This window comes from Macaca thibetana, chromosome 5 (genome assembly GCF_024542745.1).
Source record: "Macaca thibetana thibetana isolate TM-01 chromosome 5, ASM2454274v1, whole genome shotgun sequence".
In the NCBI taxonomy this organism is placed as follows: Eukaryota; Metazoa; Chordata; class Mammalia; order Primates; family Cercopithecidae; genus Macaca; species Macaca thibetana.
Window position 1 is genome coordinate 130,751,982 of NC_065582.1, and position 72,089 is coordinate 130,824,070.

At 40.2% G+C, this 72,089-nt stretch overlaps 1 non-coding gene and 1 pseudogene across 1 annotated transcript; both read right to left on the bottom strand.

Moving 5' to 3' along the window:
• Positions 1–8,665: 8,665 nt before the first annotated feature.
• Positions 8,666–8,768, bottom strand: LOC126955889 (small nucleolar RNA U13). The gene has a single exon (XR_007726174.1). It is a non-coding gene; the product is annotated as a small nucleolar RNA U13 (small nucleolar RNA).
• Positions 8,769–26,683: 17,915 nt separating this feature from the next.
• On the bottom strand, positions 26,684–27,074 carry LOC126954444 (HIG1 domain family member 1A, mitochondrial-like; annotated as a pseudogene).
• Between the last annotated feature and the right edge of the window lie 45,015 nt (positions 27,075–72,089).

Consider the following 72,089-nt stretch of genomic DNA (forward strand, 5'->3'; position numbering starts at 1 on the left):
AAGTGAAATGGAGAGGTAGGAGCACGGGAGTGGCTCAAGTTAGATGACTCTGAGGAGGAAATGAGCCACGGCTTCAAAGTTCCACCTCTTTCTTCAAAGCACAGTTACCTGGAAACACAAACGAAAATGAATGAGAGGAAGATGAAGAACAGGAGCAATAAGAAGAGGAGGAGGAAATCCCATCTAATTGTATCTACCACACTGCCACTACTTTACATGTATTTCCATGGGTTCTTTGGAAGTGAAGTCCAGGATTTGGGGGCACACAGGGAGTCTATGATTCTAGTAAGCAAGGCAGGAAGCAGTGAAGGCAAATAGAATTAGTGAATGAAATGAGATAGGTTGTGTGAGGCAGGAGAGATTCCAGGGAAGCCAGAGATGGGCTTGCTGGGTGGGGTGAAGGAGATGACAGGCTGTGACTGCAAATGGGATAATAGATCTCAGAAACACAGGTTACCCTGAGTGTTAACGACACTGACTAAGGCAGGTCAAAGGTGGAGGTCTTTGACCCAGGAAATACCTCTGGGGTAAAGGAATCTAAAAGGTTAATGTGGATTCCAAAGTCAATACAGATTATGGCAAAGGGCAGGGCAGAGGAGCAGGGCCGATTCCGCTGCTGAAGTAGGCTTGGGAAGTGAGGATGGATCCGGTGAGTCCCGGCACTGAGAACTGCACAGTCTTCAACTGAGCAGAGAGAGTGGGTGAGGGTAATTGGAGGGTGAGAAAGCACACTGGAGGGAGGAAAGACAGCTGGCCGCTCCATCTCACCCGCTGACTTGAGCAGAGAAGATAAGGCTATCATGCTGAAAACAGTTGGGAGAACAGTGATTTCACAGGAGAGCATCTTTCAGGCCAGGAGGTAGAAGAAAGAGGATTTATGTGAATGGGGACTGTGATGGGTAATTTTCTGTGTCCAATTGGCTAGACCACAGTGTTTAGTTAAATATTATTCTAATTATTTCTGTGAGCATATTTTTTAGATGAGATTACCGTTTAAATCATCAGACTTTGAGTAAAGCAGATTACCTTCCGTAATGTGGGTGGCTCTCATCTGATCAGCTGGAGGCCTTAACAGATAAAGACTCCCTCTCCTTCCCATTAGGCAGAAAGAATTCTGCCAGCAGACTGCCTTTGGACTTGACCAGCAATACCAAGTCTTCCCTGGGGCTCCGGCTGACCAGCTCACTCTGAAGATTTTGGACTTGCCTGCGTGTACAATAATGTGAGCCAGTTCCTAAATCTCTCTCTCTCTCTCTCTCTCTGTCTCTCTGTCTCTCTCTCTCTCTCTCTCTATATATATATATATGTATATGTGTGTGTGAGTGTATTTCTCTCTATATATAATAAATACATATATAATACATACATATACACGTATGAAGGTATATGTATCTCTCTGTGTATATATAGAATGATTTCTCTAGATACAAGTGTATATATAGAGAGAGCTATTATATAGCTATATATATAGAGAGAGAGCTATAGAGAGAGAGCGCGAATACTACTCAGCCATAAAATGTAAAGAATTAATGGCATTCGCAGCAACCTGGATGGGATAGAAGACTATTATTCTAAGTGAGTAACTCAGGAAGGAAAATCAAACATCATATGTTCTCACTCATAAGTGGGAGCTAAGCTATGAGGACGCAAAAGCATAAGAATGGCACAATGAACTTTGGGGACTCCAGGGAAAAGGTGGGAGGGGGTGAGGGATACATGACTGCAAATTGGAGGCTGAGCGTGGTGGCTCATGCCTGCAATCCCAGCACTTTAGGAGGCCGAGGCGGGCGGATCACGAGGTCAGGAGATCGAGACCACAGTGAAATCCCGTCTCTACTAAAAATACAAAAATATTAGCCGGGCGTGGTGGCGGGTGCCTGTAGTCCCAGCTACTTGGGAGGCTGAGGCAGGAGAATGGTGTGAGCCCGGGAGGCAGAGCTTGCAGTGAGCAGAGATCGCGCCACTACACTCTAGCCTGGGCGACAGAGCGAGACTCTCTCTCAAAATAAAATAAAATAAGGAACTCCTGAGTTATCCCTAGTCCTCCTTTGGTCACTCTGTCCAGCTTCTGATTCCTCTGCTTATTTTAGTTGTGGGCTTTGTGAGATCTCCCCAGTATTTGGTATCTGATTCCTAGACTAAATGGTCAAATGTGTGTGATGGGGCAAAAGGCCTTAGGATGTTGAATAAGAGCTGAGCAGGTGGTAAACCTGTGACACTGATGTGATGGATGTAGGAGTGGTCTCTTTGCAGCCCTGGAGCCCTTCATCAGAGTGGGATTTTACCCATCTGAGCTGGCAATACGCCCTGTTATTCCCAGGACATCTAGAATTCATCACTTGTGCCTGGATTGTTTATTCACTTCACTCATGCTCCTGAATTCTTTGTAGCAGAGTCATTTCCTGTTTCTCTCCAAACTTTCCCCCTTTGGCCCAGGACTAAGAATTATCTGTTCTACAGTGCATAAAATATTTTTCACAAAGGTAAGCCGTTAGTTATGTATTAGTCTGTTCTGGAAAGTCAAAATAGTTGAGACCTACAGTTGGTCCATGTGATCTGGGAGTGACCAATAGTCGTCACAGGTAGTGCACCTACCTAAATCGAATCCGTGTGTATCATTTTCTGCGTCGGTAAGTAGATCCACATTTTCCTTTGGGAGGCTCACTTTAATATCCTTCTGCTTCTTTAAGATTGGGAAACCACCCAGGCCTCCCAGCTCTTGGCAAGCAACACTCTGACTTCATGTTGTTACTCAGCATTTTGTTTCTTATTGAAATGCCTGGCTCTGCACAACCGGTTTGTAGATCCCCTGGGCATGCCCAGAAACGTAGCAGCCTCAGGAAGACGGAACTGAAAAGAACACACAGTGAGAACAGGAGAAGGGCTTTACAGCTCTGGTCAGCCTGACTCAAACCTGTGTTAATAGCCCAGACTCTTGTTGCTCCATCCAGCCCTTCCTCTCTCTTCTGATCACAGTCCTACTCGCCCTTCTAGTAGCAACTTAAAAGCCACCTCACTCAGCCTAATGTAATCTATCCCTCTTCTGTGTTTCTTATAATACTTTTATTTATTTTGTCTTACAAATTTTCCTTGTGTCTTACTTACTTATGTATGTATGTGTTCCTATGAGGTTGTAAGTGTTCAGGAAAATTAGAATGATCCACTTTAGCTTTTATCCTTCTCCTTGAGCACAATGCCTTGTACTTATTAAATAAAAATGCTTGAATTGTATGGAATTGAATCAAAACCTAAGAAAATAATCTGCTTTAGAATAGATCTGAGAATGCTGAGTAATGCACAACTCCTGCCTTCCTTGGGGAGACCTGAAACCTTAGGGGGACTTCAATTACTTCTGGATTTGGTATAGCTTCAGCCAAGGCAAGATTTCCCAGAGTTGCTACGGCCTACAGGAATATCAGCCTCCATTGGTCTTAGTGTCTGGCTTTAAATGATAATGGAACCAAATCACACTGATTTTTTACGTTCGTATAGTAACATCATAAAGATACTGAAAATACTGGCAGTATTAAAGAAGAAAAGCAAATTCATTTCTTTTTTGAAAGATAAATCTCATAAAGATTAAACTTTTATTATAGATAAGGTGAAATTTGATAAGTTAAAATGATAATTAGATCCACATTTGTTATCATGGAAGGGTTTCAAAATGCTTTGTTGGGTGGAAAAAAAACCTTCTAAAGTAGGTTTATTATGATTCTTTTTTTTCTGGTAAAAACAAATTTAAAAAGATAACTTCTGTATAAAGTATATGTACACATGCCTGGAGAAAGCATTTGGAAAATTATACAGGCATTAATTTCTCCTATAGTTAAAGTGTCCATAACAAAAATTGGACATAGCACAATTGGCTGCTTATTGAATATAATTTATTGAATCACTGTTAGTAATAACCAGAACTGACTGGGAATTGGTCTCATCAGAATGGTAAAAAGCTGCTCCTTCCCCCGGCTGTAATGGACTGTACTGCAGGCAGACATGCACAGCAACAGTGATGGGGCGTTAGAGGTGCTGAATATGTGGTGGAAAGTGCAAGGAAGTTTGTGTTTCCTTTTGTAGGTTTTGATCTACTTTTTAAAAATTAAAGCCAGCAATAATCAAATACATTTATGGTTATGAAAGCAAATTTATTGTTAAAAATTACTATTTTTAAAATTCCGTTCTACTGTGAGTTTTAACATTTCTGTTTCCATTAAAACATTTTTTAAAAAATTTTAGTTTTAAATGGCAATTAGGCTTAATTTTAATAGGAGATACACTCGTAAAGGACAAAATCTAAAAGGCACATGCTAGTATTTCTAAATGAGAAATTTTTGTTCCATCCCTATTGCCCAGCCATCCTTCTCCAATTTCAACCAGTGTTACCTTACCTGTTTCTTTACATTCTTTTGATAAGTTGAGATTTCTTAGAAATGAACCTATTTTTCAATAGTAGAATAGGCTATATACTAAAATGCTAACTGTAGTTATTTTCAAACAATAGGATAATAGGAAATGTTTATCTCTTTATAGTTTTCTGAATTATTTTTTCCCCAGTAACTAAAAGAATTAAAGATAATTGCTAAAACCATTTTGTTGGACTCTGTGTGACAGCATGCCTAAATATTACATTGTGATCACTTTTTAATTATTCCATTTCTCTGCTTCTGGTCTTTAGTTTTGGTTAACAGTATGGCAATGCAAAAAAAAAAAAAAATCCTTTTACCTATTTTCTCCTCCTTCCTCTTCCTCAGTCCATACCTCATGAAAAAAATAAATATGCATCAAAGTCATATTCTGAAAAGAAATTTCTTACTAAAATTTTTACTGGGGTTTCTGAGTATAATTTGACTCATTCTACTTAAATCAGATTAATATCTACTATGCTTGGTTCACTAAAGATGTTTTAAGTAAGAGCGATAATAATAGCAAATTCTTAGGATACATTTATCTTGCTGGGTTAGGTAGGAAAAGATTATATTTATTTTTAAAATGAGATATAGAAAAGCTTGGAGATTGGAGGTGGGATAATGGTAATTGTCCATATTTACATTTTGAAAATACATATTTTTGAACTACTTTCACTGTGCCTGGAATCAACTATTTTTCAAGGCCTTTTCCAGATGTAAGAATTTGATCAATAGCACCATTTATCCATAACTACTATGTTATCTGCCTTGGAGTAGACCACCTCAGACCCAGGAAAACATCAGCCCTGGCCTTGTGGTTATGCCATCTGCAAATTCAATCCCAAATTTTCCTTACTGGGTGTTCTCTTCTATATCTTCTCTCCCTTCCCTTGTTATTTATCTCATTTTTCTTTCTTTCAGGAGGCCAATGTAAAGCTAGGGTGGTAGAGTGGAATGAGCACGGATATAGGACTTTGGGAGCCAGGATTCATATCTAGTTCTCTACTAAGCTAGGTGTCTTAGGCAAATCACCTCAGTATTCTGGTCTCCCTCTCTTCCTTCTTTCCACAAATATTTGCAGAGCTCCTACCTAGTGCTAAAGACTCTTCTAGGTGCTAGGATGCAAAGATGAACAAGACATGACCACTGCACTTTGAGACTGTGTACTTGGTCTCTCCAGCTGTCCCTGAGAAAGCTGCATCTCAAGACAGCAGCTGAAGTGAATTTGTGGTTCTGCCCACCTGCTGTCTGGCCAGCGAGGAAGTGTGTCTAATGTGGGCACCTACTGGGCTCCTCAGTGCCAAAAGAGGAACCCAAGGATGGAAGACATGAAATATGGTAGGAACACAAGGCTCTGTCAGATGGTGTTAGGGATCAAAAGGTGGCAGCAGTGATAGCAGCGATGTGGCTCGGCATGCCCTTGGACAATGCAGGCTGTGGCTAGGGCTGCTGTGGTCAGAAGGAAAAGTAAATGTGCTTCTCTGGGTGGAACATCAAGTGAAGACAGTTAACCAAGGTAGCATGATTTGTTACGATCGACTGTCTGAAAGAGTCACAAGAATATAAGCTTACCTTGAGCCTTGGGTTAGAAAGATAATAAGTTTGGAAGTCAAGGAGAGGCCAGTGAATTTGATGCAAATCAGTTCATGAAATTAAACCCCTTATTCTATGGGGCTCTTCTTTCTCTTCCTGGGACTTAGCATTCTTTATGTCTTGACACTTATTGGATGAATGTATGAATGGAAAATCTTCACAGAACTTAAATGTACATTGAGAACACATCACAACCTTGGTGGAAAACTGGGAGACTGGTAATCAAGAGTTGAACATTTTATTTCATGAAATAATATTACATAAAATGCTAGAATTGAGTGAATGGTCTCATCAACAATTTTACTCATAGAGAGGGCTCACTGCAAGGCCAGATGGAGTAAAGTGGAGAAGGGAAGAAGACTAGTTCTGTCCCCATGCGTCTCAGGGATTCTCTGAGCCAATGACTTCTCCTATAAGCATGAAAACCTAGGAGGGAGACGTTTATTGCCAGCTCATAAAGGGTGCTGGGTGAGGACAGAAAGACGACAAGGCTTGGAGGCAATGATTAGACAGTGGAATTTCATTTTCACATTTTGCTGCTTATTTTTGGCCAAGCCAAACATTTTCTGAGACTCAGCTTCCTTTTCTGTAAAATGCCACCTCCCATCCTCTTTTCTGAATTTCTTCGTATTAGAGCAGGGGTCCAGGATCCTGGGCAGTGGACTGTTACTGGTCTGTGGCCTATTAGGAACCGGGCCGCACAGCGGGAGGTGAGCAGCAGGTGAGTGACCATTACTGCCTGAGCTCTTCCTCCCATCAGATCAGCAGTGGCATTAGATTTTCACAGGAACCCTATTGTGAACTGCTCATGCAAGGCATCTAGGTTGTGTGCTCCTTATGAGAATCTAACTAATACCTGATGATCAGAGGTGGAAATGTTTTATTCCAAAACCATACCCCCACCCTCACCCCCACCCTCTCTGTGGAAAAATTTTCTTCTAGGAAACCGGTCCCTAGTGCCAAAAAGATTGGGGACCGTTGCTAATTAGAAAATTTACTTGCATTAGAAACTTACTTGGACTGATACATTCTTCTTTGAAAACACAAATACACCCTGCTAGTCCCAGTTTTTTAGTCAAGAGAAACAAAGCATTTTCCCATTCGAACTGGAATCAGCTGATGCTGCAGGTTACTGGAGACGGAGAAGCCTCTAAGTTGGGCTGCACTGGATTGACAGGTATTGAGAGTAAAGATTTAGGAAGAAACTGATGGGCATGTTTGATCATACAGGTGTCTGTGCAGATGACAACAAAGGAAAACTGTTAAGGGCTTGCTGAGGCACTATCAGGAGAAATCCAAGCAATTATATGGGGAGAGAGAACAGGTCACCTGATGGTGCTAGGAATCCAGACCTAACAGAGAATAAAGTCAGGGCAAAAGAAAAGCTGAGGGAAGAAAGACCCCTGGTCAAAAGAAGGCCAGACAGACAAATCTTAACATCCTGGCTTGGCTGTTCCTGTGCGATCCTCATTTTTTATGTCTGTAAAATAGTGATTATATGCAACTAAAAGCATTGTTGGGAGGATTAAAATGAGAAGATATGTGTTGATTCTTAGCATGAAGTTATAATAACACTCAATAAATTATAGACACTATTTTATATTATTAGGACTCTTGTATGAAGGACAGGTAAGTTCATGGTTAAGTGAAGAAGATGAGAGAGGAATGAAAGAGGAGCTGGGCTGGGATCTGAGGTGATGGCTGGGTTTTCTGCTAGGAAGATATGTCACATCAACAGACAATGTAGATTTTTAATAGGTCATTATAGGGGCTGTGGCATCTGAACTGGCCACAGATGAACCCAGTCTGACTGGGATCCAGTGGAAAATGTAGTACTGTAGGTAAGTACCAGGAGTCTGGTTTATAGGACTCTACTGTATCCTCAGGACAGAAAGGAGAGGGGGAGAGGAAAGATGTGCCAGGTCCTGATGACATGGTCCAGATGTGACTAATTTGCCCAGAAACATGGGGGCAGAAAATTGAGTAAGTAAAAAAAAGATTGAGTGAGTGGTTTCTTAGAAATGCAACTCTTTGCCCCCAAACTGTTTAACCCCTGCCATTAGACCCCAGAGAGTTTCAGATTCTTAGAATGTGTGATATACATTCTTTTGTTTTCCCCAAATAGAAATAACTAATAGAAAAGTATAAGGCCAGGAGCAGTGGTTCATGCCTGCAATCCTAGCACCTTGGGAAGCCAGGATGGGGGTATTGCTTGAAGCCAGGAGTTTGAGACCAGCCTGGGCAACATAGCAAGACCCCAATCTCAGCAAAAAATAAAAAATTCACTGGATGTAGTGGGCATGTGCCTGTAGTTACAGCTACTCTGGAGGCTGAAGTGGGAGGATTGTTTGAGCCCAGGAGTTTGAGGCTACGGTGAGCCATGATCATACCTCTGCACTCCAGCCTTGGTGATACAGTAAAACTCCATCTCTAAAAAAATTAATTAAGTAATTAATTAATCAAATTAAAATTTAAAAGGATAAAACTAATACATACTCCTTGAAAGATGAATAAATACATGAGAATATAGGAAAGTATAAAGTAAAAAATCAGATTTTCATTCATTTTATTACCAGTGAAGTAAACCTTTTTATAAGTTATTTAGCCATTTCCACTAGTGTGAATTGCTTACTTTACTCTTACATTACTTATTATTATTATTTTGTTCACATCAGATGGTAAAGTGCTCATGTCTGAACAAGGCGTAAGGGAAGCACATCTCACGCATGAGCACGAACACCCAATCATCACACATATGAACTATGAAAGGAACAACTCTTATGTTACTCATTTTTATGTTACTCATTTTTAACGATAGGTTGCATGCCTTCTTTATTATAGATTTGTAAAAGGATGGTAAGGATATTAAATCTTTGTCATATATTTTACTCTTCTGATTTGTTATCTGTGTTTTTCACCTTGTGGTATTATTTCTCACATAGAATGTTTAAGTTTTTACTTTTCTTTTCAACCAATATTTCCATTTGTTAAGTGCCTACAAGATCAGATGGGAGATCCTAAAGATTCAAAATCATGGTGATGGAGATGGAAATATAAAGATGACCAAAAACACAAGAATCTAAATAGAGTTGGCAGATGAGTGGCACAGACCATAGAGATTGAAGTCACTGAAGTCCTCAGAGTGTGCACTGTGGGTTAAGACTCGCTGGGTTTGAATTCTGGCTCTGTCAATCAGTAGCAGTTCGAACTCTGGAAACTTTTTTTTAACCTTCCTGTTCCTTAATTTCCCCAGCTGTAAAATGTAGAATTTTGTGTAGAACGTAAGATTATTATGATGTTCTGGCAGATTGTAAACTGTTAACAAATGCTAACTATTTTTATTAACTGACAGTTTTTTGTTTTTCCTTTTTAGACGGAGTTTTGCTCTTGTTGCCCAGACTGGAGTATAATGGCACGACTTTGGCTCACCGCAACCTCTGCCTCCCGGGTTCAAGCGATTCTCCTGCCTCAGCCTCCCAAGAAGCTGGGATTACAGGCATGCGTCACCATGCCCGGCTAATTTTGTATTTTTAGTAGAGACGGGGTTTCTCCATGTTGGTCAGGCTGGTCTTGAACTCCCGACCTCAGGTGATCCACATGCCTCAGCTTCCCAACGTACTGGGATTACAGGTGTGAGCCACCGCGCCTGGCCTATCTGACAGTTTTTAGGGCCTGGTAAAGAAATGGGACTAGAACTGTTCCCAGGATGGGTGTGAACGGGACTAGATGAGATAGGAGAGAAAATGCAAACCAGAGCCCCTGGGGGTACAAGTGGGGTCATGGTCCAGGTGGCTGAATGCCCTGACCAGTGTCGCCAAGGTCACCTGGAGGAGTGGCTCTGAGAGGTGGTTAAGAAGTACGTGTCTGGGTGACTGAAAGCAACATGGCGGGGGGGGGGCGAAAAACAAAGAAAAGACAAGAAAGAACTCACCAGAATTTCTTCTAGAATGGACAACTTTAAGTAAAAAGAAGAAAGTGGAACAAAAGTATCTCAGCCACTGTGTGAAAGGAAATGAAACTCAAGTAGGAGAGAAAAAAAGAAAGGACTACCAACAGTTGGTTCTGAAGATAAAACATGCCCCAGCTTCACCACAATGGCCAAAATACAAAAGACTGATAGTAACAAGTATTGACAAGGATGGGAAACAAAAGGAGCTAGTTGCTGGTAGGAATGCGAGTTGGTACAAACCTTTTGGAAAACAGTTTGGCACTCTCTATTCAAGCTGAACATATGAAGTCCCTAAGACTCAGCAAGTCTACAGCTGAATTTTTGCGGAACAAAAATTCATATATAGGCTCACAGAAAGACATTTATGCTAATAGCAACAGTAGTCATAAAATCCCCCAACTGGAAACTACCCAAATGCCCATCCACTAGAATGAACAGACACTGTGCTATGTCCTTTCTAGGGAAGACTGCACAGCAATAAGAATGATCACAACATGGATGGATCATACCAAACTGAGCAAAAGTGATGGGCAAAAAGGAGCCTAGTGTGTGATTTAATATGATTCTACTTTCATATAGTTCAAAAACAGGCAGAACTAATTTCAATGTTAGAAGTGAAGATATGGTTACTCTTCGGGGAGGCTGTGAAAGAGTGGCTGTGGAGGCTGGTTTTGGAGGCACTGGGAGTGTTCAGTTTCTTCATTTGGGTGACGACTACATGCTTATGTTTGATTTATACAAAATCCATTACAGTATATACTTACTACTTGTGACTTTTTCTTTATGTATTTAATTTGTCTATTATAAGTTTAAAATATTTGCCTATATTATAAACTAACAAGTCATTGAAAATCATTTTGTTCACTTACTGAAGGTGTAGTTGGTTTATTGTCAGCTTCACGTGGATACAGAATAATTTTTGAACCTCAGTTTCTATATTTATTAAATATGGATGATAATACTTTCTTTACAGTAGACAACTTAGGGGAAGAGCTTTGAATGTCGTGAAATCCCATACAAATTGCTAGGGAGATAATGTTTTGTCCCCATTCCTGATGTTTCCTTTCAATCAGCACAACAACCTTCAGCTCTCCCAACCTACTAACCATTCTATCCCAGGAGAGTGAAACTGACAAGTCTGTTAAGTATAGAACATCCCTCTTCAATCTTTCCCTCTTGGAATCTGGAGTGTCTAGCATAAAAGGTTATCGAACCATAGAGAGACTGAGTGCATTCTCTGAATTTAGATGGGTAATAAATTACAGAGCTAGAATTTGAACTCAGATTTCTCTCTGATTACACAGACCATGTTTTTAACCATTCCACTGTATTGCCTGCCTCATAAGTAATCTATTATATACAAAATAAAGAGCTGAATTGTTTGGTACGAGTAAGAATACAATAGGAAATCAGAGAAGGGAGTCTATCTAGGGATTAAAGATGACAACACAGGCTAGGTGCAGTGCATCACACCTGTAATCCCAACGCTTTGGGAGGTTGAGGCTGAAGGATTGCCTGAGCCCAGCAGTTCGAGACAAGCCTGGCTAACATCAGGAGACTCTGTCTCTACACAAAATTTAAAAATTAGCTGGGCATGATGGTGCCCACCTTTAGTCCCAGCTACCCCAGAGGCTGAGGTAAGAGGATTGCTTGAGCATGGGAGGTCGAGGCTGCAATGAGCCATGTTCATGCCACTGCACTCCAGCCTGGATGACAGAGTGAGACCCTGTCTCAAATTTTTTTCTTTTTCTTTCTTTCTTTTTTCTTTTTTTTGACAGGGTCTCATTCTGTTGCCTAGGCTGGAATGCAGGGGCATGATCTTGGCTCCCTGCAGCCTCCGCTTCCCGGACTCAAGCAATTCTCCCCCCTCAGCCTCCTGAGTAGCTGGGACCACAGGCACATGCCACCATACCTGAATAATTTTTGTATTTTTTGCAGAGATGGGATTTTGCCATGTTGTCCAGGCTGTTCTCAAACTCCTGGGCTCAAGCCATCCACTCGCCTTAGCCTCCCAAAGTGCTAATGCTGGGATTGCAGACATGAGCCACCATGCCTGGCAATTTTTTTAAATTTAAAAATTAAATTAAAATTTAAAAGATGATGGCACCAGATTTTTCTATTCCCATACTATATGTGTCAATTCTTGCTAAGTTCTCTCAGTGTAACCCCCAGGAGCCAGTATAGTTAGAATTAGCGCTTACCTCGTTCTAAGCCAGAATAGAAGACGTGTCTGTTGGTGGCAAAAATACAGTTAACAGGGTTTAATTCCAGTGCCACATGCCAGGGCACTCACACTTAGCCCATTTCTCCATGGGTTTAGCTGCAGTGTGTCATGTACTGCTGCTGGTGTTTGCCTTTAAATTCTAGACTGCTTTGTAAGCCATTCTAAGATATTAGAAGGGACAGAAAGCTTATTTTCAAGCACCTGAAGTATGAGAATAGGTAAAGGGTATGTTAACAGCATTTCATAAAAGATTATTTTTGAGGTATAATGTTTATTCAATAAAAACATTGATTTGAGATGTTCAGTTAAATGGGGTTTGACAGCTTTATACACACATGCAACCACCATTCAAAACAAGATATAGAACATTTTCATCATCCCAGAATCATACTGTATAATTTTGTGTGCATCTGGCTTTCTTTCACTCAGCATACTGTTTTAGTAACTCATTCATGCCATTGCACTAACCAGTAGTCTGTTTTTATTGCCAAGTAGTATTTAATTTTTTTTATTTTTTAATTTTTGTGGGTACATATTTATGGGGTACATGAGATATTTTGGTACAGGCATGCAATGTGTAATAATCACTTTATGGAAAATTGGGTATCCATCCCCTCAAGCATGTATCCTTTGTGTTACAAACAATCCAATTATACTTTTAACTATTTGTAAATGTATAATTAAATGAGTACTGACTATAGTTCGCTCATTGTGCTATCAAGTACTAGATCTTATACATTCTTTCTAACTATTCTTTTTTTGTACCTGTTAACTATCTCCACCTCCTGCTCACCCCCTCTGCCGTTACCCTTCCCAGCCTTTGGTAACCATCCTATTCTCTATCTCCATGGTTCAATTGTTTTGATTTTTAGAACCCACAAATAAGTGAGAATATGCAATATTTGTCTTTCTGTGCCTGGCTTATTTCACTTAACAAAATGACCTCCAGTTATAATCATGTTTTTGCAAATGACAGGATCTCATCTTTTTCTGTGGCTGAATTGTACTCCATTCTGCATAGGAACCACATTTTCTGTATCTATTCATCTGCAGATGGACACTTTGGTAGCTTCCAAATCTTGGCTATTGTGAACAGTACTGCAACAAACATGGGGGTGTAAATATCTCTTTGATATTCTGATTTCCTTTCTTTTGGGAATATAGGTAGCATTAGGATTGCTGGATCATATTGTAGCTCTATTTTTAGTTTTTTGAGGACCCTCCAACTGTTCTCCTTAGTGGTTGCACTAATTTACATTCCCATCAGCATTGTCCAAAGTTCCTTTTCCACCACATCCTCACCAGCACTTGTGATTGCCTGTCTTTTGAATAAAAGCCATTTTAACTGGAGTGAGATGATATCTCAGTGTAGTTTGGATTTGTATTTCTCTGATGATCAATGATGTTGAGCACTTTTTCATATGCCTGTTTACCATTTGTATATCTTCTTTTGAGAAATGTCTATTCAAATCTTTTGCCCATTTTAAAAATCAGATTATTAGAGCTGAGTAGTATTGAATTGTGTAGATATACAACAATTTGTTTATCCTTTTTCCTGTTGATATATATTTAGGTTGCTTCCAGTTTTGGCTTCTTATTAAAAAAGCTGCCGTGGACATTCTTGTGATGGTCTTTGTGTGAACATATATTCTCACCGCTCTTGGGTAAATACCCAGGAGTGGAACTGTTGAATCATAGGGTAGATATATGTTTATCACTGTGAGAAACTGCTAAACAATTCTCCAAAGGGTTGAACCATTTTAATTCCTACCATCAATGTTGCTCTGCATTCCCGAAGGAAAAGTTTTTACAAAGCCAAACTGCGATGACATCTTAGTAAAGAATATTTATCATGGTGTCTAGGGTGGGAAAAATTTCTGTGGGAATCATTTGGAGGGAGAAAAAAACAGCAAGAAGGAGCCGGGGGAGTGGATTGGCATTCACCAAAAAGCATTCACCAGGAAGCCGGCCTGGGGACACCACGTGGGCAGTGGGCTCCATAGCTACCAATCAAGGCTGTGTTCTCTGCTGATGGCATTCATTCCACATGCCAGGCCCTCTGTCTGTGATCCAAGAAATCTGGGCAACTTATTGTTTTTGCTCAAGTTGTACTTCATTGAAATTCTTTTTGGAGTGTCCCTTTTGGTCACAAGTTCCCTTTCTTGTGTGAGAGCCAAGATAGTGAAGCCTAGCACAGCAAGGCTTTTTGAATTTGTGCTGCTGACTTCACCACCAGTTGTGGTATCAGAGCTGGCTAACCTGACCCAGCTCGTGATCAGCTTTCCCCTCAGCTTCTACAAGTAGAGAACAACTTATTGTTTATCTTTTGGCCTCTTCCTCCAGGTTAGTTTTAGCAAGGTTTTTAGTTTGTTTTTTATGCTATTATACTTGAGGGAGGGCAAGGCCTTTGCCACTGCTTTTAAGGTGATTTCATGTTGAGACGAAACCTCATTCTCTGAATTTTTCTTTAGATCATCCTGACAGAGGCCAGAAATAGTGTGAAGTAGCCCCAAAAGAATAAATCTCAGCTTTCTTCAAGCATGGTTTATCCTGTCTGTGTATTCCTTCTAATTCAATCCTGTTAGTAAACATTCTTGCTAAAGTAGGCCGTCCTTATTCCTCAACCAAATTCTGTGTGGTAGACTAGGGTCCCAAATTTGGGCACAACTTGGTTTCAACTCCTATAATCTTAATGCTGTTCCTCCAATTGGCACTCACTATAAGTGAGAAAGATACAAACCCCTGTTTACTTCTCATTCCTTCTCTTTCAATGGAGGGTTTGTCCCTCCTCCTACCAAAAGCAAATTCTTTCATGTGTGTTCTGGATTCCATTCTGTCCTGCCTTCTCAGAGAATGTTTCTAACTGGTTATTTGTTACCTGCAGCAAAAATCATTGTCCTCCTAAATCTAGGCTTCTTCTTTCTTGCTATAAATTTGTTGCTGGGAAGTAGTGGCTGCCTGACCAGAAATGACATTCCCTAACCTCTCTTGCCTTTAGGTGGAACCACATGACTAGTTATTCTCAATATAATATGATTAGAAGTGGCATGGGTCCACCAGCTAGCTTCAAAAGCAAGAATGCTGCTTCTCCCTTTCTTACGGGTGGCGAATATCTGGGTTACCTGTGGCAAATCTGTACGGGTCTACAGCAGCCTCAATTCTTGCCTCCTCAGAAGAAAGAATTCGACCGAGGGCCATAAGGCAGAAAAAGAGATGGAGGCAAGTTTCAGAGTAGGAGTGGAAGTTTATTAAAAAGCTTTAGAGTAGGAATAAAAGGAAAGTACACTTGGAAGAGACCCAAACAGGCAACTTGAAGGACAAGTGCAGTGTTTGACCTTGTGACTTGGAGTTTTATATGCTGGCGTCTTTCGGGCATCTTGCACCCCTTTCTTTTGATTCTTCCCTTAGGGTGACCCACCTGCACGTGCAGTGCCCTCCTTGTGCTTGGGAGGTGAGCATGCACAATGTGTTTAAGGAGCTGTACACATGCTCACCTGAGGCTTTCTTCCTTTTTCCAGTGGAATGCCCCTGGAAGGTCATACTCTGTCATACTCTGTCATTTTGTCTCTCAAATGCCTGGGTTCACTCGCCCAACTCCTGAAAGCTGCCGATTACCAGTTACAGGTGTTTCCTCTCTATATAGGAAGACTGCCTTTCCCTGATGCTGGCTGTGACCAAGTATTATTTTAGAGAGACAGTTAACAACTGCCTGGCCACCACCAGATGGGCACCTGACCTTCCCAGTAGGGGTGTTGGGGGAGCCCTCTCCTGCCCTACTCATGCCTGGCTAGCTACCTACTGTAACACCTTCTGCCATTTGATGCAGAGAGGCACAACAAACTTGAAAACCAAGTATTAAGGATGGGACTTCCACAAGATGGATGCAGTCTGTATTTCAGTATCAGCATTTAGAGAAGGCCCAGCTACCATTAACAACATTTATTTGGGGCTGGTCTGAAGGTAGTGAGTTATCTCAACTGATTGATCATAGTCAGTTACAGATCAAACTCCTCATTCTACTCTTTCTCCACTTCTCACTACTGCACTTGATTCATTGAAAGAAGAAAGAAAGAAAGAAAGAGAGAAAGAAAGAAAGAAAGAAAGAGAGAGAGAGAGAAAGAAAAGAGAGAAAGAGAGAAGAAAGAAAGAAAGAAAGAAAGAAGAGAAAGTAGAAGAGAAAGAAAGAAGAGAAAGTAGAAGAGAAAGAAAAAACAGAACTTCTGTTTTGAACTTGATGTGAGTGAGAAATAAATTTCTATTGTGTTTGACCTATTATATATTGCAGATTCCTTTGGTTATAGCAGTTATCATTACCCTGACTAGTAAATTATTTTTCTTTCCTCTACATCTTCCATATTTATCTCTATCAATATCTATCCATCTGCATTCAGACATGACCAAACCTTTCCCAGCTTAAAAGCAAACAAGCCTTCCCCAGACTTCACACCCATGTCGTTTTCTCTTTACTCTCTTTCACAGACAATCTTATTAAGAATGTTGCATATGTGCAGTTTTAATTGCTTTGCCTCTCATTCACTCTTTACTACAATTCACATGGCTTCTTTGCCACCACTCTATTAAAACCGCTCTTGTTCGAGGTCCTCAAAAGCTGTCATGTTTCCAGACCCAGCAGACACTTTTGGTGCTCATCTTAACTCTCAGAAATATTGAACACAGTTGACCACTCCCTGCTTTCTGACATACTTTCTTCTCTTGCGTCCTTGAAACCAACATCTTACTTGAATGACTCACAGGCATTTTAAATTTATCATATCCCAAACTGATTTACAATCTCATTCCTCTATTTTCTCATCTCAAAAAATGCTACTTCCATCCATCCACTGGCTCACGCCATAAATCTGAGGCTAATTTTTGACACTTGCTAGAGAAAGTAGCCATCCATAGACAGTCCAACAGGTCAATTTACTTCCGAATTTTTCTTAAATGTAAATACTCTTATCGTTTGCACTCTTCCCCATAATCCTGTCCTTTCTCCAGGTATATGTTTTAAAGTATAGCTCAGATTGGCTGGGCATTATTGGCTCACGCCTGTAATCCCAGCACTTTGGGAGGCCAAGGCAAGTGGATTCACCTGAATAAGGAGTTTGAAACCAGCCTGGCCAACGTGGTGAAACCTTGTCTCTACTAAAAAGACAAAAATGAGCTAGGCATGGTTGCTGGTGCCTGTAGTCTCAGCTACTCGGGAGGCTGAGGCAGGAGAATTGCTTGAACCTGGGAGGTGGAGGTTGTGCAGTCAGCCGAGATTGTGCCACTGCACTCCAGCCTGGGCAACAAGAGCGAAATTCCATCTCAAAAAAAAAAAAAATCTATATATAGATGTATAGATAGATCAGATAATGTCGCTTGCCTTTAAAAATCCTTCAGAAGATTCCCACTGCACTTAGGAGAAATTCCCTAATTCTGTTTTTCTTCCCAACTTTTACTTTCAGTTCAAGGGGTACATATGCAGGTTACACGGGTGAATTGCATGTCACAGGAGTTGGGGTACAGATAATTTTGTCACCCAGGTAATCAGCATAGTTACCCAAGGTAGCTTTTCAAACCTCACCCTCTCCCCACCCTCCACCCTCAAATAGGCCCCAGTACCTCTTGTTCTCTTTTTTGTATCAATGTTTAGCTTCCACTTATAAGTGAGAACATCTGGTATTTGGTTTTCTATTTCTGCGTTAATTCCCTTAGGATAATGCCTAATTCTTAATATCACCGTTACACCCTCACATGATCTTGCCCCCTTTCAATGTCTTTAGCTTTATCTACCACTCACTTTCCCTTGCTCACTATATTCCAGTTGTTCTTTCAAATCTTTGAAATGAAAAGGCTTTCTCCTACCTCAGAACTTCTCTAGTTCAAAGGGCAAATATAAACTCAATCAAACTTAAGTGAAAAAGGAAATATGGTAGTGCATGCAAGTGAGGAGCCTAGGAGGCAGCTGACTTCAGGCGTGGCTGGTTCTGGGAACTCAAATTATGACCTTATTGCTCTGTTGCTTCATCTTTTAACTCTGCTTATCTTTGATTTAATTTCTTCTTATCACAGACTGTCATTATGGAGGCAGAATATTCACTGTCAGAGATGCCTGTTTGTGAAGTAAGGAATGAACCTTACTCAAAGAGTGATCTGGCCTTTGCTCTTGGTTTCTGGGAGGTAATCTTTAGGTCCTTGGAATGTCATGCCTGACAAGAGTGTCTCTGTTTGCCTGGGGGCCTTGGGCCAACCAGATAGTAACAATGTGATTTAGAGCTTTGTGATTATGGCTTTGAGTCACACCACCAAGGTTACTTAAGGTGGGGACTTTGGGTACTGGAAACTGAAATCAGTCTCATGGCTAATCAATTTTGCCTGTGTGGAGCTCCAGTAAAACTCCGGGCCCTGAGGCTTGAGGGAATTTTCTCTGTGGCAGTAATTTGCATACCATCACACACTGATGCCAGGACAGTAATGCTGCCCCGACTCCATGGGGAGAGGACAACTGGAAACTCCACATCTGGCACCTTCTGATATAGGAGTTAAAAAGAAATTATTTAGGCCGATAGTGAGGGTAAGGAAGTCCTCGGTAAGGTTTTCCTTTTATTGAAAAGCAGCCCCCAAATCATTTGTTTTGTAACAAAGAACAGTCTGTAAAATTGAGCTGCAGACATAGAAAAGCAAGCTAGAAGCTTGCATGGGTGAATGCTGGCAGCTGTTTCAATAGGAAAAGGCTACCTGGGACTAAGCATGTTCAAAATAACAGCTCCATCTTCCCTTCTCTTTGCCAGATACATGTACAGTAAGGAGTAGACAACATAGTGCCAGCCAAGTGGAAAGCTCATTTGCATAATCGGATTAGGGTGTAGTAGCCAACCTTCCCCACCCTGTATGTAAACATCGCACCTGGTCCAACCAATCTGTAGGCCCTGTGTAAATCAGACTCCGCCTCCTCAAGTGTATCTATAAAATCCAGTGCCCTCCCACTACACACCTGACTTCCTTTTCAAGCATCTCTCTCTCTCTTTCTCTTTCTCTCTTTCTCTCTCTCTCTTTCTCTCTCTCACTTATCCTTTCTCTTTCTTTTGCCTGTTAAACCTCTGCTCCTAAACTCACTCCCTGTGTGTATGTCCATGTCCTTAATCTTCTTGGTGTGAGATGATGAACGCCGGCTATCTACTCTAGACAGTGATACCACTTCACTTCCAGGCCCATGTGTCTCTTCCTCGGCCTGTGTTTAACTTGTATTTTTTCCCTGCAGTCAACTGTAACCATGAGTACAGCAACTTTCTGTGAGCTCTGTGAATTCTTCCAGTAAAGTATCAAAGGTATGTTTTGGGAACCTCCTGAGCTTGCTGTTGGTGTTGGAAGTAGGTAGTCCTGTGTAGACTGTGCTTCCTCTAACTATATAGTTGGCTGACCCTCACACCATTACACATTCTTAGCTTAATAACTGCAGCTAAATGTTTCCGTTTTTCCTGACATTATACAAGAAAGTCTCCAGAGAACAACACTTGGTCTGGCTAGGTTAAAACAAGTGTCCATCCCTGAACTGATTGATACCCTGGAGAAAAGAGTACTGCAGTCAGGTCTTGGTCACGTAACTGCCTAAACTACAAGAATTTAGATTACCAAAAGAACGGGGATAGGGATGTTAAGTGAACAAAAACAACCAGCATCCAATATGGAACATCTTCACCAGCATTTTACTTTGTTTGGAGCATTTCTGATTTCGAGTTCTCCCACAGCATCACAATTTCCCAATGACTAAGTCTACTCGTCATTTGGGTTCCAGATTATCTGTCACTTCACCAGAGAGGCTTCTCTAATGTCTTATAGCTTCTGTCAGTTGGTCATTATATGTTCATTCATTTGATTGTTAGTTTAGTATACATATTTTTTAGAGACAGGGTCTTGCTGTATTGCCCAGACTGAAGTGCAGGGGTTATTCACAGGCATGATCATTGCACACTACAGCATTAAACTCCTGGGCTCAAGCAATCCTTCTGCTTCATCCTCCTGAGTAGCTGACGTATGTTACCTTACACAGCTTAGTTTAATATTTTAATGCCACTTTAACTCTAAGCTCCATGAATGCAGGACCACATCTATATTGTTCATCACACTGTAGGTGCTCAAACACATTTTCAGATCAAATGAATAAGAATGAAAGAAAAATCTGTCAGTGGATTACCTTCATCTCAGATCTTGTGCTAATTCCTCAAATGTTCTTTTTTAGTAAAAGTTCAGTGAATGAATATCTGATTAAACTTTGGACTCACTTGTTAGAACCAGTGAAAGAAACTCGCTTCAGTTTTGCAGTCAGGAATTCAAGAACCGCACAGCCCTCAGAAGTGAAAAATCACTGGGTGGATTTGCCTCATCATCCTTTATTGAAACAAAATATGTAATATCTGTATGGAAATATATCTCATGATAAATTAATAAAACTTTTTTTTTTTTTTTTTAGACAGAGTCTCACTCTGTCGCCCAGGCTGGAGTGCAGTGGCGCCATCTTGGCTCACTGCAAGCTCCACCTCCTGGGTTCACGCCATTCCCCTGCCTCAGCCTCCCAAGTTGCTGGGACTACAGGTGCCTGACACCACGCCCAGCTAATTTTTTTGTATTTTTAGTAAAGACGGGGTTTCACCATGTTAGCCAGGATGGTCTCAACCTCCTGACCTCATGATCTGCCCACCTTGGCCTCCCAAAGTGCTGGGATTACAGGCATGACCCACAGCGCCCGGCCTAATAAAAGTATTATTAAATGTTTTATTTGATTTCAGCTACACAGTAACCTGGTAAGATAAGTAACACAGGCAGTTCTGTTTAACAGATGGGAAAAAAATATATAAAAGCCTGAGAACCTGAAAGGTGAGATGAATCACTCAGGATCACATGGGAAAATAAGCAATCAAACAAGATGATTACTCAGCAATCCTGAAGCATAGTTCTATATTCCTTTCCACCAGCCCAATGTTGCCTGTACTCTCAACCTTGGTGAACACACACTGCTATCTCTTCAGTTACGGAATGTCACACAATATTCAATGCAGTGAATTTGAATTTGAACAGATACTACGTTTTCCCTATTTTATGAACATTCTGGTTACTTGGCCTTTCCTTGTGACATTCTTTGTTACACTTTCCACTTTTTAGTTAGTGATTTACTCCATCCCTCTACTCAATCCCAGTGGTTATGGGGTTTTCCCCTTCCCCATCCCCATCCCAGAAGCACTCTGGCCAGTGAGAGTCTGGCATCCTCCAGGCAGGCACTCCTTCCCAGTGGACTTGAACCTGGGATAATATGAAGCTGGCACTTCTGTGTAGTCAGCTTGCTCCCATGTAGAACCAGAGGCTAAAGCCCATCTGTGGAAGGCAGAGGTGAAAGATAAAGGAAATCCATGACCTAGTGACACATTTTGAACCCTGAATCCAGCTGTGCCTAAAGCTCATACTATCCCTGGATTTTCAGTTACACAACCCAGTAAATTTCCTCCCTTGTGTAAGTAGGATTTTCTGTCTTTATCATACAGAAGGATCTTAAGTACAATATCCTATAATAACATATTCTCATTCAGTTGCATTTCCATACTCTTCTTGAAGAGGGAGAGAAATGAGTGAAATTACAGCTATTTCCCAGAAAGTTACACTGCATATAACAATGGGATTGGCTACAACAAAACTAAACTAAACTGAAAGTCACTTCATTAGGAGTTAGCTGCATTCTCCTAGTCTGAAATGCTTTATTTGGTACCTTTCTCCTTCAGGTGAGTGATGAGAGGGCACCTGCTCTCATCCCTAGGATAGATTAGCCCCTACTGCTGGTCTTTTGCTCACCAGCAGGTCTTCCAGAATTTTCCCCAACGAGGTTTGATGCTCTAGATGGCCTTAACACTGCTGAGATTCCCTCTAGCTATCTAGGCACATATCTTCCTTCTTCTCTCTGTCAAGTGTCATTGCAAACGTATCCCAGGAAAATTCTGCTACAATCCTTTCAAATCTTGGAATAGAATTTTCAGGTACAATCTGTCTGCAAATAATATACCTCTCCAAAAGTTAAGCCTAACTAATGACTCACTTTTCTGACTGCCAGCCTCACAGAAACAAGAATGAGGTGTGGGGTTGGGGGTGGTGGGATGCTATAGGAATTCTTTTGAGTCAGAAGAATTCAGTATACAGGACCACTTAGTTGGCAATAATGGTTTCAGCACCAGACATTTTTAGACTTTTACTTAAAAATTCAAAGCTTTGACATTTCTCAGGACAAGATGAATTTTGTCTGTGCTCTGGCTAGTGAATCCAGCAATTACTTTTCATTTCCAAAATGATGAGTGTTTCGGTTTTCCAGGAACTAACATTGCCTAATTGGATGTCATACCTCAATGGATGACAGGATCATAGTGAATAATAATAATTTGGTAAAATTGTTTTGTTACTGGTACTTGTAGGAATTTAAACAAAGTTGGTAGGTGGTGCTAGGGGGAAAGTGACTAGAGAACAGGTACAAGCTAATTCCTTTCATAAGTGAGGTTGTAGAACTCATGATGCCAATACTTAGGCTATATATAAGTGAAGATGGAAAGCCATGTCATTTTCTAAGCTCAACAAAAATAAAAGAGAGGGGTAGGCATGATGACTCATGCCTGTAATCCCAGCACTTTGGGAGGTTGAGGCAGGCAGATTGCTTGAGCTCAGGAATTCGAGACCAGCCTGGGCAACATGATGAAAACTCGTCTCTAAAAATAAATATAATAATAATAGAATTGAGGATTGCCCATATTAGTCATTTTTTTTCTCAAATATTCCTGGTAATAAGAATACCAAAAGCATAGACATTGCTATGATATGTAGCAGAAAATACTCTGGCTGGCCGAGTGTGGTGGCTCACACCTGTAATCCCAGTGCTTTGGGAGGCTTAGGCGGGTGGATCACGAGGTCAATAGATCGAGACCATCTTGGCCAACATGGTGAAACCTCGTTTCTACTAAAATACAAAAATTAGCTGGGCACGGTGGTGCGCACCTGTAGTCCTAGCTTCTTGGGAGGCTGAGGCAGGAGAATTGCTTGAACCTGGGAGGTGGAGTTGCAGTGAGCTGAGATCGCACCACTGCACTCCAGCCTGGTGACAGAGTAAGACTCTGTCAAAAAAAAAAAAAAAGAAAGTAAAAGAAAATACTACTCTGGACTCAGAATTAGGAGACCTAAACTTTGGCCCTGAGTGGCCCTAAGCAAGTACTTCTCTTTGGGTCTGTCCTCATGTATAAAATATTGAGTAACTACTGAGGAAATGTTTAACCTAAATTTTGATGACCAATGATGTCATTCATCTCAGTTTCAGTTCAGTGTGCATGACCTAATTGACATGTCTCTCTCAAGGACCTTTGAAGGTGACCACAGCTGCTAAAATGAATTGAACTGGGAGAAAAGGAGAGCCAAGGTATTAATATTAATTATTCATTCATTTATTTACAAATGTTTTGAGCACTTAATAAGCACCAGACACTACTACAGGTGCTGAGGATACAACAGTGAATAAATCAAAGATCCAGTCTTCATAGAGTTTATTTTCCAGAAGGGTGGATATGTCATGAGCAAATAAACATGTAAAACAGAGTGTGTCCAAAGGTGACAAGTCCTGTGTAGAAAAGTAGAGTGAGAAAGAGGGGGTGCTTAAGGTTGCCCTTTTATGTAGGATAGCTGTGAGTGAGATGGCTTTGGACTAGCAAGTGCAAAGGCCCTGAGGTGGGAGTGCATGTGGCATGTTTTAGGGGTTGCTGGAGCACAGTGAGGAAGAGGAAGAGTGGTAGAAGATGAGATCAGAGGGAAGGGAAAATGGGAAAAGAAGCTGGAAGCTGTTATTTACTTGAATATGAATTGTCCCCATCTCCTTACTTGTGGATTTTTTGTTACCTGAATTAGGCAGGGGGAAATATACTAGCTCAGTGTGATAATAGCGTCTGTTCTGATTTGGATGGAATCAGGATCTGATCTGCACAGAAACACAAGTATTCCTTGGAGAGTGAAGCAACATTTCCTTCATTTTCAGCAAAGTTTAACTGATTTTATATCAGCGCCTGTAGTCTCTCCCTTCCTCTGGTGTGTGGTCCTGTAGTAGTTCTACTAACACACACAAGTGTGGTGGATGCAGTGAGAGACAGGCACTCAGCGTCCATTCAAAAGCCATTTCACTAAAATCCATCTAAAAACCATTTAGATTTCTAGCCCCAGAACTCATCTATGGCTAGATTAGATGCTCTTGCATGAGTCAGGAAGGTGAAAATGAGGCAGAATCACTTCCTGCTTTTCTCGCTCTCTGTTGCCCAATGAGCTTTTTCTGTAGTAAATGCCAGTATCTAGTCACCAGTTTCATGGGTGTGAGAAGGCAATTAGTTACAAAGGCAGCAGCAGGAATGGCTTTCAGGGCTGCGTTAGCATGTTCATTGGCCTTAGACACTCTTGCCTCGATGGGCCCCTTCCTCTACTAAAAAAAATTAAAAATTTTGTGACTGTGTTGGGATAAAGATGAGTATATATATTTTTAAATTTTTTATTTTCATGGGTTTTTGGGGAATAGGTGGTGTTTGGTTATATGAGTAAGTTCTTTAGTGGTGATTTGTGAGATTTTGGTGCCTCCATCACCCGAGCAGTGTACACTGAGCCCAATTTGTAGTCTTCGTTTCTTTTTTTCTTTGAGACAGAGTCTCACTCTGTCACCCAGGCTGGAGTGCAGTGGCACCATCTCAGTTCACTCCCAAGGCGTTCCTTATTTTAATATTTGCTGAAAATTCTCCATCACAATTTAAAAATATAATTATAAGAAAAAATCTGCTTCTGACTGAAAATTTAGAAAACACAGAACTATATAACATAGAAAAAAACCCAAGTCTACCACTGACAAACCATTATTAGGAATACTTCCTTTCATTCTGTGTTCTCTGCACATATGAAAGTATAAAATTGGAATCATATTGTATATACAGTTTTATATTTTTTTTTACATAGTCACTTTAATAACAACACATATGCTATGTTACCACTATAGAATGTAAATTCAGGTTAGACAAGAGAATTTCACAAGTGTAATAAAGCATTCTAATTAACTGGGTGTGGTGGTGTGCACCTGTAGTCCCAGTGAGTCTGGAGGCTGATGTGGTAGGATTGCTTGAGCCTGGGAGGTTAAGGCTTCAGTGAGCCGTGATCGTGCCACTGCACTCTACAGCCTGGGTGACAGAGCAAGATCCCATCTCAAAAAAAAAAAAAAAAAAAAAAAAAAAAAAGCTTACAAAGTAAGCATTTTGTCTGTTATCAAAGTTTGTGTATAGTATCTGGCCAAACCAGCTTGCTCATTAGTCGCTTTCATTATAGGTAATTTGTTTAGTCTCTTGTTTATGATTCTTCTGGAGAAAATTTAAAAAGTGTTCTTCATTTACCTTAGCATGAGCGCTTAAAATACGTATTTCTATTTCAAGATTACATTTAAAAATTAATCTAATATAACAGCAGCTAAAATATAATTCTGCAATTATAAAAGAGCTAAACCGGAGTTCATAAGTTATTCTCATGTTTACAATTATGATTCTGAAATAAATACTATTACTATGAAGCCCTGTTGTAAGCTTTCTTGATTCGGTTTAGACATGCATACATACATTTAAGAGTTGCAGGAGGTGTTAAAAGTTGTTAATATATTCCATGCACGTTTCAGAAAGAGTTCTAAAAGAGCCAGCCAGTCCACAAGACAGGAAGAAGAAAAGTTAAATTAAAAAGTAAGGCAGATAGGACTACTAGATAACATACAAAGCATGTGAAATTCTTCAGCAAACTGGGAGTACTTCAGGGATGGCCAGCTATCTTCTTTAGAACTAATTTCTTCTTTTCTTTTTCCTTTTTTCTTTCTTTCTCTCTTTCTCTCTCTCTCTCTTTCCCTCTTTCTTTTTTTCTCTTTCTTTTTTTTTTTTTTTTTCTCTCTCTCTATCACCCAGGCTGGAGTATAGTAACTGCAACCTCTGCCTCCCAGGTTCCAGTGATTCTCATGGCTCAGTCTCCCAAGGAGCTGGGATTACAGGCATACACCACCATACCCGGCTAATTGTGTGTGTGTGTGTGTGTGTGTGTGTGTGTGTATTTTTAGTAGAGACGGGGTTTTGCTATGTTGGCCAGGCTGGTCTCAAACTCCTGGCCTCAAGTGATCCATCCGCCTTGGCCTCTCAAAGTACTGGGATTACAGGAATGAGCCACCACACCTGGTCCTAATTTCATCTTTACAGTCTAAGAAGGTGGTTTTAAAGTTTTAACACCATCAAGTGGAATTAGGTGACATGTTTCTTTTATGTTAACTTGATTTCCCCTGAATGACCTAGTTAGTGAACTGGTCACTAGTAATTTGGTCACCAGGCAAATCAAGCCTGCAAGAAAGGAAGCCAATATTCAAAATACCATGTTATCATCTGAACCCACTCAAATAATTTATTTCCAACATAAACATGTAACTGCAATAATGGGATGTCTAACTAAAGTAAGGTCCTCTCACCAGATCAAGACAGCACCCTCCTTCCAAGGCTTAGGCTTTGCCCAGAATTCCTAATACACAGAACAGCCCATACCAACAGCCATTGCTTCTACAACACGTGTGCATCAGGAGAAGGGACATTTTAGCATTTCCTCTGCTCTTCCATTTGTATAATCCATATGGGACAATTGCTGGAAAGCCTGCCTTTCCAATGAGAACAAATGGTGCCTCTTCAACTTTTCGAACAAGTTTGGATCCTTGATCTTTATCATAGGAAGAAAGGGAAACATCTGTGTCTGTTGACCTAGTGATTGCTTGAAGAATCTCTCTGGAGTTAGAAAATCTCTCACAATTCAACTGACGTCTATATTACTTTTTATCTAACATTATATTGTAGTCATCTGCCATGTTATTAAGCATTGTTGTAAATATTGCTTTTAATGCCTATATAATATTTTATCTTACCGGTGTATGACAATTTATTTAACCGTTCCCCTTCTTGGGATGTTTAGAGTGTTTCCTCATTATTTTTTATTATAAATAACACTTACGAACATCTGCACATATACATCTTTTACCAAAAATAAAATTGTTTCCCTAGGGTTCACATAAAAGAATGGAGCGAGGTTTGAAGTTGTTGAACTCGATGGTTCCTTCTTCTTCTTTCCAGGCACCCTGCATTCAAATGACTTGGAAGAGCCGGTTCTCTGAGCCAGGATACTAAAGTCCCTGTTTAGGAAAAAGCCACGTTGTATGTTTACCCTACCACAAAGATACAGGTGAGAAAAACTGAGATCTGGGATGGTGGACCAAAGAGAGACACTGACAGAATGGGCCCTAGACTTCCAGAGTCTGGGAAACTTAGGCCAGATAAAGGCTAGTAGTCTGGCAGTTATTACTGGGAATCACTCTTACTCTACAGCTGGGCGTGTGCCGTTCCTTAACTAGAAACTCCCTATGGATAACGTGGCTTCTCTTTCCACTGGGAAAATTGAGCACGCAGTAGAGACCTTGCAGAAGCTCCCTCCACCACGTCTTACCCACTTGCCTGTCTCTATGCACATAAATATCTGTCTTCTTTTCTTTCAATACCATGTATAGGTTGACAACACTCACATTTACATCTCCAGCCCAGATTTCTCCCCTATGTCTTGACTGGATATCTAATTTCCTACATGACATCTCTCTTTGGATGTCTAATAATCATCTCAAATTTGTATGTCCAGTAGCAGACTGCTGATCTGCCTCCAAACCTGTTTTTCCTGTAGTCTTCTGCATGTAAGTTAAGGGGAACGCCATCCTTTTTCTTTCTCATGCCAAAAAACTTGGAGTCTCTCTCTGTCTCTCACACCCCACATCCCACCCATCAGCAAATATTTGCATCATGTCTCACTGGATTACTGCAACCATCTCCTTGCTGATCTCACTGCTTTTCAGTCTATTTCACAACCCAGCAGTTGAAATAGTTCTTTTAAAACATAGGTCAGATCACGTCATTTCTCAAACCTACCAAATACTTCCATTTCACTTAGAGTAAAAGACAAAGTCCTTATAATGACCATACACAATCTGCCCTCTCCCCATCTCCTTACCCATCTCGCTTCATGTCCCGCTATTTTCTCCTTTGTCTCTGCTGCAGCCACACTGGCCTTCTTACTGTTCTATAAATATGCCAGTCACTTTCCTGCCTCAGAGTCTATGTTCTTCCCATGCTTTCTGCTCTTCTTCCAGATTTCTGCAGAGCTCATTCCCTACCTCCTTTATGTCTTTACTTGTTCATTTTCTCATGCGACCTTCCTGACCACCATGTTTAATTGCAAACTCCTGCCCCCAACACTCCATGTCTCTCTTTCTACCTCATTTTTCTGTGTCATGCTTATCACTCACCAACAGACCATACTTATTTGGTTTATTGTCTGTCCCTACTCACAGACAGCTCTTTTATCTGTTTTGCTCATTGCCGTATACTTAGAACCTAGATAGTGCCTGGCACATATTTGGTGCTTCAAATACATTTGCTGAACAAAGTATGGGCATGCTATGAAAAGGCATAGATAGGTAAGGACTTTGGGGTCAGGACTGTGAGAAGGTCATTGGCACCAAGATGTTTTCACTCAATTCTCTGAGTTCTATTACAGAATCCGGGCCAAAAGTATAATACACCAAAGAACCAGAATTATCACAGGTGAAGTAAACCAGGCCAATTGTCTTCTAGATCCTCTTAGGTATTTTTGTGAATTATGCATGTTATGGGAATTTTTTAACTTCTCTATACTAAAGCAAATTAGAATGCTTTGATAAAGCTTATTTTGAATTTCTCAGTGCTTCTTCTTGGTCACAGAATATGTCATGGTGTTCTAGAAATAGAGTTACTGGGGGAAGGAAAGAAATGAACATGGAATTGAGTGACTTCTAAATTTCTAGACCCCTTACATCTCATTTAAACTTTTGACAACTTTTGAGTCAAGAAATATTATTCCAGTTATGAAAACATACCAATTGAGGTTCGGGCCTGGTGAAATGGCTCACGCCTGTAATCTCAGCACTTTGGGAGGCCAAGGTGAGAGGAGGGGTTGAGCCCAGGATTTTGAGACCAGAGTAGGCAACATAGCAAGACCCTATCTCTACAAAAAATTAAAAATTTATCTGGTCATGGTGACACACATCTGTTATCTCAGCTACTCAACAGGCTGATCTGGGAGGATCACTTGAGCTTAAGAAGTCAAGGCTGCAGTGAGCCGTGATTGTGCCACAGCACTCCAGCCTGGGTGACAGAGCAAGACCCTGTCTATAAAAAAAAAAAAAAAAAAAGCAAACTGAGGTTCAGAGAGAATTATTAATTTCTCCAATTTTGCACAGCCAGCAAATGGCAGGCTTAGAATTCCATTCACTAACTAACTGAATAGTACAGGACCTAGACCAAACTTGTCCAACCCGCGGCCCACAGACTGCATGCGGCCCAGGACAGCTATGAATGTGGCCTAAAACAAATCTGTAAACTTTGTTAAACATTATGAGATTCTTAAACATTATGAGATTTTTTTGCGATTTTTTTTTTCTTTTAGCTCATCAGCTATCATTAGTGTTAGTGTATTTTATGTGTGGCCCAAGACAATTTTTCTTCCAATGTGGCCCAGGGAAGCCTTGAACACCCCTAACCTAGACTTTATAGCTAATATCTTGACAAATTAGGTGACTTAGGAGAAATCATTTAATATTTGTCTCAGTTGTCTGCCATAAAGAATATGTAAATTCACCTCAGACACACACCTTAGAATAACCCAGGGTGATAATTTCAGGTTTTTCTGGCTCTTGTTTATTTCTTAGCTCCTTCAGAAGAAAGAAAATGTTCTAAATGTTAGGGTCCACTGGGGCTGTTATGTTTCCTAGTTCAAATCTTTAAACTGTTGTTAAACCACAACAATTACCACAAGCACAGAGCCTCCTGGAACATTTTCCCAAGTAAAACAAATACTCTAGCTGTGTGAGAGTGTCAGGCAAAGCTAGAAATGGGACTCCTTGCTGGCTATCCATGTGAAGGGCTTTGTTTAAGGAAATGCTATGTTGCCAGCACAGTCACTTGTCAAAGACAATAGCTGTTGGCAGAGCATTAATATGTGAGGATTGGGAGAGCTGCCAGTGGAAGCAAACTCTTTTGTGGTGTGTACAATGTTGTGCTGGGGCATCAGCTGAAGTTCACCATTGATGACCATCTGAAAACTGCCTTCCACCCACAGTACACTCAAATGGACAACTCAGCAAATTGAAGAATGAATTTCTAGGGAGAGGCAACATGGCGTAATTAATGGAAAAAGAAATAGAATAGAAGTGAAAACCCCCATTTTAATTCCAATGTTGTGACTCTGATACCTCCTTTAGCTTCCCTGCATCATTTTTCTCACTTACCCAGGCACTTATCCAGGCATCCAGTAAGTATTTATTGAATGCCAACTTGTATTCAAGGCACTGGGTCAAATGATGTGATCATTTCATGATTCTGCTTTATGTATGTTAGAGATAATAGTCCCATCTGCCTCAAATTGATGTAATGAGGATGAAAACCTAGTTTCCACTTTGGTAGAAATGGAAATTTGTTTGTCTTGTCTACTTCATGGATCTATTATGAGAATCATAAGAGATAATTGTGTGGGTATACTTAATGAACGTAAAGTGTTATATACATACGCAAAAAAATAAATACTTTGACCAGGATGAAACTTATATCATTGCTGAATATTACCTGAGGAGAGAGGCAGAGAGAGAGAGAGAGAGACAGAGACAGAGACAGAGAGAGACAGAGAAAGAGAGAGACAGAGAGAGAGACAGAGAGAGAGAGACAGAGACATAGAGACAGACAGAGACAGAGAAAGAAAATGCTAATGAGATCCAATGCCATTTAGCTATTCTTTTCTTTTTTCAGTGAAAGCGAGACTTACAAAGATAAAAATAAAGGTTAATTTCAATAATTATTTTTATAATTTTTTCAATAAAAATCCACAGATAAGAACCAAACCCGTGGTTCTCAAACTATACTCTTATACTGATTATCAGTAGTTTTAGGTGTTTGGGTTCTGAAATTCAATGCTAGGACTGGGAGTCGAGGATTTTATTGCTAATATATCAGGATTAGGTTTTGTCGCACGTTTAAAAAAAAAAAAAAGTAAACTACCAAAGCCTAAAGCAAGCTGGAATTTGGGGGTTTCTTTTCTCAGATAAAAGGAGTTGGAAGAGAAACTATTTAGCTATAGCCACTCCATAATATCATCTGGGACCCCCAGGCTCTTTTCCCTATTATCTTAACACATGGCTTTTATTATTAAGGTCATTTCTGGGCTGCTGAAGCTCCAGTTATCACACCTGCATTGCAGGCCAAAATAAGAAGGAAATGCAGAAAGTATCACCCCCAGCTGAGTAAAATTCTGTTAAGTCGCCCTTCTAGACATTTCATCTAGGAATTATGCTTTCATATCTTTGACAGAAATTAGTCACGCGGCCACAGTTAGCCATAGGGGAGACTGGGAAATGTAGTTTTTGTCTTGAGAGATACTCTGCTGGGATAAGAATCAAGGTTAGGCAACTAGCTACCTTTTCCACACGAAATATTAAGGAAAAAAGATGTTAATGCATAGAACGTTCTCAATTACACATTTTTCTCCATACATTTAACATATTCCTTTGGTTTTAAGAATATTATCATTCTATAATAGTATACAATAGTATATAATTCAAAACAAAATTATATACTGGATATTTTTAACAATATAACTATTTATATTTCATTTTATCCTACAAAGAGCAACATGATTTTCAGTTGTTTTTTCACATGAATACATTCGAGCCCCATTAATCCAAATCAAATAAAATTATAGAAGTCTAGAAATCCATCCTCTATGGAACCAAGCTAACAGCGTTCCATCTTGTAACAGCCTTAGCCCAGGAGCATTTACTAGTAAGCATATTTATTTGAATGTCAGCATAAAATAAAGCATCCCTGAATTTTTCCCAACAGAGAAAAATGTCCTTGCACTGTGGCCACAGCATGTGTATCTTTCTACATCTGCCCTCAAATTCCCAGCAACATGATTGTGCTCTGAGCGGAAGCCTCTTGGTGTTCTATGTTGCCTTCGTCCGTGTAAGTATATATAGGTCTTTCTGTTCATTTAGAGTTTGCTCTTTTGTGTAGCAGGGTCTCACTCTATCATCCAGGCTAGATAGAGTGCACTGGTGCGATCATGGCTCACTGCAGACTTCTTGGGCTAAACAGATCTTCCTGGCTCAGCCTCAGCCCCTGACCCCCGACCCCCAGGAACTACTGGTGCACACCACTATGCCCAGCTAATTTTTTATTTTTTATTTTTTAGAGATAGGGCCTCATTATATTTCCCAGGCTGGTCTGAAACTCCTAGGCTCAAGTGATCCTCCCACCCCACTGTCCCAAAGTGTTAGATCACCTCATGGTGTCAGCTACTGCACCCAGACAGAATCTGCCTTAAGACTTTAAAGAATTTTGAGCAATAGTGTCTGAGGCGCTCATTCCCTAACCTAACGAGCGTTACAAACCAACTGGGTTATGAAAGAGCAGCAGCCGTCCAAAACTGTCCTGACTGGGGAAGTGAACTCCGCATGCCACAAAGCCGGAATGGCAGCCAAATGAGAAACATATGCTCTGAATTCTGATGCAAAGTTTTTATTTCTTTAAAAACAACTACATTAAAGTGACATAAACTTAAACTTAATCCAATTTGGACCTTACTGGCAAACAGTATGAATTTTGGACGAAATATTTTGGAGAAATTTGAAGTATATACTATGTTATGTGACGTTAGACAAACAACTTAACCACACCAAGTTATTGTTATTATATGAATAACAACAATAGTATCAAATAGTAATAATATGTCAAAAGAATGGACAGTCTTTTTGAAGATTACTGTGTCAAGACTGTGAGTTACATTAGAAAGACACACATGCTGGCCAGGCGTGGGCGGCTCTCACACCTGTTATCCCAGCACTTTGAGGTGGATGGATCACCTGAGGTCAGGGGTTCAAGACTAGACTAGGCAACATAGTGAAACCCTGTCTCTACTAAAAATAAAAAAACGGCTGGGCATGGTGTGGGCGCCTGTAATCCCAGCTACTTGGGAGGCTGAGTCACGAGAATCGCTTGAATCCAGGAGGTGGAGGTTACAGTGAACCAAGATCGCGCCATTGCACTCCAGCCTGGGTGACAGAGAAAGACTCCAAAAAAAAAAAAAAAAAAAAAAAAAAGAGAGAGAAAAGAAAGAAAGAAAGGAAGGAAGGGAGGGAGGGAGGGAAGGAAGGGGAAGATACATGTGCTGTGGCCACAATAAAAGGACGTTTTTGTTGGTTGGGAAAAATTCAGGGATACCTTATTTTATGCTGATGTTTGAATCAGTATTCTAAGTTATAATAAGGCTGTTACATTAAACTCTTGATAGAGTAATCTTCAAAAAGTATTGTTATATTATTAAATAAGTGTACATAAAATAACTTACTGGTCATTCTCTACCTAGTGCAAGAATTTTGTCACTAACCTGCTAAAATTCTTTTAGTAAGACTTTTAATTAGAGGTCAACAATTTACTCACTCTAATGAGGGACTTGAATTCTACAATCTGTAATAACCTACTTGACATGGGGCCTTATTAGCTTAGATTCTTTCTTTTTCCTTGGGTCGCTCCTTAATTCTGGGCATTTTGCTGCCCATTATCTCTCTCTTTAAAGGTTGTCAAAAGGACATAGGAACAATTCTGGTAAACAGAGCAAATGGAAATGGAAATGAGCCAGAGGTGTGCTCAGTAGAATGTCATGTCATGTATTGATCAAATGGCACAGAGAACCCAGGCTCTGGAATCAAGAGTGGGAAGTTATTGTCATAAACTATTCTACCTTGGCCCTTAACTTGACCCTTAACAAATCATACAACCTCAGAGACTTCATCTATAAATTGAAAGTGTTAATATCATATACCTTTTAAGATTTTTTGGCCAGGTGCAGTGGCTCATACCTGTAATTCCAGCACTTCGGGAGGATCACTTGAGCTCAGGAGTTAGAAACCAGTCTGGGCAACATAGTGGGACCCTGTCTCTACTAAAAATAAAAAAAAGTAACCCGGTGTGGTGGGGCATGCATGTAGTCCGAGCTACTCAGGAGGCTGAAGCAGGAGGATCTCTTAAGCCTGGGAAATCAAGGCTGCGGTGAGCCATGATCAGGTCACTGCACTCCAGCCTGGGTGATAGAGGGAGACCCTGTCTCAAAAAAACAAACAAAAAAATTTGTCAGGATTAAATGATATTACCTATAAAGTATTGTGGGCAATGTATTAAATGTTGCCTATTACTATTAATCAACACCATGATGAGATATCGCTATGTATTAACAACAGAATCCTCCCAAATTCTGAAGGCCCATTTATTTCAAACAGTATTTGATTCAGTGCAATTCTAGTACAATATAATACTCCTAGAATGATAATAATATGACTAAATTTGTTTCTAGGTCATTTCAATAAGAAAATTTAGACTTTGTTATCTATCTGTCAATGCTTTAATCCATAGTTAATTCTGAGTCCCTTGCCACTTTTACATTGTCCTTTTTGGGTGTCTTTCACAGCCCTGTGGCTTTAATGCATTGCTCTCTTCCCAATTCACAGTTCAGTTTCATCAGCACTCCTGTTTCCTGTTTTGTCACTGTCTGGGCTGCTTGTTTTGCACCTCGAACTCCTTCCTCTTCCTCTTCAAAGGATATCATCAACATTTCCAGTAGGGATGGGCAATGCCACAAGCATTTCTTGCTGCAGCTCTTCCTTTTCTTTCTTTTTCTTTTTTTAACCTCCTTTGAACTTTCATGAGCTTCCTGTAATGACTGTGTCTCTGTTTCAGCTATTTCAGTATTTCTGTGGCTTTTGATTTTGATCTGGATTCATGTCTTCCAGCCAAAACCATCTCAAACAAGTAGTTTGAGGTTTTTGCTGGAAGGTAATTTGAATTTGTTTACATGGCCACCAACTCCCAACTTTAGATGTCCTGAGATTTCTGGAGTAGAAGAGTGGCCTTACCAGATTACCTTTCTCTTATTAGCACTATTATTAGCTAATCATGCTTCTTATAATTCTAAATAATTACTACTAAATCAGGAGAATTAGGAAAGTCTTTCATTTCAGCAGGGTTGAAAAGAGGTTAAAGTCAACCACAGACGTAGATATAGCAACATGATTTGATATACGTACATCAATAAGAATAGTCACGCACACACATACGCAAAAACACACAATTATTCCTTTACAATTTTCTGGCATCTTTTCTGCAAGGAAGCCACAAACACAAACTGGATATGAACAAAATAACTCAGCAGATGACAAATGACCTCTTCCTCCTTCTCCTCCTCCTTTTTCTTGTTTTGCCATCATTGTTTAGGTGAAAAGCAAAACAAGTCCCAAGCATTTCTCAGGTTGCTCTCAAATTATTGGACTCTGTGGCATGTGCATTTGAATGTTCATTCAACAAATATTCACCGAGCACTTACTACGTCCCAGGTCCTCACAATACATCTGTGTACAAAACAGACCAGATCCCTGCCATCTGGAACCTCGTACTTGGGTGAGTGATCAGTTTCCAGAATCAGACAGTTTGCTCATTTGAGAAAACTCCTGTGTGGTTCAAGATTCCAGAGGAGAACACTGAGACAGGAGTGGACTGGGTTTATCACATGCCCCATCTTGTGGTTTCCTAACAGGCCAAATGCAACACAGAGAGGGGTATTGCTCACTCTTCCTGTTTCTGTCACTCAGACAGGAGCTAGATAGTTCCTTTCCTACCAAGCTAAGACTTTTGCTCTCATCAAGTGAGAGGGTCCCTCTTACCTTACAATATTTCTGACCCGAACCCTGGCAACCAGAAATCTACTTTTGTTGTTGCTGTTGTTTTTGTTTATTTGAGGCAAAGTCTTGCTCTTGTCCTCCAGGCTGGAGTGCAATGGCACCATCTCAGCTCACTGCCACCTCCGCCTCCCGGGTTCAAGTGATTCTCCTGCCTCAGCCTCCTGAGTAGCTGGGATTACAGGCTCCTGCCACCATGCCCAGCTAATTTCGGTATTTTTAGTAAAGATGGGGTTTTACCGTGTTGGCCAGGCTGGTCTCAAACTCTTGACCTCAGGTGATCTGCCCACCTCGGCCTCCCAAAGTGCTGGGATTACAGGCGTGAGCCACTGCACCTGGCCCACAAATCTACTTCTCTCACCTTGCCTTGACTGTCATCACAAGACAGAATAGTTCCCCTGAGAGACTTTCATTTGCTCTGTGGTATCACTCTTTAGACTACCTGAGATATATACTGGAAAATGCCACCTCTTAAAAGCCACCAGTAAGTTCTTAATTGAATCCACACTTTAGTCTTTTATCCTTTTGATTTCTATGGTAAAGAAGAACATAGGCCCTATATTTGCTACTCATATCTCCCATTCATTTGTATGTGATTAAGTAGGGTTTTTAGCTTACATACAGCTATAAAGCATTTTCCAAGTCTTTTTAATATTATCTAGTTTGCATGAAATAAGGATGTAGGAGTGAGTATGTTTGGCTTTTGGCTATAAATGGTTGGAAATATTTCAAAAGATCCACTCTCTTCTGAGCTCTCTTACTGTTCTTGTTTTCAACCAGCAGAAATTGGAAAATAAAGATTGTGTGGGTATAAAATGAATGCTTGCAATGTTTGTCATTTTTGGAACTCTATTTCTGTGGCTCTTGACTTTTTTTTTAAAGATGGCTTCACCTAAAAGTTGCTAAGGCCAGGCCAGAGCCCTTCTTATAAACAAATGACAAGGGACATGATAGCCCATAATGAATTCAATCTGGGCTATCTGTGGCGTTGTGTGTGGATAAAAAGTAAAAGCTAATTTTGAGTACAAAGGGGACGAATAAAGCCTCTTGCCACTAAGATAATTAAGAGAAGACTCTTGGTCTTCTCAGGCAACATCATTCTATGCAGCTGGACCCATGCCCTTTCACAGATGGGAACAATGCCATATGGTTAGGGAGCTTGGCTGTTACCCAAGTGGCTCCTGTTCAGTTCTCCATTTGGGCAAGAGTTGAGAGGAGATGGAGAATAGTATTTGGAAGACATCCTGGGTTCAAGTCCTGCCTCTACCACTTATTTGCTATGTGCTTTCTTAGTAACCTGAAGCAACGAATAACAGTACTCACCTCATAGAGTTGTTGTAAGGTTTAATTAAGATAGTCCACATAATGCATGCTGCCTACCTGGCACACAGTAATAGGTGGGAGATATTATTACTGTGATGATGATGATGGGTGTCCAGGGAGAGACCAGTCTGAATGTACCTGGAGAGACTCAGTGGGTTACTGGAAATCAAGAGTCACAAATGTGAATCAAGCAGCAACTGTAGAAGGTGATTGGCAGGGCAAATTGGCAGGGATTGTTAAGAAAGATACAGAGAATGCTGGTAAAACCAGGAGGAATACCTAGTCTGTATCCAACCAGACAAGGGCCTGAACCTTAGAGAAGATGTTGAACCCCACTAGCATAGTTAAGGTCAAATGAGGCAAAAGTGTTTTGGTTTTCTGTTAATTTGTCTGGTTTGGGATATTCCTGGAAAGGAATTTTATGGATTTTGCTCTTCTAATATCTGACTTCTGTGTAATGGAAGAAAAAAAAATAGCACTCCAGTAGACCTTTATAATGCCATACACATATGAAGTGAAACAAGAAGACCCTGTGAAGGATGATAGGAATGACACATCTCGTAGTAGGGACACAGCCCTCCCTACTAAAGGAATAAATTTCCTTCCAAACATATTACAGTTATATAAGCTATAAAATATGTTGCTATAAAATGACTCATCTATTTGAAAACCCCACTACATAGAGTTTGTATAGTTAGAAAACTGGTATGTGAAAATGTAAAAGTTGGCAAGAATCAAGAAATAGTTTTTTAGTACCTATTGTGTGTAAGGTATTATTACATAATCACAGAATTATGCTATTATTTTGCTTTATGCATAGGTTTACATTACCTAGTCAATATTTAACTGATTTATTTAACCTTTGTAAAAAAAAGAAAATTCAGAATCTCATACTGGGTCTTAGGTAGTATATACAGTAGTTCCCCCCTTATCCATGGTTTTGCTCTCCATAATTTCAGCTACCTGCAGTCAACCACGATCTGAAGATATTTGAGGGAAAATTTTTGGAAATTAACAACTCATAAGTTTTAAATTGTACACCATTCTGAGTAGTGTGATGAAATCTCACAACATTCCACTTCGTCCCTTCCAAAGGGGAATAATCTCTTGGTCCAGTTATCTGCACTGTAGATGCAACCGTCTAGATTATCAGATTGAAAAAACATAGTATAGACAGTCTAGGGTTCAGTACTATCCATAGTTTCAGGCATCTACTAGGGGTCTTGGAACATGTCCTTCAAGGATAAGGGGGAGCTATTCTATTCATAATTTCATAGCATTTTAAAGCTGGAAGGTCTCAGAAGGGAATGAAAATCAGTGCCTTAGACTTTCCTTCAAATGCTAGGTAATGTCCTAAGGAGTTTTTGAAACTTTAAATTATTTTTAAAACACTTCATAAAAGAAATTTTTTAGTCAAATATATTAGTGCTCACCAAATTCCCACCTATTATAAGAATTTACTCATCCTAGCAATGTCAACTTTAGGAAGCATAGAATAGAAACTGAGGTAATATACATGACTTATTCAAGGGGAATGGCATTAATCAGTCAACAGAGTGAGATAATCAGAAGAGCATCTGAAAAAATAAGGACTCTCATATGACCTGCTTGTTTATTTCTGTTCCCAGATGGCAAATATTTTCTGAATTCTGCCCAGCTCCTCTTGGGGTAGATAAATGTTAAAACAGAAAAAAGTGGCAAGGTGCTTTTGTTCAGTGTGGGCCCATGGGGAAAAGTCCTATATTTTCAGTTGGTTGCTATGAAGGCAGCCAGCAGTGAGCTCAGCCAACATTGTTGTGAGATGGTACTATGACATCAATTAACGGAAAACTGAATGTTGAAACTGTACAGCAGAGGAAGAGAAAAGCAGGAGGACAATAACAAAATTTGCCAAACAGAAAATCACAAAGTCCGCATAGGAAAAGTATAGTTTTCAAACTCCAGAAAGTATATGCAAACACCAGTGAGCAAGCTATGAATCTTGTTTTCCCATAGGCCCTACCATCAGTAGAGATCCCAGGGAGAGCAATTTACCTGCACATTTTGTCAGGGAACAAGGGAAGGCGAGTCTAACTATTTGGGGATTTAGCTGAGCTTTGAAATAACTGAAAAACTGAGCTTCGATTTTTAGAGTTTATCACGTAGGATTTCTAGGATTGTAAGGTCCTCACTCTAGAACTTCTGAAAATAATCAGATGAATTGGAATTAAAGAACTAATGGCCTCAATTGTGTCTAAATAGGAATGAGGTAACAATGACCATCATCATGAGCTATTCTCTTCTATGACTCTGGATGGTCTTTTTTTTTTTTTTGTCTGTTCAGAGCTTCCTGCTTGGTGTTTGTCTAAGCAGGGAGGAAAGCCATTGTTTGAACTTTGCAATAACAGATTGCAAGCTAAGGCTTTTCTACACTTTGTTTAATTTTCCTGAAATGTTCCTTTTTACAGAAAAGATCTGTTATTGACCTAGCGTGCTTTTTGTCTTACTCAATACTCCCCTGGGGGTATAGTTAAAACAACACTTAGCTGTATTTCTCCTGGGTGGAGAAGTGTTTGGTGGTGGTAATGAAACTAAAGCACAGATTTGAGCAACTGTGGGCTGTTGACTTTATGCTAGCCTTTCATAAAGAGAAACCTCAAAACACCGTGGCCATTCAGCAAACAGTGTGCATTTCATCTAAGCCTGGCTGACTTTGCCCTTGCTTTCTTCAGGCTAGAATGATCCTAACCATCAATGTCTTTGTGTCATGATGCAGAAAGTTGGCTAGGACATAGGAGGATAGTGCTGAAGTACAACTTCTGAGTTGGGGAGGGAATCAGGCAGAGAAGTAAAGCTCTACACAATGGCTAGTGCTTCTCTATTATGATGTGTGTTCCAACGGAGGTCAATCATTGTGCATTGTCTCTAGGGAGTGAATACAGCATATTATTTTGGGGTAGAAATTGAGATTTCTTTTGGTGGTAAAATATACAGAAAATAGAAGCTCTTTGTACTTGATTTCTTTGAGTTTATTTAAATACCTTCAAAGGCATTCTTCTATGAGAAGGAACATGACATAATAGGTCTCTAAAAATGAAACCGTTTTAGCGATGGAAATGTTCAATATCAAATCCACTATAGCCACTAGGATATGTTACCAAAGTTTTTAAAAATTCTTGTGTGCAGTGAACTTTGTTGATTGCCTATTCAGCAAAAAATCTTCTCCCTTGTTCCTAATGAACCTCAATTTTGCTTTCCTCCCTTCTAGTCATGTGCCTGGGACAGATTGATCCCAGCTCCAGAAAGGCATCTGAATGGTCTAAGCAATGCCATCCATCTGTCAGTAATAGATTCAGAAATGGGCATGTGATTCAAGTCTGGCCAATGAGATGTATGCAGAAGAGTGCTGGGTATTCTGGAAAGTTATCCCTTGCCATTCAGAGATCCACAGGAATCCAGCCTTTTGCTCCTTGAATGGGAGTAAGGAAGCACAAAATCCCAGTTGCTCTTCCAGCCATCCCAGACCCACAGCCCCGCTTTAGCCATCCTATAGCCATCATATATCCACAAGGGGAAAGCAATTGAGGCCAACACTGTGGATCCTTGTGACATAACCAAGCCAGTGAATCAATCAATACATTTATTTGTTGTTTGAGCCATTGTAGTTGAGCTTACGTTACTGGCAGCTGAAAGTTATTCTATCTGCCAATCCTCATCTGGTACATCTCTTAGTTTTGCTCTCATCTCTCCTTTTCCTCTTTTTCACACATAAATCCCAATCTTTGTTCCAACTCACACTGTCAACACTCTGACCTTTCCCTCTTGCCCTCTTTGCCTCTTCTGTCTGTTCCTCTCCCTTTTGCCCTTCTTTCTGCCAGTGCTACCCACAGGTATATCTTAAATCTTATTATCCATAGCCATGACCAAAGACTAGGACCATCACTAGGTATAACTGGATTAGGTGGAGTTTTGCTCCTTTGCCCTCCTTTGTACTTTGGACATCAACATCCGTCACCTCCCAGCAATTCTCTCCACTGTGCCCCACTCCATATAACAAAAAGTCTTGTGTGCTCTGAAACACCCACCGAAAAACTCTATTTTCACTAAAATTCCTTTGGTGATAATGCCTTAACATAGTGGCTTCCAAAGCTTTTTTAAACCAAAACCCACATTAAGTATCCTCACTCAGTATACACATAATATACACATAAGCACTTGATATAGTTTGGATATTTGTCCCCACCCAAATCTCATGTTGAATTGTAATCCCCAATGCTATAGGTGGGGCTTGGTGGGAGGGTGTTTGGATCCCTCATGGCTTCCTGCTGTCTTCACAATAGTGAGTTCTTGAGAGATCTGGTCATTTGAAAGTGTGTGACACCTTCCGCCTCTCCTTGCTTCTGCTCTGGCCACGTGACATGCCTGCTTTCCTGCTTTCCTTTTGCCTTCTGCCATGATCGTAAACTTCCTGAGGACTTCCCAGAAGTCAAGCTGATGCTAGCATCATTGCTTCCTGTAAAGCCTGCAGAGCTGTGAACCTCTTTTCTTTATGAATTATCCAGTCTCAGGTATTTCTTTATAATGCGAAAGGAAAATAAACCTTGAGGCCGACAAATCACTAAGCTAAAAGGAAAAGTCAAGGTGGGAACTGTTAGAGCAAACCTGCCTCCCATTCTATTCAAAGTCACCCCTATGCTCACTGAGATAGATGTATATCTGATTGCCTCCATTGGAAAGGCTAATCAGAAACTCAAGAGAATGCAACCATTCGTTTGTCTCTCACCTATCTGTGACCAGGAAGCCCCTTCCGCTTCCTGCCTTTGCTTCTAGTTGTCCCGTCTTTCCAGACAGAACCAATGTGCTTCTTACATATACTGATTGATGCTTCATGTCTCGCTAAAATGTATAAAACTAAGCTGTGCACCAGCCACTTTGGCCACATGTCATCAGGACTTCCTGAGGCTGTGCCACAGGCTCATCTTCAACCTTGGCAAAATAAACTTTCTAAATTAACTGAGACCTGTCTCAGATTTTCGGGGTTCACAGTAGCAAGGCAAGAAGGGACTAACACAATACTGCAGAAAACGTTTTATGAAACACACTTACCTTTACTACCAGTGATACATTCTGATATTATGTATTCTGTTCTTTTTTTTTTTTTTTTTTTTTTTTTTTTTTTTTTTTTTTGAGACGGAGTCTCGCTCTGCTGCCCAGGCTGGAGTGCAATGGCCGGATCTCAGCTCACTGCAAGCTCCGCCTCCCGGGTTCACGCCATTCTCCTGCCTCAGCCTCCCGAGTAGTTGGGACTAAAGGCGGCCGCCACCTCGCCCGGCTAGTTTTTGTATTTTTTAGTAGAGACGGGGTTTCACCGTGTTAGCCAGGATGGTCTCGATCTCCTGACCTCGTGATCCACCCGTCTCGGCCTCCCACAGTGCTGGGATTACAGGCTTGAGCCACCGCACCCGGCCTATGTATTCTGTTCTATTTCATTTTTTAAATTGTTTGTCTGTACTCACTAAATTGATATCATGGATAGTTGTTGTGACCACCAAAAACACTTCCTTCACCCACAGCAGAAACTCTGGTGGTCATGTGATAAACTTGTCAAAAAGTCCTTGAGGGTAATTAGAGTCATACTTAAACCTGAATAAAATGACAGCCAACACCAACTAAAAGAGGTTCTGTCTTTGTCAATTTGCATACATTTTTTCCCCTAAAAAATGAAGAGTGACTAAGAATATATGAATGCTGACACCTAATGTGTCCCTAGTAATTTTAGGGGATCTTTCTGAAATGACAAAAGTGTTTAAGAAACATCATTATAGTTATTTCTGAAAGTAAAGATGTTTCCTGCAAAAGCTATTTGAGTCCCAGAGCCAATGTATTGATTGGTTTTATGTTTGACTTTTTAGAGCCCATTAAATATATCTGTTTGGTTATTCATTTGGCAGCCATGCTACTTCTTCGTGAGCTGGGAATGGCAGGTTATCTATAAGAACCATTTTTATACTATGGATTGTGGTAAAAATGTGTTAGCTTTCTTGTTGATAACTACTTGTTATCAGCTAGAACCACTTTTACAGCCTGTACCATACAAAGGCTGCACCTATAAAGTCCATAGAATGTTTGAAAGTCACATGATATCTAGAAAAGCCCTGTATAAACTGGAAAGCATTATGTAAACACAAACTATTATTTTAATGCATTTTTTTAAAGTAATAAACTCTTGCCTAAGAAGTCAGTCATCCCCATGGTTAGAACATGTCTCCCAAAGTTCATGTGTTGGAAACTTAATTGCCATCGTAACAATATTAACAAGTGGGGCCTTTAAGAAGTGATTAGGTCATGAGGGCTTTGTCCTCATGAATGGACTAATGTTGTTATCGTGGGAATGGGTTAGCTGTAGTGAGCCCCCTTCTCCTTTCTGCTTCATGCGCGCCTTTCTGCCATCCATTCTTTTGCCATGGAATGACTCCTGCCAGATGCCAGTACTATGCTCTCAGCCTTCCTGGTCTTCAGAACCATGAACGGAATAAATTTCTTTTTTAAATAAATTACCTGTCTCTGGTATTCTGCTATAACAGCAGAAAATTGACTAAGGCCTTCATGAATTTTGAAAGCCAATGAATTTCAATGTTTTTACTAATGGTACTGAGTTCTATAAATGTTTTTCCCCACCCTCTAATTGATACACACGTGTGCACACACACACACACACACACGCATACATATGCACATACACATTAGACTTTTAAGCCTATATTCAATACAATACAGGCTGGTTGCTAATTTACAAACCCCATTTTCTCTTTTATAAGATATATGAGGAAGTAGGTTTTCTTCTCTATATAGTTATAGTTGTGGTGTGATGGGCCCAGAATTATTATGAGATATGTTAAATGGTACAGTATAGCTTTAGTAGTTAAGGCAAGGTTTTGGAGACAGAAAGACTCCAAATGCAATTTTACATTTAACAAGCTCTGTGAATTTGGGTGAGTTACTTAACCTTCTAAGCTCTGATGTTCCTCATCTGTCAGATGGGGATAATATAATTCACCTCACAAAGATGTTATAGAATTGAATTTATCTCTACTCATTAAATTTATTTCATCATTTGCTAATGGGTCATGACCACCAAAAACACAGGCTTAACCCCCAGAAGAAATTCTGACATTAAGAATCATGGAGCCAGGTGCAGTGGTGCATGTCTGTAGTTTCAGATACTCAGGAGACTACGGCAGGAGGATCGCTTGAGCCCAGGAGGTGGAGGCTGCAGTGTAATGATTGTGCCACTGCACTCCAGCCTGGGCAACAGAGCGAGACCCTGTCTCTAAAAAAACAAAAAGAAAAAGAAACAAAGCTGATTTAAAACATTGTGGGCATATTACAAACCTTCAATGTATGTGCATGTAAAGTATTTAGGACTTAGCACAGCACACTTAGCATTTAGCACATAATACCTAGCGATAGCTTAATGAATGGTAGCTTAACAACAATAACTAATGATAGTTGTGACATGTTTATTTCATCACACCTTCACTGTGAATAAATGTAGAGATCTAGGACACGGTACCCCTTGCTTTCCCTTTGGTGCTGAAGCTGCACTCCACTGCTTCCCAAATCTATGTGTCCACCTAGAAATGGGTCATGGTTGCTGAATCGTAGAATAATAATACTGCAAAATTGCTAAATCTCTGAGGGATGTGTGTGTGTGTGTGTGTGTGTGTGGGGGGGGGGGTGATGGGGGAGGGAAGCGGTGCTTGTCTCTTTCTTCTTGCTAAAGACACTTCCTTAAAAATAAATACACTGGAAAATAATGACAGGAAACTTTACAAAATTAAAAGAGGATGTCAGGAAGTACAGGATGTGAGGCTGTTTTCATTTCTGTCAGTATTTTCTTATTCATATATATTTATAACTTTAAAAAGCATAGAAGTTCACTATTTCTTCTCCTTAAGATCAAGTCTATATACATAAAAAAAAACTGTGACAAAAAAACCCCACTTAATACTTTCCATATTATACTTTCCAGCTGCAATTAAGTATCTGATCTGACTACATTATTGGGCAACTGAATAGAATACTTGTCACACTCATTCTCTATTTCTAAAAAATGTTACAGGCCGGGCACAATGACTCACATCTGTGATCCCAGCAATTTGGGAGGCCGAGGTGGAACGATTGCTTGAGGCCAGAAGTTAGAGACCAGTCTGGACAACAGAGTAAGACCCCATCTCTACAAAATTATTTGTTTAAAAATTAACAACAACAACAGCAACAACAACAACAAAAAGGTTGCATTCTCAGACAGTTCATACCAATCTGGGAAGGATATAAAAGTAAAATACCTTGAAGCAGCAACGGATAAGAAAAATTTGGTCTTTTTTTAAAAAACAATTTTTTTGATTATTACTTCTTTCCCAGAAGACAACTTTCAAACATAGAGGGAAACTAGGCAAATCAACAAATGCTCAAAACTGAAAACCCACTTCCCCCTTTAAGACTGGAGGGTACAGAAATATCAGTACTTTCAATGCTTTAGCAGTCATGTGAATGGTGAGCATTCTATGTTTTTCCATATGCACAGCAAATGAGCACGCTGCTTGCAACTTTTTCTCCATGAAATGGGGATCTGCATCCCACAGTAGTTACTGAGCAGTACGTTTCCTCTCCAACATTGAAATAGTTTATCTGCAAACAAATTTCTAAAGTTCCTATTTGGCTGGAAGCCAAAATAAACCAAAAATGTTTTGCTGTCCTCTGCTTTGCTGAACAGATAGAGGTAAAAGGTTGTAGGTGGGCTTCTCTTTATTGCTGCACTTGACTTATTAACACCTTGAGACTCGAAGAATAAAGTGTACTTCATCTTGTAAAAGTTTATGATCTAAGTCAAACAATTCAAAAGGTCATAATTTAGCTGCATTTAAGGAGCTTTAATTCAAAGAGACAGGAAGTTGCTTCATATTAAAAGTAGCCTCTTGTTTACTTCTTAATAAAATTCCCAATGAAAATATTTATGGCAGACATATGTTATTTTCATCATTCCTTCCTTGGGGAAACCACTATTCCCTGCTTCCACACGGTTTCAGAGGGACTGCCAATCACTGTACCCTACCCCCACTCCAGCCACACTGGGAGCATAGGACACAGGCCTGCCCAACCCAAAAATTATCTGTTCCTAAAATTAAAATACTGATGTTGAGATATATGTATTTCTTTCCCCGGGGATGCTAAGCTAGGGCAAGAGATCCCAGAGCTACCAGCTGCCATCTTCATCACCCTGCATGGAGGAGGTAGAGCAGGTCCAGCCACGGAAGGAGAAAATGGCAGAGACAGAGGAGCAAAAGGAGAAGGAAGAGGAAGAGGAAAAGAGGGAGAATGGGGAGGAAGGAAAGAGGAAAAAGAAGGCAAAGAGCGGAAGGGGTAGGAAGAAGAAAAGAACTGTAATCTAACCTCCACAGAGCTATGATTGAAGCCAACTGATTCCTGAACTTCCTAGATACCTGACTCAACCAATTTCCTTCTCCATTCAAGTTAGTTTTAAGAATTCTGCAATGGAAACAGGAGGAACTAACAAAGTAGCTGGTGTTCATTCATTCATTCAGCAAATATTTATTGCATGCCTACTGTATTCCAGGCACTAAATAGGCATAGAGTCGTGATGCACAACATACAGTCCTTGCCCTCATTGAGCTTACAGCCCGGTTAGGGAAAAAAATATCACACACACACACTCAATTGGAATATATGTATATATATTCAATTTTTTATGTTATCAGGAAAAGAGTAGAGTACTGTGAAATAGCATTAGAAGAGAATTAGGAAGCTATGTTTACAGTATCACTAGAATAATCACATTTTAAAAAACGGAATGCATGCATGGTGGTTTGGGAGTCCAGGTCTAACAATCTGAGAGATGAGGCAGCATGGGAGAAATAGAGAAAACGTCCTTCATGGTTAGGAGACCAGGATCCTCATCCTAGCTCCATGAAAAACTGCAGAGGCTTTCCTCATCAGCAAAGAGGTAATGCCTGTCTTTCATTATTTCTCCAGGGTTATAATGAAAATCAAATGATCAATATACACCTGATTCACATTTGAAAAGAAGAGTACAGTATATGTTACTGTGGTAGGATACCAGGGTACATGTGGTAGGAAGACTAACAGGACAACTGGGTGTACCCAGTTCAGAAGCCTGGGCACGTCCCACAGTCAGGGAGGAACTGAAGAGGAAGGCTGATGGCACACTAATGGTGGATGAGAGAACTGCTTTGCATATACAAAGGACATACAGCACACTCCTTATTTACTTATTTATTTTATCCTTTGGCGTGTTAATGAGTACATTTTATATGAGACGACAGCTCTCAGTGATGTTTAAGACAATAATTTTTAAAAACCACTTAAGGTATTTTTACTTTTTATTTCCCCACATGGCTTTTGTGCCTTCTTTACAAGACATTTTAGGTCATTTTTAAACCAAAAAACAAAGACGACACCCTCATTTCTCTAACTTTTGGAAATCCAATTATAAAAATAATACACTAATATTGTGAGATATTCAAATAGCATAGAAGGCTATATAGCCAAAAGTCCCTCTCACGGTCACCCCTACTCTCCTTGCCCAGAGACAACTAATCTTAACAGTTTTCTCAATTCTTTCACAAATTTATCTGCATAGTGAAACTGAGTCTTGAAAACTGAGTAGTAGTAGCCATTCGGCCACTCACAAAGGGAAGGGTTTATTAAATTATATTAGAAAGTATTAATTGGCATGCCAGTGAATGGGCACAGCAACTGGATATTTAATGGCCAGCTCCAAACGGAAAGCCTTGGCTGTGCAGCACCCATCTGTGGGTGCTATGGTTTGAATCTGCATCTTTGCCCAAATTTCATGTTGAACTGTAATTCCCATTGTTGAAGATGGAGCCTGGTAGGAGGTGATTGGATCACGGAGCTGGTTTCTCATGGTTTGACACCATCCCCCTTGGTGCTGTTGTGGACATAGTGAGTTCTCATGAGATCAGGCTGTTTCAAAGTGTGTAGCACGTCTCCCGCTTCCTGCTGCTCCTGGAGTGAAGTGCTGGTTCCCCCTTCACCTTCCACCATGATGGTAGTTTTCCTGAGGCCTGAGCAGATGCCGCCATGCTTCCTATACAGCCTGTGGAACGTGGGCCAATTAAACCTCTTTTCTTTATAAATCACCCAGTGTCAAAAAATAAATAAATTACCCAGTGTCAGGTATTTCTTATAACAGTGCGAGGATGGACAAATACAATGGCCAAGCTTACCCTGAGGACAGTTAGGATGGTGTTTTTTGGTTTATAGCTGGGCCCAAGGTCAAATAGTTGGTACCCTTTCAAAACCCACAAATCTTCCTCACTTACAATCTGGTGTTTGTTCTTTGTTCCGTTGTTATAATCATTTTGCTTCCATCTCTGTATCACAACTGGGTATTGAGGATGTTCATTTGGCAGGTAGAGGCCCTAACCAAAAGGTCCTAAATAATAGCTTCATGGATATCTTATTATTAAACAATGAAACTGCTCCAATGAGAAAGGCTGCATTATAAAACCATATGGCTTTAGACCTACTCACTGCCGCCCAAGGGGGAACCTATGCTATCATAAAAACTGAGTGTCTATCATCCAGATAACATTACTAAATTAATGGTTGATATAAAAACCCAACTAACCTTTCAGATCCAACACTCTGATCAGCTAAGCAGCTGGTTTGGATCATGGGGAATTTGGTGGCAGAAATTGGTACTTATTCTTGGAAACATAATCATTTGTTCGGTTTTGTCCTGTTTTTGTCTTTATTGCTGCTGTGGCATTTGTTCACAATGAAGTCAATGCAGAGCTGAAAACACTGAAATAACGGTTGGTCACAGAATTGCATTAACTGCAGCCATGTAGCCTGACTCAGGTCACAGAGTCACTTCCTTCATGTTGCATTAAATTTGACCAGGCCGGGTGCAGTGGCTCACACCTGTAATCCCAGCACTTTGGGAGTCCGAGGGGGGCGGATCACGAGGTCAGGAGCTTGAGACCAGCCTGGTCAACATAGTGAAACTCCATCTCTCTAAAAATACAAAAAGTAGGCGTGGTAGTGCGCACCTGTACTCCCAGCTACTTGGGAGGTTGAGGCAGAAGAATTGCTTAAACCCAGGAGGCAGAGGTTGCAGTGAGCTGAGATAGCGCCACTGCACTCCAGCCTGGGCGACAGAGCAAGACTCTGTCTCAAAAAAAATTGGCCAGTATCCCATCAGCTTTATAGCTTGACTTATTTCCCCTGCTGTGGGACTCGACACTGTAGGAATGAGGCTTCCTAGTAATGCAGAACTAAACTCCTGAATATGAAAGGAGCCCAGAACCTGTTGAGTACATCTACTATGCTTTACTCAAAATATCTTAATGAAAATGGAGAAATGTGAACTTAAATAATTCAAATTTAAAGCTGTTAGAATTTTCAAGTATTCCAGCCTTGAGAGGAATGTGGCTATGTGGCCTGAGTCCCTTGATGTGCAGCTGCAACTTCTGCCTTTTTTTTTCCCTATAAATCATTAAGAAGACTAGATGGCACCAGAGATAAGACCCCCCACCCCCAAGATCACTACCTCTCCTCATAGGATGAAGCAAATGTAGCATTTTGTAACCAATCAAATCCCTGCAATGTATGCACTTGGCTTGTGTGGAAAATGTTGTAATTCTGCTAGAATTTCTGTCTCTGCTTATGTAAGTGAAACATTAACTTTTCCTCTTTGAAACACTGACCCCATTTGTTTGGAGTAAGTGTTTCCTGGTGGCAAGCTTTGTGCTTGAATAAGCTCTATACTTAATCATATGTTCTGAATCTCATTACGTAAAGTTGACAGGTTGTTTCTACAAGTGGAGGAACAACATGAGCACGCACTGTCATGATGATTGATTTCTAGTCCACAAGTATACAGTCTTCAAATTAAGTATAATTTGGCCTGAAATCACATTGTCCATTAGCAAAATATTCCATTGTATTCATTTGAGGAGCTTTCTCTCCTCCATGGGTCAAAATAAGCATCCCAGGATTATGCTCATCCCCAAAAATAGGATAGAGGTGTGAGTTTGCTTAATTGGCTACTTGCTGCTCCCTGACACAGGTCCCTGTCCTCTTCCATGTGGACTGTGTGCCCTGGGTAGGCTCAGCTGTCCTCTCTACTGATCACAGGCTGACTGTGCCTCCATCTGCAGCAGCACGCCATAGAATTATCTTCCACTGGTCTCATAGCTTCAGCCTTAAACTGGAAAGAACCTTTCCTTACTTACCTCACTATCTGGAAGATCCCACAATGCTGGCCTTTTCTGAAGAAAGATGCTCATCTTTTTTTTTTAATTCCTTCATAGTTCTCCTTTTTATAAAAGGGAAGGCAAAGAGGCATTAAACAGCGTGACTCACTGGGAAAACTAGTACTTCAGCCAGACAGAAGGGTTCACTGGAGGATGGGAAGTTCAGAAGAATATGGCTGGGGGGATGAACACCTCATTAGAAGGGTTTGTAGGGTATTAGAATAATTTTGTATTTATCTAGGCATTGAGGAGACCAGGGTGATTGAAGGCTTTACGCAGAACAGTAGCAAAATTACATTTTCATTTGAAAAGGAAACTCTGATGCTGGTATGGAGAGTGGTTGGAGGGAAGCAAGGCTGGAAACAGTGATACCAGTTAGGAGACCATGGCAGTAGTTCAAGAAACAGATGTTGTGAGCCTAGTGCCTTAATCCTCTCCTGAATCAGAGAGTCTCCTTTCCACTGGCCTATGACTAGGACCATAGGCCAATCTCCTACTATAAAAGACAAAAAGCCCTGGTACAAACATTTCTAGGCTTGCTTGCAGCTTGAGTTAAGCCTTAATAAGATGATATTGCAATTCATTCTGGCAGTGTTGGCAGAGGCAACAGCAGCAATGATGCTCTATGGGCCTGACTCAGGGCCAGCAGTGACGGCAGCCCAAGGTAAGTATATCCAGGGGCTGCTGGTGGCAGCAGCAGTGTCTTTGATGCAGTGGTTCAACATGTTGTATTTGACTCTGGTTCTGGTTACCTGAACTTCCTTTGCTCTTGCCCATTTTCTGAGCTCGAGTCTTCAGATCTCTAATTTATTTTCATCGGACCTTTAAAATAATCCTCTGAGGAAGTAAGACAGGTGTTATTATTTTCATTAAGATGAGGGAAATGAAACTACAAGGTTAGGTTACTTGCTTAAGAGCAAAAGCTAGTAAGTGGAACACACAGGTTTGGATCCAACCAAATCTTTGTGATGGGCTCAGTACTCTTTACACTCCCTACTTGCTTACCAAACTTGGTAGCTCCTAATTCCTGGCATATATAGCAAAATGAAGGGAAGGGCTAGAAGCTATTGCTTACACTTTGCACAGGCTCTAAAGTTATGTAGAAGTCTTATTAAAATTAAGTTATTTAAAACAATATATAATGGGCTAAAATGCAAGATCTAGGTATAATTAGTAATTTAAATAAATTTTACCTTTGTAGGAGGTGAGCATCTAGATTCTCCAGGAATACAAAATCATTAATCTTTGTAATGTGTACCTTGGTAAAAACATATGAGAAGTCCTGAAATGAAACATTAGCCAATCCTTAGGCTAGTGTTGCAATTAGCTAAATATCCCCATTTAATTTAGTAAACCCCATATTTAACCCCACATATCTGATTTATGAGTTTGTATGTAATAGCCTCATCCATTTATGTTCTTGAAGCCTGGAAGTCCAGAACATCTTAACAATTGTGCAACAAAATTTGACTAAAGATTGGTAGAGCTATGAATACTAATGCTGCTACAAATATATAAAATACTCTGTTAAATACCTTACTGAAAAAGGGATTAAATGTAAGATGTCTTTTCCATATCTGCATGTTATGCTGAAATGACTATTTTGTCATCTGGAGAGAATTATATGCAATGATTTCACAGTGAGGAAACAAACTCATGATTCAATGAAAGGGTAAGGTAGATGTGAATCATAATCACTTTAAATTATAGTTATTAAAATTCTATAAATTTAAAACACTTCAGTTTTATAAAGCTTGGGCAATGAGTCCATTCCAAGCAGCATTGACCAAATAGTATTATTTTCAGGATGTTCTAAGTATACCAGGTTACATCTGACCATAAAATGTTTCTCTATTACATGTGCCCATTTATTTGTTCTACTGTTCATTCAGGAACTATGCTGACTCTCGAGGCAAAGATAAATACCACAGGCTGGGCATGGTGGCTCACACCTGTAATCCTAGCACTTTGGGAGGCTGAGGTAAGAGGATTGCTTGAGGCCAGGAGTTTGAGGCCAGCCTAGGCAATATAGTGAGACCCTTGTCAATACAAAACATTGTTTTAAAATTAACCAGGTGTGGTGGTGTGTGCCTGTAGTCTCAGCTACTCAGGAGGGACGCTGAGGAGGGAGGATCCCTTGAGCGCAGGAGGTCGAGGCTATAGTGAACCGTGCACTCCAGCCTAGGTGACAGAGTGAGACTTTGTCTCTAAAAATGTTAATAATAATAATAATAATAAAATACCACAGTGATGTGTAAATAAGGAATTATGTTGTGATAGATAACAATAGAAGTACGTACAAGGCACAAGGAAGGATCAAAAAATAAACCCGGCCTATAGTCTTCACTGAGGTGTTGATTCTTTCTTAAACGGCATCTTGAAGGATAAATATGAGGATAACAGTGGACATGTAGGAAGGGTGAGCAGGGGATAATAGTTTAGACAGAGGGAGCTGCACGTGTAAAGATATGGAGGCATGAAATAGCTTAAGTTAAAAGAATTGCAAGTATTTTTGTGTTTATAGAACCTAACGTTGAAAAGTTATGGTGGGAGATGAAGCTAGGCAAACAGGGGACAGATAATGAAGGATCTTCAATAATCCTATAAGTCCCATTGGTATATAATCCTATAAGTCCTTTGGGTATATACCCAAAGGAAAATAAATGATTCTACCGAAATAAGACACCTGCACTTGTTATGTTCATTGCAGTGCTAGTCACAGTAGCAAATACATAAAACCAACCCAAGTACCCATGAACAATGAATCAGATACAGAAAATGTGGTATATCTACACCATGGAGTATTATACCATAGAAAAGAACACAGTCATGTTCTTTGCAGCAACATGGATGCAAAAATTCTAAGCAAATTAACTCAGGAACAGAAAACCAAATACTGTATATTCTCACTTACAAATGAGAGCTAAACATTGGGTACACAAGGACACAAAGAAGGGAAAATAAACATTGGGGATTCCAAAAGTGGGGAGGAATGGGGAGAGACAAGGGTTGAAAAACTATCTATCCATTACTACATTCACTACTTGGGCACTAGGATCATTAGATGCCCAAATCTCAGCATCACGCAATATACCCATATAAGAAATCTGCACACGTACTCCCAAGTCTAAAATAAAAAAGAAAGAAAAAGGCCAGGCACGGTGGCTCACGCCTGTAATCCCAGCACGTTGGGAGGCCAAGGCGGGTGGATCACAAGGTCAGGAGTTCAAGACCAGCCTGACCAACATGGTGAAACCCCCACCTCTACTAAAAATACAAAAATTAGCTGGGCATAGGGGCGGGCGCCTGTAGTCCCAGCCACTCAGTAGGGTGAGGTAGGAGAATCACTTGAACCTGGGAGGTAGAGGTTGCAGTGAACCGAGATCACACCACTGCACTCCAGGCTAGGTGACAGAGCGAGACTCCGTCTCAAAAAAAAAGAAAGAAAGAAAGAAAATAATCATACTATATGGGCATGATTTAATGGACGTGAAAAAGATAGCAAAGAATTTTAGACAAAAGCATATAGCAAGAGAGTATTTACCCGTTGGAAAAATGACTCTGAAGGTAGTGTGGAGAAAAATTTGGAAGAGAAAAGATACAGAGTATAGGTGAGAATTAACAAAGACATGTAAATAGAAATGAAAAGATGAGAAAATAGGTGAGAAATATCTAGGTAATGGAACCACAGAAATTAAAATAAATTGGACGTGAAGGGTAATGTGAGGACATAGACAACTGGGTGATCATCAAGCCAAAAACCAAAATAGGAAATACAGAAAGAATGCATTTAGTGGAAATATTAAATATAAGCTCAGTTTCAACAAGATGTCTTTTGAATTGTCAGTGAATTAGGCGGGTAGAGCTATAGTACAGGCAATGGTGTACGTAGAAGAGGCCAGCGCTGGCTATACTAATTGAAGTCATTGATTACACAGTGGTAATGACAACTATGAGAGTGAATGAGATGGCCCAATAGGAAAAGGAAATGCTGAAGAAGTACTACATGTACGTATGGAGTTTCATTGGTAGCTATCAGAACTTTGTTGAAATAATTATTGGCGTGTTTTCTCATTCATGCCTAGGAAGGTGCATCATGATGTGGTAGAAGGAATGATGGACTGGAAAGCAGGAGACGGCCTGCAATCCTGGTCTCTTGGAAGTCCTTGCATGTTGTTGGGCAAGTCATTTAACCATTCTCTTCCTCCGTTACTTTACCTGTGAAATGAGATTGGATTAAATGAGTTCTAACACTCTGTGATTCTTCAACCAATTCTCCAAATCTCATGATTTTCATTTCTCCCTAATGGGCTCTGATGAAGCTGCCAATGAAACCTGAAATAACTGGGATATCGGCATTGAGAGAGAAATGTGGCCTAGGAAGAGTCACACACCTTATAATTTTCCCCTAAATAATGGAAACCTGACTTTGAAAATAATGTTGCTGTAATTGGGGAGCAGTTATTATAGCCTCTTATGAAAATGTAGGGCTTTTTATTGAAAAGGAATGATAGTTGGTCACCAATATTTGGGTTTTGATTGAATGGCCTTTTGTCTCCAAATTTTTGGAAAATAAGATTGACCCATTTAAAAGCCACCTACTTACAGCTTCAGTGCAGTAGAAATTATGTAATAGATCTGATCATATTTGTCCCTTCTGGCCAATTATGACTGCCTACAAGTAATACAGGAATGGAAAACATTTTTGGTAATTATATTGCATTAAAATTGTGTGTCATTATGAGAGTAGGCAGTTCAGATAATTGTGCAGGAAGATGTTACAGATAGATGCTGAGCTGGCCCCAAACTCAATACACGAAAAGGTTTTCCTTTGGGTTCCTGGTGAAGTACAGTGATCTGTGAGCACCAAGGAATCAGACTAGTTTCAACTGACAAAGCAAACATCTGTGAAAGATACACACTAGCTGTGTTGTAGTAAATTAATGGAACAGTTTTTGTGAAATTATGTCATAGTTTTGATTGAGCTCCAGTCCAGCAGTGCCCTTACACTTAGCCTCTGACAGAATTATTCTGTGACTGTCAGGAAGAATATCTTATTGTAAGAAGCCCTGAGCGCACTGTGGCTTACAGCAATCAGGGCACCAAAAACTTCAGAACATAGAGTTTTGCAGTGCGAAGATAAACCTGGACCAAAAGGAGTAGGATTTGTTAAACCTAATCAGAGTTTGCAAAAGTATTTAAAAATCAAGAGAAAAATAAAAGGACAGACAGTTAATAAGCAGATATTAAGACATATGAAATGACAACAATTAAAAGATAGAATGGAAAGACTACAAAAGCCATAAAAACAGTATAATATCTAGGAATAAACATAACAAGAAATGTACAAGACCTACAGGAAAAAAAACTTTAAAATGTTACTATAAGATGTGAAAGAAGATTTTGGACAAATGAAAGGCTCTATCTTGGAAAGAGATCCAATACATTATTAAGTGAAATAAGGGACAGAACAGTATGTAAAGTATCCTACTTTTCATATAAAAACAAGGAGAAAGGAAGAATCTACATTTCTATTTACTCGTGTATAAAGGAACTCTGGGAAAATATATAAGAAATTACCTATGAGGGGTGTGGGAAATTAGTAGATAAGAGATCAAAATGGGAGATTGAATTTGCACACTGATTATCCAGAGCACTTCCTTGTTTGATTTTACAGCTATAGCAATCCATGATATGGTTGTGCTATAATTTAATTCAGACTTCTGTTGAACATATTTAGGTTGTTTCCAGTCATTTGCTAGTATAACCAATCCTGCAGTTAATCATGTAAAGGTTACTTCTTCAGAAAATTGAATTTTAAACATAAGTAAAACTTTCAATAACAACAACAACAACAAATCCAGAGATAAAAAGCAAATACTTTCAAATGAAAGCTCTCACTTTATAAGTATAGACAGTAAAGGTGAAAATACAAATGATATTGCCCGGATGCTGGGGCTCACACCTGCAATCCCAACACTTTGGGAAGCCGAGGCCGGAGAATCACTTGAACCCAGGAGTTTGAGACCAGCCTGGGCAACATAGTGAGACTCCATCTGTTAAAAAAAATAATAATAAAATGTAAGTTAATTAATTAATTAAAATATAAATAATATAAACAGTGGAAGTCTTAGACATGGCCAAGTCCAAGGCCAGGCATGGTGGCTCAAACCTGTAATCCCAGCACTTTGGGAGGCCGAGGTGGGCGGATCATTTGACGTAAGGAGTTCAAGACTACCCTGGCCAATATGGCAAAACCCAATCTCTACTAAAAACACAAAAATTAGCCAGGTGTGGTGACTTGTGCCTGTAGTCCCAGGTACTTGGGAGGCTGAGGCAGGAGAACTGCTTTAACCTAGGAGGCGGAGGTTGCAGTAAGCTGAGATCACACCATCGCACTCCAACCTGGGCAACAGAGCAAGACTCTATCAAAAATTAAAAAAAAAATACGTGGTCAAGTCCAGGATGAATAGCTGACATTCTCACTCTCCTTCCCATCCCCACACCATAATCCAAATGCATGCTTCTGGGGCTCCAGCTGTCTTACTTAAGTTTAAGTATGAAGAAGCATTCAGACCAGATGCAGTAGAGATGCAGTAGCTCATGTCTGTAATCCCAGCACTTTCCGGGCCCAACACAAAAGGATCTGAGGTTGGAGAGTCACTTGAGGCCAGGAATTGGAGACCAGCCTGAGCAACATAGTAAGACCTTGTCTCCAAAAAACCTTTTTTTTTTTTTTTTTCCAATTAGCTGGGTGTGGTAGCATATGCCTGTAGTCTTAGTTACTCGGGAACCTAATGGGAGAGAATCGCTTGAGCCCAGGAGTTTGAGGCTACGGTGAGCTATGATTGTGCCACTGCACTCCAGCCTGGGTGATAGAGCAAGACCCTTTTTCTTAAGAAAAAGAAGTAGCAGCAGCATCTGTATATCACCCATGCTCCATGCATTGGAAAGCATTCTGTGTAGATGTAGAATCATGCCAAATGATTTTATCCATGCAAGTAGGTACAGGTATAGGGATCAAAAGTTGTCCTAGTTAATCGATTATCATTAGTCTCCCACAGTGTTTCCTGCCACAGATGTTACTTTTCTAGACTGGCAGGTGTGGCAAGGTAATTCATTAAAACATGAATTTGTGTTGGTTCTCTCTATAGTTTTAACCTCCTCAATTTTGGGGAGATAAGTCAGCTTTTGTCTCCTTGTCTCAGAGGTAATTTGTAGCTGAGCAGAAAGTAGGAGCTTCCTGAAGAAAGGCACTCCATTTGATTTGTAAAAGCCTCAACTCATAGAAGAGATGGCAATAAATGATCTGAATGAAGGAGAGTGCCTTTGAAAGTGGCAAGATGGGAAAAGGGTTAATTTATCCAGTCTGGGCAGTCTATAGAGTTTTAGAGAAGCAGGGACCCACTTCTGGTCTCTAGGCAAGGTCTCCGAGAGAATGGCTGCATGACTTTGGAGCCCTAAGTGCCAGGATCCCAACCCTGGTCACTTTCATTTCCAGTGAGAGGCCCAAGGTCAGTTTGCAACTGGATTTCTAGGAACCATTCAACAATAAGTATATCTGCAACAACCTCCATGGACTGGAGAATAGAGTTGTTTACTCTTTAAATCAGCTAGAAATGTTTTTAACTGCAAATAATTTAAAAAAATTGTAAAACCAACATACAGTGGCTTAAACAAAGATTCTCTCACAACAGAACTCTGGAGGAAAGTGACTCTGGGAACGAGTCAGTGGCTTGGTGCTGTTGGGACCACCAAGTCTGCAATTCTCCCGACCTGTTCTTCACAATTGTAAGATGGCTGCTGCGATTTCAGGCATCGTGTCCATGTTAATGTCAGGAGGAAGCGAGGAAGAGGGAGCACTGGGATGTTGCGTTCATTTTGTCAGGAAAAGCAAAGATTTTCCAGACAGCCCCGAAAACTGCTTACCTCTCATTGGCCGGCACCATCACTTGACCACTTGTCCACTCCTAGCTGCAAGGAAAGTGGCAAAGTAGAAGGTATTTGAGAACGTCTGCTGGGTTAGCCAAAACAATAGTGACTTCTACACCCAGTATTCTGGGCACTGCTTAAGTATCCTTGATTCCTATGTGACCAGAGGGAGAGCAAACCTCAATAATGAAAGAGATTCAATTTCCATCACCCAGTGAGACACCATGAGATTAGAATAAATTTTTAAAGAAAACAAATTGAAAAAAAAAAATATGCCTTTTTGAAACAACAAAATCAGAAAAGATGAAAGGTGATATTTCCAGCGTATCAGTTTGTGGTGGTAAATTGATTACCTTATACACAGGCCTCAGTGACTTTCTTCTCCTTACCTAATGAGTCATCTTTAAGTAAAGTAAAGAAGCAAGAGCAGCAACAGATGCTTCCTAACAAGAAGTTACCAAATCTGTTCACCACAAACCTGAGAATTCAGCTGTGGACATTTGGACACTGGCAATGGACATGAAACTCAGCTTATGAGGCACATTTGGCTAAAGGTCAAGGTGACTTAAAGTTCATCATAGGACCTCTACAATTTGCAAAGCAGGTGGCTGGATAGGGACTCCTTCCAAGTTTCATTTGATTGGATAATGCCTATGTTTTAAGTATCAGAAGTGAGTCTTTCTCTGTTAAATGAAGTCAGTTCCACTAAAACCCTAATCTTGTTTGGCAGGCACTCCATATTTCTTAATTTTTATTCCATGCTGTATATTCTTTTAGACTTGATTTTCACTTTTCTTTTCCTTTTTTCCTGTAAGTTTATCTTTGTTGTGAAACAAAGTGCCCTGGTTAGAAGGACAGGTTTGTGGGCTGCTGGTGATGGGACAACAGCAGTCCTTCCAAGTCTTCTTCCTCCCATCGCTCTGTTAGCTCTCTGTTTTTAATTAGCATTACACCAGTTAATTCTGTTGTCTCTTAACCCTGGTTCTGTACCCCCTTCCTCTTTTCTTTTCCTTACTCCGCTCCTGTTTTCTCTTGTACTGCTTTTCCAAGAAATGTCTTGTCTCTTCATCGGTTGACTGTCTTCTCTTTCCAGAGGGACCATAAAGGTGCCGGCCTAAGGAACCCATAGAACGTGGGAACAGACAAACAAGCTGCTGCCTATTACAGAGATAGATAATTAAGTTCAGACCATTACATGCAATTCATCAGCTTGTCTTTTTCAGACTTTATATAAGAAGTCATTTCCCAATGGTCACCACTTGCCAGCTGCAACTTTGATGCATATTACAAAGTTAGATTAGATTGATGGGGGCCCTTTGAACTCTTCCCAGGGAATTATCTTTATAATGCTACGGTTTTCTCTATAGCATGATCATATTGTTAATATTGGTCATAAGGTCATATGGTTAGTATTGGTGGCTCACGGCTGTAATACCAGCACTTTGGGAGGCCAAGGTGGGAGGATCACTTGAGCCCAGGTGTTCAAAACCAGTCCTGGAAACATAGCAAGACCGTATCGCTACAAAAAAATATTAAATAAATAAATAAAAAGATTAGCTGGGCATGGTGGCACATGTCTGTAGTCCTCACTACTTGGGAAACTAAGGTGGGAGGATTCCTTGAGCTTGGGAGATTGAGGCTGCGGTAAGCTGTGGTTCTGCCACGGCACTCCAGCCTGTGTGACAGAGTGAGGCCCTGTCTCAAAAAAAAAAAAAAAAAAAAGAAAAGAAAAGAAAAAAAAAAGTACCTGTAAGGTCTTTGGGATTTCTAAGATGAAAGGTGTCACATAGTTGAATGAATTCACTTAGAGAGATAGAAGGCAACTACAGGGAATATTACGTACATCATGGAGCTGAAAGCACTAAGGCCTGTGGAGTTATTCTCAGTGACACGTAGTTGAAAGCAGTGGTCCACATGTTTTGAACATGGTTTCTCCCAGGTGAAAAGGATGAGTAATTTGTTCTTCTTCATGTGTGTGTATGTAAGTCTTACACACAGCAGATTTGCCACAAAACAAATGAAGATTATACTTTGGGTCCGTCTCTCACATGAGCCCCTTCCAAAGTTCTGTCTGCTAATTTTACATTTTGTAATTTCTTACTATTTTTTTTTTAAAGAAGGCTCCTCCAATTGCATAAGCTTCAAGCCTCACAAAATTTGGATCCATACCTGAGCCAACATATAATATAATTTTCCATTTCTAACTTCTAGTTGTACCTAGTGTTTTGTTAGAAATGATCAAGTACATGAGTGGTGTCTTTTTCAAAAATTTGCTTTATTTGCTTCTCTAGCTTCATCCTTAGTTATGCAGTTAAATCTAACCATTTGGAGGTATTTTCATATAACCTCCATTGAGGACAATTTGGCTATAGCTTTTAAAATTATATATATATTTGTACAATTGTAAGCTGCCATATCTATAAAACTATTTGATAGACAAAAGTTGAAAACACTCCAAGAGCTCATCAATAAAAGATTAAATTAATTATGATACATCCATATGAACACTGAGCAGCTGTAAAAAAATTGAGAAAGTAATTTATGTGCTGATGTGGGAAGACTTCCAAGACATGTTGTTAAGTATAGAATGGTGTATACAATATGCTATATAGTATGGTAAAATGTTTAGGGATTCGCATTTATATTTATAAATTGTTTGTATTTACATAAAGTAATTCTGAAAGGATACAAAGAAACTAACAAAAGAGATTACCTATGGTAGTGTGGGGCTTGGAGATTGGATGGGTGAGAAACAGTAGTGGAAATGCAATATTGTACAGTTTTAGGCATTATACATATATAAAAACATGGGAGTGTATTACCTACTCAAAAAGTGAAATTAACAAAGATACAAGAAACTGTTTGGAGGTTCCTTCCCATTTCATTGTATCTATATTCTTTCAGCCCTCAAAGTCATTATAAACGTCATTATAATAACTTCATCAAGCTTCCCCTATAATGAGAATCTTACCATTCTCCTAACTCCAGTAGCACTGTAATCCACCTCTGTTAGGACACATCACTCTTCATCATGTGTGATTATTATTTGCAGATATCATCTTCAAGGCTGTTCTCTATTTACCACCTGCCATTTTTGTTCTCACCTCTACATGACCTTCACATTTTATTTCTCTCAGTTTTTTTGGACAAGCTACATTCCCCCACAGAGAAGACTTCTCTGACCCCTTTCACTTGGTTAGATTACCTTGCTATTCTTTTCTATCTTTCTACATTCCTTTTCAAAATACTTATCTCACTTGTTATTACCTATAATGTCTGTCTTCTTTACTCAAGAGTCTAGACAAAAAGCTCCACGCCAGCCTCGGCTGTGTTTGTATTGTTTACGCCTGTGTTCCTAGTGCTTCATAAAATACCTAGCAAGTGTTAATAAGTACTTGTTGACTGGAAGGGAATGACTTCCTTCCCTTACTAGGGAGTGATTTCTTTACAGGCAAGATATGTCAACCTTCTATAGCCCACATAAAATAAAGGACAATATCGCCTATTGGATAAAAGACAAAAGTTTACATATGAGTTATGCCATTTACCATACCAGTTCTGGGATCTTAACTTTTTAGCGTCTCTGGGCTTCAGGGCTCTCATCTGCATTAAGTTTTTAATTCATTCTGTCATTCAATAAATATGTATGGAATGCTTAGCATGTGCCACTAGTCTAGCAACTGTGAATACAGAAGTATGCAAGGCAGAATAGTACTTGCTATCTGAAGCACACAGTCTAATTGGGGTGGGGAAAGAGTTGGTGGGGAGGGTCACAGTAAACACATAAGCCAAACAAACAAAAATTACAGGTAGTGATAAAGGTCATGGCAGAGCAACTGAAGGTGATTAATTCAGAAAGGCCAGGAAGGGACTCTTTGAAGCGATCGTATCTGAACTGAGTTTTTGAGTAAACTAAATGAGATAGTGTCTGTGAATGTCTTAGAATCATGTCTGGCATGCAATAAATGTCATAAATGATAAGTATTCTATTTATAAAAACTTGTCAAAAAATGAACCAAAAATACAAGCAGATTGTCTTTCACATATAAAATGCTATAGTTGCAACATTTATATGTATTTGTATAGTGAGAAAGCATATTACATGTATATTATATTTTATTTGAGTAAGTTATTTTTTAACTGAAGGGATCTCCTATTTTGGTTCTGAAATAGTTAATGTTCCTTTTAAGTAGTCTCATTTATACCTTGAGAGTGATTTAATTACCCACAGCATCTGTTTAACATTGTACTCACAGAGAAATCGCAGAAACGTATGCAACATTGGTTGTTCATAAGTAGATTCAATGTTCTCTAAGGTCTCAAGAACCTCTGAGTTCTTACATGTTTGTTACATCTGAGCTAATGAAGAAATAGCCAGGGGTAAGGAACTGAGAAAGAGACTATGAATGTCTCAACACAAAAACATTCCAGGATTGTAAAAAATATCTGACAAGTCACATCTTCCCGGTGTGGTAGTAAAATAACTGGAGTGTATTGGATGGTATAAGCAACTGAAGAGGGTTAAGAATGGCCTCTGTGGCTGGGCACAGTGGTTCACGCCTGTAATCTCAACACATTGGGAGGCTTAGGTGGGAGAATCACTTGAACCCAGGAGTCTGAGACCATCTTGGGCAACGTAAAAAGACCCCCATCTCTACAAAAACATTAGCAGAGCCTGGTGGTGCACGTTTGTGGTCCCAGCTACTAAGGAGGCTGAGGTGGGAGGATTGCTTGAGCCTAGGAGGTTGAGGCTGCAGTGAGCCAAGATCACACCACTGCACTCAAGCCTGGGTGATGGAGCAATACCCACTCAAAAAAAGAAAGAAGAAAGGAAGGAAGGAAAGAAGGAAGGAAGGAAGGAAGGAAGGAAGGAAGGAGGAGTAAGGAAGGAAGAAGGAAGGAAGGAAGGAAAGAAGGAAGAAGGAAGGAAGGAAGGAAGGAAGGAAGGAAGGAAGGAAGGAAGAGAAGGAAGGAAGGAAGGAAGGAAGAAGGAAGGAAGGAAGGAAAGAAGGAAGAAGAAGGAAGGAAGGAAGGAAGAAGGAAGGAAGGAGGAAGGAAGGAAGGAGGAAGGAAGGAAGGAAGGAAAAAAGTCTCTGTGCCAGGCATTTCTCATTTAGTCCCTAAAAAACAAAAAACGTAGGCAGTAGGTGGCTGCCTCAAGTTGGATTCTTCAGAAGATGAACCTTAGACGCAGGAGAGACAAGTTGGGGATAAAAGTCCCTTTTCCAAGTAAAGTCTCTGTGTGGGCTGGGGGATTCTAGGGTAATGTGTAAATTACACATTGAAGTTTGTCCTTGTTTGAGGTTAGGGAATTAGGCTTTCAAACTTCTGCACCAGTCACTCACTGGCTATGACCCCAAGCAGCTCCAGCAGCCCAAGGGCAGTTCCCCAAAGATGGCCACAGATATGGGCTGGGCGAGCAAATGACAGAGGGGCTTCCTGCACAGAAACGATAAAGGAGGCCCAGGGAATCAGGGCAGAGCACTACCCGTGCTCTACAGCATTCATATCCCCAATTTACATAGGAGAAAATCTGACACTCAGGGAGGTCAAGTACTTCATTAAAGGTAACTATTTAAGGGACAGAGCTTTGATACAAACCCAGACAGGTTGACTCCACAGTTCATGCTCACTCTTCTCTATCAAATGTACCTCCCTTTCCTGACCATCAGTTATATATTCAGGAACATATTCTTTATTTATATAAATAGACATTATTACCTAGCTTCCTGAGGCAGAAGATTCTATTAGGAATTGTAATGAAACATTATATTTGGGGATCGCTAGAAAAGCACTGCCTAAAATCAATGTAATGCAAGCTACTTGTGTAATTTAAAATTTACTAGTGCTATCAATAAAAAGGAAAATAAATAAGAGAAATTAAATTCAATAATATATATTATTTTACCCAACATATCCAAAATATTATTATTTCAACATATAATCAATCAATGTTTTAAAATGTAAAATTTTTTTATACAATGTATTTTTGTGTCCTTTATACTTGTAGCATGTCTCAATTTGGTTGTGAAATATTTATCAAAAATATTGCCAGGTGTGGTGGCTCACAGCTGTAATCCCAGCACTTTGGGAGGTAGGCAGATTACTTGAGATCAGGAGATGGAGAACAGCCTGGCCAACATAAAACCTCATCTGTATTAAAAATACAAAAATTAGCCAAGCATGGTGGCACATTCCTTTAATTCCAGCTACTTGGGAGTCTGAGGCAGGAGAATTACTTGCACCACGGAGGCAGTGGTAGCAGCGAGCAGAGATCATACCACTGCACTCCAGCCTGGGCAACCGAGCGAGAGTCCATCTCAAAAAAAAAACTTGATGTGAATTTAGATTTCATACGATTTACAGCTGAAAAAGTAGATTCACACAGCCAAGTTAGTCCAAGCACACTTAAAACTTTCTATAACTGCATCAAGTATCATTTTTAAAATTTAAAAATATTAAAATTAAATATTAAAAAATTAGTTCCTCAGTCGCACTGGTCATATTTCAAATGCTCAATAGTTTTACAAGGCCGGTGGCTACCACATTGAAAAGTATAGAAAATTTTTCCTATGAAAAGCTGCGAGGATGTGATTCAGTATACCATCAAGAATCAAACCAGTCAACCAATAGGTAAATATTGAATGTCTCTCACCTATTGCATGTAGTAGATATAGTGGCAGCTAAAACACCCTTGGCCAGGACCAGTTAGCTATAAGGACTTTGCAATTGGAGTTACATGGAAAGAATTGGCCATGCTCCAGGTGCAGTGGCTCACGCCTGTAATCTCAGCACTTTGGGAGGCTGAGGCGGGTGGATCATCTGAGGTCAGGAGTTTGAGACTGGCCTGACCAACATGGTGAAAACCCGTCTGTACTTAAAAAAATATAGAAATTAGCCAGGCATGGTGGTGGGCACATGTAGTCCCAGCTACTCTGGAGGCTGAGGCAGGAAAATCGCTTGAAGCAGGGAGGTGAAGTCTGCAGTGAGCTGAGATCATGCCATTGCACCCCAACCTGGGGGACAAGAGTGAGATTCCATCTCAAAAAAAAAAAAAAAAAAAATTGGCCACGTTCATAGCTTTGGATCAGAGCTACTCAGGAAGAAGGTAAAATTGGCTTTTATTTGATCTTTGGTAAACAGCCAATTTGCAATACTTGATTTTCATCTCAGTAATACATCCTGGAGGCCTAGTTACCTGGTGCATTTTGTAATCTGTTAAGAAGCTCTGCAGCAAACCCAAGAGCACTGATAAGTGGCCACTTTAACCCCATAACCTTTCCTGTACACGATGGATAGTACTGGAAGCCCAGCAAGGTGCTAGAATATGAAAGCACTAGAAAAAATCTGTCATCTCTCTAAACGTACATGTAGGTTTATGCTCAAAAGAAATGAGTACGTTTCCAAAAGGCAAGTTCAGAATGTTCGTGATAGAACTATTGTTAGCCAAAAACTAGACATTATTCCAACACAAATCGAGAGTAGAATTCTTTAATAAACAGTGGGATTTTCTGGACTATTCATGCTGTGAAATACCATTCAGTGGTGAGAATGAAATACCTACTGCTATATCCAGTAATATGGATGAATCTCACAAACATTATAATGAGTAAAAAAAGTCAAATACAAAAAACAACAATGTGTAGAATTCTATTTGTACACAGTTTAAAAACAGGGAAACTGAATGTTTTATTTTAGGAGTCAGGAGAGTCATTATCCCTGGCAGAGAATGGGGGGTAATGATTAGAAAGCGGCATAGCAAGGGCTCCCAAGGTATTGGTAATGCTCTGTTTTGTAATCTGAATGCCAGTTATACAGATGTTCACTTAATGGAAATAGTTACTGTCCACATACTTTTCTGTATGTGTCATACTTTTAAAAAATATGTTTAAGCACTGAATTCATTCATCCATTCATTCACTCATGTATTAATTCTCCTGAAGACAAACAGAGTTCTCTATTCTAGAACTCTAAAGGTAAGCTAGGCATGTAAGAAAGTCAAAGTCATCATTCTATGCTGTGATTCCACCTTCTGAAAATTCAAACTTCCTTCTTGGAGGCAGAGGAAGGAAAACCAAGCAGATCACAGAGCTGGAGACTGCATGAGAATAGGAGGTGGTAAAAAAAGAACTTTTGTGCTTATTGAGGTTCCTTTGCCTGGCCTGTCCTCCCCTCACCTCTGCCTAATGAAATACTAACCTCCTTCAAGTTCCATTCATGACGACTTTTTCTCAAACAAAAATTACCTTGCCTTCTTCTAAATTTTGAGGACATTTGTCTGTGCTACTCATAGTTTATTTCCATGCATTATAATAATTTCTAGAAAGCAGTGCAATGTTGTGTTCAAAAGCTTGGGCTGCAGAGTTCAAGCAAGGTTCAAGACCTTCTTTCATCACTTGCTGTGTGACCTGGAGCAAATTGCTTAATCACTATGCATTTGTTTCCTCAGTTGTAAAATGAAGGTGATAATAGCTGGACCTATCTAATAAGCTGTTATGGAGATGAAAAGAGATAATGGATGTACAGCTGCTGGAAATCAGTAAAATCTCAGGAAATGTTTCCTATTATTATTATGTACTATCTACTCTAGCATATAATAGCTTCCTGAAGAATATGGAACATGACTCAGAGAATTTACAGTGAATAAACTCATTACAGACATCTCACGTTGGCTTGCCTTACATGTAGTCATGTTCTTTTTTTCTCATCCACTAGCTTAAACTCCTCCAGAACAGGAGCTACAACTTATTCATTGTAATATTCCTCACACAGCATAACACTGGGTTTTAGGCTACATAGATGGGTTATAATCTCATTTAATTAATGAGTTGAATCCACTGAGGAAGGCTTGCCCTTTCTCGTTTGGCATTGCTCAAAGCAAACCAAAGATAACTTCTATAAACTCCACCTGTGAATTCTCTTACCTCTAGGGTGACCAACCATTCTAGTTCATGAAGGGCTGTGCTAGTTTTGGCACTGAAAGTCCCATGATTCTGGAAACCTCTCAGTCCTAGACAAACCAGACCTGTTGATCTCCCTACCTGCCTCTGTGTCCACATGCTCAGGCTAGCTTGTTTGTTTGTTTGTTCATTTGTTTGTTTGTTTGAGATGGAGTTTTGCTCTTGTTGTCCAGGCTGCAGTGCAATGGCACAATCTTGGCTCACTGCAACCTCCGCCTCCCAGGTTCAAGTGATTCTCCTGCCTCAGCCTCCTGAGTAGCTGGGATTACAGGCACCTGCCAACACGCCTAGCTAATTTTTGTATTTTTAGTAGAGACAGGGTTTCTACATGTTGGCCAGACTGGTCTTGAACTCCTGACCTCAGGCGATCCACGCACCTCTGCCTCCCAAAGTGTTTGGATTCCAGGCGTGAGCCACCGCACCCGGCCGCTTGTTGTTTTTATTGATGAATCATCCTTCCTCCTATCTAAAGCCAAGTCTTCATTCTGGTTGGCATTTTCTCTACTTACTCAAGTACCAGGCTCTTGAAATTCTCCTCCCTCTTTCCTGCACATCAATATTTTTCCTTCTACTGAACCACTTCATTAGCATACAAACATGCTATAATTTTTCCTACTAAAAAATGCTTTAAGAGGCCTGGTATGTTGGCTCACACCTGTAATCCCAGCACTTTGGGAGACTGAGATGGGCAGATCTCTTGAGCTCACGAGTTTGAGACCAGCCTAGGCAATAAAGTGAGACCCTGTCTCAACAACAACAACAAAAATAGCCAGGCATGGTGGCTCATGCCTATAGTCCCAGCTACTCAGAAGGCTGAGGTGGGAGGATGGCTTCAGCCTGGGAGGCAGGACTTGCAGTGAGCTGAGATCACGCCACTGTACTCTAGACTGAGCTATAGAGCCTCACCAAAAAATAAATAAACAAATAAAAAATAAAAAGCCTTAAAAATTAAAAACATCTGACTTTGTTTCCTGAGAAACCTGACAAAAACAAGAAATGGGGAAAGGATTCCCTATTTAATAAATGGTGCTGGGAAAATTGGCTAGCCATAAGTAGAAAGCTGAAACTGGATCCTTTCCTTACTCCTTATACGAAAATTAATTCAAGATGGATTAGAGACTTAAATGTCAGACCTAAAACCATAAAAACTCTAGAAGAAAACCTAGGTAATACCATTCAGGACATAGGAATGGGCAAGGACTTCATGTTTAAAACACCAAAAGCAACGGCAACAAAAGCCAAAATTGACAAATGGGATCTAATTCAACTAAAGAGCTTCTGCACAGCAAAATAAACTACCATCAGAGTCAACAGGCAACCTACAGAATGGGAGAAAATTTTTGCAATCTACTCATCAGACAAAGGGCTAATATCCAGAACCTACAAAGAACTCAAACAAATTTGCAAGAAAAAAACAAACAACCCCATCAAAAAGTGGGCAAAGGATATGAACAGATACTTTTCAAAAGAAGACATTTATACAGCCAACAGACACATGAAAAAATGCTCATCATCACTGGCCATCAGAGAAATGCAAATCAAAACCACAATGAGATACCATCTCACACAGGTTAGAATGGCAATCATTAAAAAATCAGGAAACAACAGGTGCCAGAGAGGATGTGGAGAAATAGGAACACTTTTACACTGTTGGTGAGACTGTAAAGTAGTTCAATTATTGTGGAAAACAGTGTGGCAATTCCTCAGGGATCTAGAACTAGAAATACCAATTGACACAGCCATCCCATTACTGGGTATTTACCCAAAGGATTATAAGTCTTACTACTATAAAGACACATGCACATGTATGTATATTGCAGCACTATCCACAATAGTAAGGACTTGGAATCCACCCAAATGCCCATCAGTGACAGACTGGATGAAGAAAATGTGGCACATATACACCATGGAATACTATGCAGCCATAAAAAAGGATGAGTTTGTGTCCTTTGTAGGGACATGGATGCAGCTGGAAACCATCATTCTCAGCAAACTATCACAAGAACAGAAAACCAAACACCGCATGTTCTCACTCATAGGTGGGAACTGAACAATAAGATCACTTGGACACAGGAAGTGGAACATCACACATCAGGGCCTACTGTGGGGAGCGGGGAGGAGGCAGGGATAGCATTAGGAGATATACCTAATGTAAATGACGACTTAATGGGTGCAGCACACCAACATGGCACAAGTATACATATGTAACAAACCTGCACGTTATGCACACGTACCCTAGAACTTAAAGTATAATTTTAAAAAAATTAAAAACATCTGAACTTGTTTCCAGACACAGGTAAAAAATAATAATAATAATAAATTAAAAACAACAACAAAATGTCCCAAGCCTACATCTCCTTCAAGCTACCACCCCAATTCTTGGCTCTCCTTTATAACAAAACTCCTTAAATGAATTGTCTATACACGGTCTCCACTTCCAATTCCCCTTTTCTCATTATTTGTTGAACTACTTCAATCAGGTTTTTATTCTCAACTCCCCACAGAAATAGATCTTGTCACAATTTGCCAATGATCTGGAATTTTCCTAGACTATGGAATTACGAGAAATAAACTTCCATTGTAATAAACCATTGTATTTTGTTGTTATTGTTTGAATCACAGAAGTCAATCTTAGCTTAAGTAGTAGAACTAAGAACAACCATATTTATGTATCTTTAATGTATATGCCTCCCTCCACTTCACACTTGTATTGCCAACTGTCTACTGCGCAACCAATGGAATGACAACTAAACTTGTCATTTCCTCCCCTGAGTAGCCTTCTCTATCAGAAAACATTTCACGCTTCTTCCTGCTCGGAGCTGAAGCCATGGGGTCATCCCTGATACCTCTCTTGTTCCCATATGCCACAGCCAATCCACCAGGAAAGGCAATTATCATCTCTCACCAGATTACTGCTATAGCATTCTGACTGGTCTTGCTGCTTCCTCCCTGGCCCTGCCATATCCTATTCCCAACACAGAAACCACAACAATCCTCTAAGAATACAGGTCAGAGTAAGTCACTGTTCTGCACAAAACTTCCACCAGGCTTCTCATCTCATTCGGAGTCAAATCCAGAGCCCTTACCTTGACCTACACAGCCAGATGCTTTGTTCTGTTACCTGTCTGTTCCCATCTCTGGCTTCCTCCCTCCTCCTTCACTCCCCCAGACAAGCTGGTCCCCTTGGTCTTCCTTAAACATCACAGCCACTCCCCACTCAGCGAACTCCACACTCAGGACCAAGCACCAGCTGTTCCTCCTGCCCAGAAGCTTCTCCCCCAGAGAGCGATATGACTCACTTCTACACATTCTCAGTCTCTCCTTAAATTTTAAACTTTTTGTTTTTCATTTTAAATCATTCTTGTGTTGATCTAAGAAATACCTTCCATGCAATAGATACTATATTGGAAACTTCAAGATGAACATGAAATGGCCTCTGCCCTCAATAAACTGCTAAATTCGACTAGAGAACTGGCTTTCCAGGAAGGTTTCCTAGAAGAAGCAAGCCTGGAACTGAAGCTTGAAGGAAAAAAAAGAGTTAACTGGGAGTGGGAAGGGAGGGGTGGCAAGGCAAGTACCTCTTAGGGAGAGAGCAATTGAGTATATGTGTGGATATGACAGAGTATGACATATTAGGAGGCTGCAAGATTAGCCTTATCTGTCCCCAGAACCTGGTCATGTGCTATGACATGAGCACCAGAGATAACTCACTGAACCGCAGGGGATGGGAGGGAGAGGAAAGAATCACCCTAGAGGCAAGTCTGACGTCAGACTACCTCTAGAGTGGTGCAAGAGAGGAAGCCAACGGCAGCACATAGATACGGAAACTGCTGGAAACTGCAGAGCACTGCTAGTGACAAGCAGGGACGCTCAGATAAACAATTAGGATGAGAAGCCCGTTAGGAAGAAGGAAAGACGGCTCAACATATGAGCAGAATTCAAGAACATGAATTCCTTGGAGATGCAAGGTTCAGAGACAATAATATTCTGTTACACTGACAGCCCTCGATGAACGATTTTTTCTGGTATTCATGCCCTTGCCAAGCCTCTCCCTAGAATCTGATCTGAACCTGTGACTTACCCGGTGGTTCTCAACCAGGGGAGATTTTGTTCTCCAGGGGACATTTGGCAATGTTTAGAAACACTTTTATTTGCCCCAAATGGGGAATGTGGAGAAAGGATGCTACTAGCATTCCTGCTCTACTAGTGGGTAGCAGCCAGGGATGCTACTAAACATTCTACAATGCACAGGACAATCCCCCACAACAACAACAAAATTATCTTGACAAAAATGTCAATAGTGTCAAAGTTGAAAAGTCAAAAGAATGCAGCCTAAGCTTTAAGACCTTATGCCCTTAAAAGGACTAAGCTTTAAAAAGCCTAGAAGCTTCCACTTTTGCACTTCTGAAAGGAGGATAGCCAGACTTTTTACATGGCAGCTCAGGGTTGCATGGAGACACCACATGAGAGGCCACGTGGAAAGGGAGCAGTCTGAAGGCTGAGTACAT